Source organism: Gallinula chloropus (genome assembly GCF_964237585.1).
Source record: "Gallinula chloropus genome assembly, chromosome: 5".
In the NCBI taxonomy this organism is placed as follows: Eukaryota; Metazoa; Chordata; class Aves; order Gruiformes; family Rallidae; genus Gallinula; species Gallinula chloropus.
This window is the reverse complement of record NC_140090.1, coordinates 76,426,587-76,498,675: the sequence shown is the minus strand read 5'-3', so window position 1 is coordinate 76,498,675 and position 72,089 is coordinate 76,426,587. Positions and strand designations below refer to the sequence as shown.

Sequence of the window (72,089 nt, the reverse complement as noted above, 5' to 3'; positions counted from 1 at the left end):
AACCCCTTTGCAGTGTCTAAGTCAGCAGCAAAGATGTAACATGGTGTGAGCCCAAGTCTCCATCCCAGCTACCGACAGGCTGCTGAAGGAAATGGGAGGTGGGGAGAGAGACGTCATGAAGGGAGTTTGAATTAGGACTGACAAGACAAGAGGAATTCATTCTGCAACAGTCTGTAAAAACAAAAGGTTATCTGTGAATTTTTACCCTAAAAAAATGCAATGAAAAAGCAGATTTTGCCAGATATTTAATAGTTTTGTGGCTAGCTATGCACTTGGTAGTCTGGTGTTCATGGGTACATGCATCCAGGCTGCTGACTTGACTCTGATATCTTCATCTGACTGAATCCCATCCTAGCCATGACAATCTTAGTTGTAAGATCTGCCTTTTGGAATCAGATGCATTGCTGTGAAGATTTCAGTCCAAACAAATTGCATTTTCTAGTGAAAATGAAACTTGTGATTCAACTTTCACCTCCAGACCGGCTCCAGGTGAAGTTTGGCTACAGGATTTCTTCATCCAGGCCTAAAGATCAAACAAATATCTGTCAACAGAAATGTAGGCTCATGGATTGATCAGACGTTAAGACAACTTTCCAGGGCATAATGTAAGAGGTAAGAACTTATTTTTAGAGGAAGGTAAAGAAATAGGTGGGACTTTAGCAAACTGAACTGGAACAGTCACTTTTTTATCAAATAGACCTCTACAAAACTCTAAGGTCATGCAGCTTCTATCCTACCTAAGCTTAGAAAATGACAGACAAAACTTGACTGTAAATCAGATGGTAAACAAGACTCTAATCTGTGGATAGCAACCATCATTCCTCAATGTTGCAGCTACCACAATAAACAGGAAGCCCCACAGTACATTATGGACACCTCTGACAGGAGAGATTATTTCTGTTTCCTCATAAAACACAGTAAAACTCAAGTGAAGGCTTAGTAAAGACCAGTTCTTATCATTTCTTTCCCCACCAGCACACCATAAAGTTTAATTGGCTTCAGATGACCAGAAATAAGATTAGCAAATACCTCAATATGGATTAATTTCCCTCTTTGTGTTAATTTTGTGATACTGCTGAATCTTTGAATGGATTTATTAGGGGAAAAAAAAGCAGCATAGCTTTTAAAGTTTTTTTCCCTTTACAAAAATTCACTGAGATTCTGATTTTTTACCATTTTAAGAATAAAAAAATCAAAATATTTAACCAGATTCTAAATTAGGCCCGGATTTCCAAAGCAACCAAAGGGAAACTAAAGCATTGTCACCTTAAGTAGTTCACAGTTTTATTTTGTTTAGAGGATTTAAAATATGGGCTCAAAAATCCTGCCAGAGAAAAAGTATAAGCAGCAAACCCTCAATAATCTCAAATCTATAAAGACCATCCATGACAACTGTAATAGATCCCACTGACAATTTGTTTGTACGAAGAAAATTTCACAGAAAAAAGTTGCCTTGCCCTAAAATGATCCCTGCTGTTTGTTTTTACTGAAGTCATCCCATTTTTCAGGAAGCCAACCTACTTTATGTCTGTTTGGAATAGCCTGCCCAGCCTTCCCAGATCTGTCCTACTTTGGAAAACTCATCGGAGCAGCCTCGGGTGCTTCAGGAGCAAGAGCACTTCTCAGCCACCACCAGATCACAAACAGCTCATCTATTTGGAGGCTGGTGATATTGCTTTCTTACGCTGGTGGTTTGTTATGGAAGCTCAAATTCATCGCCTTGGGAATGCTTTAGGGAGCGTTTGTTTCTGTGTTGCAGCCTGTGTGTGAATCAACGGTGGTCAAGCACGTCAAGCTCACCTAGGTAAGGCCCAGCCCACCTTGTGCTGGGCTGTAGGCAGAAACTAAGGGCTGCACCAGGAGCGATCGCCCAGCCCCTGCCGTTAGCCTCACGCCCAACTGACTTAAAACACTGGTTACAATATTCCTGGGATCTCACAGTTTAATTTGGTCATGGTAAAAAGATTCTGCTGGGTACATAACACAACAATATGATAGCTAATAAAATGGTTGTACCAGCCAGAAGAGACGACAGCTTCTGCTTAAAAACAAAAAACCCACCACAACAACAATGAAAAAAAACCACATCAAAAAGCAAACAAAATCCCATCAACAAACACTAATGTTTCTACAATATTTCCACTCAATTTGAATTCATACTCTGGATTTCACTTGATAGCTCAGGACAAAAAATGACTTCTTGCAGCATCATGCCAAACGCACTTTAGACCCTCCATTAAACCACCTATAAAGAACATTTAAAGCAAACTGTATTCCTTAGGGATATCAGTTGCTACTGCCCCTGCACAGTTTGTTTCGTTCTGTGACAGGCAGTGCTGAGCACACAAGTCATCTGCTGCCTCAGAGACGGGAGCAGAGGAGGTTGCCTGCTCCTGAGCATCCCGCGAGGAGAGCTTGCGGAAATGGAGAGCACGGTTACAGACGTGAGTTTAGCTTTCTATGCACTGATACCCATCAAAGAAACCACAGACCAAGCTATTATTTATGTCTAGAAACATCACACCAGAACATGCAATGAGGACACATTTAGGGCCACCGCTTTCTCTCAAGTAGCAGCATGAAGAATATTTTTAGTGTTTCCACGTCTGGATTTTTCTGCTTTGGGTGGGTCTCTTGCCTGATATTACAAAAGGCTGGAAGCTTGTGCTGCAGGAATTGCTACTGCTGGGAAGTTCAGAAATGATTTTCAGAAACTGAAACCCGATCACAATCTGCTCCCAGGCAGACAGTGGTAAAACGATGCCTTTGCGAAAGCGCTTCTAGGCGGGAAGGAGACCAGCGAGGCGCTTGGCCAAACACACACGCAGGGCTTCAGCGGGGGGCTTCCAAAGAAACAGAAGAACCCTGTTACACAAAAGGCACCAGAAATGCTGAATTTCAGGGCGTGCATTGTCTTAGAAAGCAGCCCTTTGTGCTCTGAAAAGAGCCACAGCGGACAATGATTAAACCCTGTAACCAGGGGGAGATAGCGGTGGAAACCTCGGGGTGTGTGTATGACCCACTGTGGCCACATGTTACGCCAGCAGAAAGCAAGTGTGGGGAGCTGGGTGACCCTGAGTGTGTGACATGATGCCTTAAGCAATCAGCCTTGCTTGAAAGGTTGGACCTGGCTGGCACCCAGCAGCTCCCTGGCTCCCACAAACAGCAACGCCCTCAGCTTGACTTGGTGATGGATGGTCAGGAGCTGAAGCTAGGCTAATGCAGTCTGGGAGTACTGCACGCTTGGGGTGGGTTGGTTGTCTTTTTAGCAGAAGGTGTAATTTTAAATGAGATGCTGAATCTGGAGAGGGTATTTAAGAGATGACCTCCTGCCCAACCAGCAGCCATGGGGCAGATGCATAATCACGTGGCAACTTGGAAGACAAGCTAGCTTTTCTGTCTTAACAATTCATGTATATCCAATATGAACTTCATTTTTATCCTTTTTCACTGCCCAGAGTTGTCAGAAATCAGTTTAATTGCACAGACTGTCAAGACTCCCTGGGAATTATGTGGATTTTCTCTCTCTATCATACAGAATCCATCTTTGCTGTGAATAATTATTGCCAGAGCTGAATCAGGACCTGCCAAAGTTGCAGGAAAGAATCCAACCCTTTTCTACAAACTTTCAAAGCAAATATGAATTTGCTTTGCTGGTCTTTTTTTTTTTTTTTTTTTCTCTTCTTACATGCAGTGTCATTTGATTCTCTCTGAATAACTTTGCATGAATGAATTTAGTGAAGGCGTGGTGCATCAGAAATCTTTGGGCAGATCCTCAGCTGGTATACAATTGGCTTCAGAAAAGCTACGCTCACTTACATCCTGAAGATGCATGAATTTCAAAAGCTCTCTTGGAGATTATTCACCTCATGTGAATGCAACTGTTCCCATCAGCTATCTCATTTTAAGGATTTTTAGCTATTGAGTCAAAGGACAGACAATAGTATGGGATTGAGCCCAAGCAATTAACTCTCCACTCAGTTTTATTACCGAATCCTGAACTGGACTCCCACAGAGAACCTGTGACACTGCTACTCAAAGAAAACAGAGCAAAATTTCAAATAATTAAAAGTTTGGAAGACAAAATTAAACAGCAGCCCATGATTTGCACATTTTTGAAAAACCACAAAACCAAAAGGACATTAATTGAAACCCTTAATCCCAGCAAAGTATTCACTCTGAGATAATTGCTGCCATAAAACCCTCCACCACAGAGGCACTGACAAGAAAACCATCTTCAGAACTTACATACGTAAGCAGCGTGGAACTTGAGAAAAGTGTTGGCAAGGATGAAACCCCATGGAGACGTGAAAAGAAGGAAAGATTTTTGAGGAAACAGAGCTTTTCACCCTCAGTCATTGCACGGTGAAGGCACGGTATCTTTTAGAAGAGACTGAAACAAGAAAAGCATGGGGGAAGATTTGCTAGCGGAAAGCCAGTTCCTCTTATAAATAGGAAACCACTAGGCAACAACAACAACAAAAGAATAGTAACAAACTTGGATCCAGTCAAACTGTCAGCAACACAGGCAATTGCAACTGAAATGATCCAATTTCTTACTCCTGGCACCACCAAAAAAACCACCACTACCAAATAAATAGAAAAGGAAAGTCTTCTGCTCCTGGGATTCCTCCGGTCTGTCCAGCTACAGTAGTTTCTGAGATGCACAACATGAAACCTGTCACTGTCCCTTGCTTATTTTGGCACTTACCCAAGGATGATAGTGACTCTCAGAGCAAAGCATTGCTCAGTCCCTGGCATAGCTGTACTCCGTAAATGTTTGGCTTGGTTTGTGTTAGTGGGGAGATGACACGTGCTTTTCCACATAAACAAGGTTGGCTGGTATCTTAAATCACTTTCTCACTCTCTGTGTACTAAGGAGATTCAGGCTGACAAATAAACACACTTACAAGGATCTCCAAATTGCTCTTTTCCTCAATATCAATATTGCTACAAGCCCCCAGAGCAGAGTGTCCATCCATACTGAACCTTGTGCCGACAGCTGTCCCAGGAAAACACTCCTGGCTGTGCACCACGGTTCTCTCCTATGGGTTACTTACTTCCATATCCCTTCAAGTAAAGATGGCTCCAAAATAAGTTTTTATTGAATATTCTGCATGAGTTGAACATAACTCATATGTTAAAGCTCAAGGAGGGAAGGGTTAGATGCAATATTAGGGGGAAGTTCTTTACAGAGAGAGTGGTGAGGGGCTGGAACAGGCTGCCCAGAGAGGGGGTGGGTGCCACATCCCTGGAGGTGTTCAGGGCCAGGGTGGATGGGGCCCTGGGCAGCCTTGTGTAGATCCAGGCCTGGAGGTTGGTGGCCCTGCTTGTGGCAGGGGGGTTGGAACTCTCTGATCCTTGGGGTCCCTTCCAGCCCAGACCATTCTATGATTCTATCATAATTTTGTTGGCATATTTTTAAGTGTTTCTTAGAGTTGCAGAGCTGGTCAAACACCACTACAAACAAACGTAGTTGTTGAAATTTCAAAACAAACCAATTTGGGCTTTTCCCCCTTTCTTCTCATCAATTTATACTGCAGAAGCAGAGAGGCAGCTCTCTAAAAGTTACATTCAGTCACTCTGAAAAAGATTCTTGCTCAAGTCATGCCAAAAATACATACAATATAGAAACTGTTAGCAGATGATTTATATTTTTTCCCCATTTTGCTGACTCTCAGTATTGTGGGTATTAAGCCAGGTCATACGAGTGGGTCCAGAGCTTGGTAGCCATTCCCATGAATTTAACACGAAGCACCACAGAGCTGCACTACACATTGTAATAAACAACCCCCCTGAAATCATAGAATACACTCGATTGGAAGGGACCTGTGAGGACCAAGTCCAACTCTGTTTGCATATATCTGACATGCATAGACCTTTCCAGAAGCCTGTCTAAAGAGACAAGATGTTCAGCTACCAGCATTGCTCTGAACATCCATCACAGTGAGGGCTGGAGAACAAAGACAAAAGTACTTTAAGCCCCAGAGAAAATTGTTGTAGCTTCTTCCACTGCAGGTTGGAGATGCAGAGACAAAATCAGGAGACAGAACCATTCCTCAGATTTTATTTCTTACTACTGCTGATGCTGGGGAACTGTCCTGATTCCTTCCCTGCAGCCAGTCCTGCTTCTGCCACACATGAAGCTTTAGATATGGCATTCAAGCTTGGTTTAACTAGTTTTTGTGGAAGACTCAGTCAATGTTTTTTAAATCAGGCTGCTTGTCTTGATGAGCATCCCAGCCCTTCCAGCAGCTGGGGAGAGTGGGGTCATTTGTGCTTATCTGTGCTACTGAAAGGTCTCTTTGGAAGTCCCCACCACCAGAAGCCATCAGACACGTACACTTTGAAAAGAGAATGAAACTTACTCTTTCAGAGCAGATGTTCCTGATTCACACCAGGATAAAAACTAAACCCCACAACCAGCCTAACCCATAAGCCCCGACCAGGGGAACCAATGTCACCCTGCCAGCAGCACCCCAACCCTGTGGCTGGGATGAGAGAGGGAAATTCATTTCTCAGACCTCTCCTAACAGGAGAGCGAAGCACAGCCTGCACCAGTGAACCAGAGGCAGTTCCCCTGACATCACCAGCGTTTACATCATCTTTATTTATGTAAGCAATTTATCACTCTCCTGGGGTGCAGCTGCTGTCAGGCTGAGCTGGCTTCCAACTAGACCTGCATGTGAAAGACTCGGTAATGCTCATTATTCAGAGCATCTCACTACCTCCTCAAACTCCTGGACAAACGAGCCCAAAGCAAGCATGGCTGCCTAGAGCTGAAAGCAGCCCTCAAACCTGTGGGGTGAAAGGGCACATTTCCCCACTCCCCACACTGCAGTGGGGCTAGCTCCAGTCACAGAAACCAGCATCCCAGAGATGAGGGATGCTCTCACGTGCTGCCATGCCCATCCCATCCCTCAGGCAGATGCCATGCGGGACCCCAGAGTGAATTAAGAGCCATTGCAATGAGGACTATCAGCTCCACGTATATTATCATTTCCTAAACCTATAGATTCAGGGTGTGAGCATGAGCAGGTCCACGCTTTAAAACAGAACTACTCGCTCTCTAAAGTAAGCCACCTGTACATGAAGAAAGTGTTGGCCAATACTTACCTTCATGTTTGTCACAAACCCTCCTGCGTAAGGACACTGCCCAGGCTGCTTCTCCAGGCTCACTGGCATGTTTTCTTCCTGGTAAGTTATGCCCCTTCCCTGAGAAACAGTGCAAGCAGCCTAGCAGGCACAAATACACTTTCCTTGACCCCCAACCCGTACCCCTCATGAGCTCGCGATATAAAAGGGAAATGAAAGGTTGCTGGAGAGCTGGGAGCAGGGCACAAGCTCCTCCAAGAAAGGAAAGAGTCCCTTTGCTGTCAGACTCATCACTGCCCTTAGTTTTTTTAACACTTTTGGCTGTGTTACCTGAAGAACCATGTCTAGCAAGCACGATGCTTTGCTTTAGGCATGACAGCAAGCCTCCCTGTACCTGTCATCCACCTAAAGCTCCACAGGGACACACGTGAGGTTCAAATCAAATCATGACCTTTGCATCACTGTGGCCTCTCATCACTAGTTATAAATACTAGATGTTTCTACCCCAAAAAAAATAACCCTGTTTCTGTGCTGGTTTTCTGGCTGAAAACTCAGGGGTTGCTTCCTGCTGAACTAAAACTGCCCTGAGCTCGGGAATATCTCATGCAGGACTTGTCAAGCACTGTGACAAGTCTGAATATCAAAAGAGAAATAGTTCAGAACTCTTCAAAGGGGATGCTGTGAAGCCAACAGGAGTGCTTGGTGCATTATACAAAAGTTAACACACTTTAATAACAATAATAAATGATTATTTCAGCAAAATGTTGTCCCAAACACACCAGTGCCTCTGTTTTGGTCTATTTAGTAAATCAGATACTTTTTATTTTACCTAAATAGGCTAAAATCCTACTGAAAAGCACAGAGGACAATTCCCTGCTCACCAGGAACGCCCATCCCAGCACATGCTGAAGTATGTATCTTTGAAAATCATCAGAGAGAACTTTTCCTGTCATAAATTTTCTCTGCTCCTTTCTTCTTCCTACACGTACACACAGAAATAAATAAGCTACTGTGATCTCTGCTGGTACGCAGGAACACTGCCAGCAATTTACCATGGGTTGCTGGCACGAGCATCCTCTGATCCTCCAGGTAAATGCAGAAGGAGTTTACTTGTCTCACTCGGACACAGGACACGCCTGTTGCCATTGCTGAGCTGCGCTCTGTATTTCCAACTGAGCGAACCTCCCCTTCATTATAAGCAACTAAGAGGCAATTCTTCAGCACTGAAATCAACTGAACTGGACTTGACCACAACCAGCAGCAAAGTTTTAAAGCAAACCCCACCCCTCCCCTCATTAGATGGGAAAATAATGCTTTAAATTGTACTTATTCCTGCACTTTCAAGCTTTTTTATACTTCCCAAATCCAAGGAGATTTCAACCCTATTCTACCCCTTACGACAAAATTAGGTAATCAGCTGCCCTTCTTCCCTTTCCCAACAGCCTGAAGCTGTTTGTAAGCAACACTAAAATCTGTATCTGGGATTGCTCCTGCTTTTCCAGTGCCTTGGAGCTGCCATTCTTTAAAACCGAATATAAGGAAAGGGAAAAACCCCCAAACCCCTCAAACCTTTTGGGTTCCTTACGTTAGTCTCCCGTGCGAGTGGTTGTGCCCAGCCTCTGCATTTGCTGATCTCTGCTGCCCTCTCCTGCGGGAGCTGCAAAGCCTTCTTCCAGGATTTTCGGGAAACAGCAGGTGATTGAGGATTGTTTAAACCCAGAAGGCATGGGGCTGGAGGTTTAGGATTAGGGAAAACAAGATGAAAAGGGAAAGCGCTCATGCCGGCTTGCTGAATGGAGTAAGGGTCCAAATAATACATACAATTATTTACTGTTATCATCGTTCTTCTTAAAACAATGACAAGGAAATAACATATCCAGGCAATGATGTGTATTTGAAGGCTCTGGGAGAAGTGAATTCTCTGTTCCCTTGCTGGGTAAGTCAATTTATCTGCCACACGTGGGTGAAGAGGCAAAGGCTCTGGCTCCAAAGGCTCTGGCTCACGCGGGAAGCAGGGTAGTGGTTCCTCTGCTCAGGCTTTGCACAGTGAGGCTGAAGCACAGGCCACAGCTTTGGGAGAGGGACACTCAGGCACACACCACCACGGAGAGGTTACAACTACAGCTCAGAACTGAAGCAAACTTCATTTCAGAGCATCTTGCAAAGCCCAGCCTTGCAGTAAGCCAGGGAGGAACCGCTGCGCAGGAAGATATTGATGCTGCTAACCACACAGGGCACTGGGGCGGCTGCTGCTCCATCCATTACTATCAGAAACGTAACACAGAAGGCACCAAATGCACCCACCAGACCCAATCTGAGCCTGGTCCTGCCCCATGTCAGGTTTCTGTGTGCTTACAGGCATCACCCACTGCCAGAATACATCCCTGTGGCTGTTGTAGCCAGCTGTGGTATTGCTGGGACGTGTCTTTCCCCAGATGCCATCCTGTCCCACTGCTCCCAGCTCAGTTCAGGGGCCCAGTGAAAAATGAGGACAGTGCTGTGCTACAAGATCCCTGGACACGTGGGTGGTTTGGAACAAAGTGGGGGCTGAAGCCTATTTGTTACAGTATGAAATTGTTTAAAATGGGATGCTTGCATGAAATAAACTCTTTCTGCATTCTCCAACCAACATATTTGATCAGAGAATGAAGACAATTTTGTACTTCATGCTGCCTTAGGCAGTAGAAGACAAGAAGTTCCGTGGCTTCTTCAGCTTACAGGAAAAATGTCCATCTTATTGTGCATGCAGAACCTGGATACATCTTCTTCCTCTCCCCCGGGGTCTGGTCTCAGCACCTCGTCATTCACTGACATGCACCCAGTACGCACTGGGACTTTGTTTGCTATGATTTTCTTTCTTTTCTTCCTTTTTTCTCCTTCATTCTGCCTAATTTTTCCTGTTATTATTTAACTCATTAAGCATTTCTTTGAAAAAGGCTGAGTGATACTAAGAACTAGATTGCCTACGGGATCGGCTTGGGATAGCAACGTGTTAGACTGACTTCAGCTCTCAGGTAGGACAGCTGAATCACAGATTCACAAGGTTGGAAAAGACCTTTAAGATCATCGAGTCCAACTGTTCCTGTCCTATGCTAAACCATATCCCTAAGTACTTCATCTACCCTTTTTTTAAACACATCCAGGGATGGTGACTCACCACTCTCCCTGGGCAGCCCGTTCCACATCCCCACAACCCTTTCATTGAAGAACTTTTCCCTCACATCTGAACTGACCCTGCCCTGGGGCAGCTTGAGCCCATTTCCCCTTGTCCCATCTCCTGTCCCCTGGCTGAAGAGACCATCGCCCAGCTGTCTACACTCTCCTGTCAGGTCACTGTAGGTGGTGATAAGGTCTCCCCTCAGCCTCCTCTTCTGCAGGCTGAACATCTCCAGCTCCCTCAGCTGCTCCTCATATGATTTGCCCTCCAGCCCCTTCCCCAGCCTGGTTGCCCTTCTCTGGGCTCACTCCAGGACCTCAATGTCCTTCTTATGGTGAGGAGCCCAGAACTAGACACAGGACTTGAGGTGTGGCCTCACCAATGCTGAGTACAGGGGCATAATCTCCTCCCCAGGCCTACTGGCCACAGTATTTTTGATACAAGCCAGGATGTCATTGGCCTTCCTAAGTCTAAGTCACAGGAGATACTACGACAAAGCACTGGAACAGCACAGTGACACAAACAGTTTACAAGTTCACCAGAAAAGAAAGTGTGGTGGAACCAAAGGAGAGAAAAATGTACATCACAAATAATTCTGTGGCAAAGGGATTTGCCCACAAAGCCATCAGAAAGGACAGACAGACGATTTTGGTTTGGTTCAAAGAATGCTTCTTGACTTTTTGATGAGATGGCTGAACCCCCTATACGTTTGATGATCCTGAACCCCCTACACCTTGGCTTAGTCCTACTGCAAGAAAAACTTCTACCAGAAAATATGGCCCACAGGACCAGGCAGTCACTGACAAAATACCTTCCTGCTCTCTTTTTGTCTTAGTAAGGCTGCTTTTCCTTGCAATCTGCCTCCCAGCTTGCTTTTAATCAAAACCAGGCTTAACTTTGCAGGATGGAAAAAGCAAGCAGACGCTGAGGTAAACCGCAGAATAGAACTGGAAGAAAGAGACAGAAAGAAAAGTCTCTCTGGCTTGATAAGTATTTAAGAACTACTTTTCTAGTGGGAAGGGAGAACGAAAATGCTCTGTGTTATTCCAATCTGAAAAAAACAGTTGTGCCTGCCCTTCTTTTCCCAACTCTAGGAAGAATGAGCTGGTTCAGACAGTGTTTTGCATGGGGCAACTCCTGCTCAGTTGTGTAACGCACAAATGATGAGAACCCCAGTGTTTATAACTTGCAGAACAGCTCTCTCAGACTGTGAAAATAAAATTTGTGGGTTGTCAGGAATTACAAACCAGGCAAACAAGGCCAACTGATTCATTTTGAGTACTATGCACTGGGGAGGGATTGTACACAAGCAATCAGAAGACAAGCTACAATACTCCACTACCTGTAGATCCAGTGGAAATTTCAGATGCAAGAAACCACTGAAATACAAACATGGTAAACTAGAAAAAGACTCAGATATTTGCAACTTCATACCTTCTGTTTGTACTTTGGCTTTTTCCTTTTCAATCATTTCCAGCCAGTGATGGCACACACCGTGAACACCTGATGTAGGCCGCCTCCATCGCCAACAGTTGCGTGGGTATCCTTAAATAGGCATTGCAAGTCAAGTTTTGTAACTCAAAATAAAACCTGTGGGGAGAGGAATATGCAAGGGGGTCAGAGGTGCTAATGAAGAGGGCAGTTTCACATCTGCACAGGCAACCTGCAGCCTGACTGCCCTAGCCCCACACCCTCACATCTGCGTTCACCTCTCCATGCCTCTGCACTCTAAGCGTACGGTGAGCCAGGCCAGGGAACTGAGCCAGCAAAATGTGAATCTAAATAAACCCAGAAAACAACCCAAATGGACCTTAAACCAAACAAATCCCCTTATTTTCCAGCCAGGTCAGCCTCCAGAACTCTCTTGTGACTCCACCTGAGAAACACCAGGGAAGGATGAGCGAGAGCACATGGAGTGTGGGTGCAAGGGAAATAAGGAGGGGCAGGACAGCACGTCCTTTTCTGGTCCAGCTCAGCAGGGTCTGACTTAGCTCTGGGCTGTGTGACCACGTAGCTCCTGGATGGACAGTGCAAGCTCCTTTATTCCTGAAAAAGATGTTAGGTACAGCCAGAGCGCTGTAAATACATGCCAGATCATTCAAAGAATTTAGAACTGGACAGAAAAGGCGTTTGGTGGAATTCTCCTATCAGTCAAGGGGAAAAGACTAATTAATACTGTTTATATTCAAGAGAACTGGCTTATCTCAACTCGCTCAGGAGAAACTGCAGAGTAATGACAGGGTGTTCTTGGCTCAGCAGCGATGTGGATGCTCAGAGGAACCTTCAGCACGCGGCTTTGGCTTTAGGTTGAAACCCTTCCAGCCGAGGCGGTCCTGCCAAGTCTCCTCTCTCCAGCCAAAACGAGCGTGCTAACAGAGCAGCTCAGCCCTGTTTGTCTTCGGACCCAAACCAAGGAGCAGAACAACAGATACATAGCAGAAGTGTTAAAAGCCACTGACCTCTAATTAGAAAATCCTTGCCCCATCATCCCAAGAGGCCAAGAAAAGACTTCCTTATTTTCTATCATCAATGGCCAAAAATAATTCATAAGGAGTAAGGGTGCTACTGATTATGGGGAAAGATCAAGTTATTCTTGAAATATGAACTTGGGTTCACATGACTCTCAATATGCACAATCCTCTGGTTTCAAAGCTACTTCCTCTGGCAGGACAAGGAGTGGAAATCCTGTGCTAAAGGGAGCGTAAAGGAACATGTCCTAAGGAACCTGCTTTGGTGGGGGGGGTTGGACTCGATGATCCAATGGGAAGACAAGGGGGAATGGATTAAAGCTAAAGGAAGGAAGGTTTAAATTAGATCTTAGGGGAAATTTCTTTATAGAGAGAGTTGTGAGGGGCTGGAACAGGCTGCCCAGAGAGGTGGTGGATGCCCCATCCCTGGAGGTGTTCAAAGCCAGGCTGGATGGGGCCCTGGGCAACCTTGTGTAGCTCCAGGCCTGGAGGTTGGTGGCCCTGCCTGTGGCAGGGGGGTGGAGCTCTATGACCTTTGGGGTCCCTTCCAACCCAGCCCATTCTATGATCCTGGAGGTCCTTTCCAATCCCTACAACCTGTGATTCATTTGAAAGCTGCTGTATTTGTCACTGCCTGCCAGTGCCCAGGATGCCCTTGTCACCCAGAAATGAACTTGAAACAGCTTCCTTACAAGTATTTTCTCAGTGAAATGGAATTCTGGTCAAGTAATAAATTATTATTATTTGATGACCTGTACTTTCCATCCCCAGTTGTTCTCCAAACGTTAGTTTCAACGCCTTACTCTGCTGGTTCCCAAACCACTGAGTAGTACACAGGGGAAAAGTTCATCCAGGAGCCATGGGAGAAGAAAAGTGATGAAGATGATTGCATAAAACCTGTTCTGACAAACAAGGCTTAAAGGTCTCTTTCAGCCCAGATTACAAGTTTCATGAAAACTCACAAATTTACAGTGTGGGACTTGACTGATGGAGTAAGCCAATGTGTTTTAAGAAGTTCTGTATTTCACAGCAATTCAGGACTATTTTATAGCCCTGAACCAGCCTCCCTCATATGTACAAAATGAAACACTGTGATAGCAGCAGAGCAGCTTCCTCAGCAGAAATAGACCAAGACGAGGTGGGAAGATGATGAAAACAAAAGAAAGAAAAAAAAATACTTTCCTCCCCAACACAAGAAAACAACATCAAATCCCACCAAAACAAAACCAGTGCTCAGAAGTGGAGCCTTGAGAACTGGGCATGGGAAGATAAGACCAACTTTTTGACGTGATGGGCGAATACAGGAGCACAATGCTGGGAACAAAGCTGTGGTCTTGGGAAACGACACCTGCAGCAGCAATCCCACTCCTTTTTCACATGACGAGAAAACTCAAGGGGTGAAGCAGCAGGAAAGAACTACAGAGTAAATGCAGACAAGAGAAATAGAGCCTGGAGTAGATGCATTATATAGAAACCATCAACGAAGCTGTCTGACACAGCTTGGGTATAAAGTCTAGATGCTAGTGCTGCAAGGAACATAAACCACCAGATTAATTTACTGCTTAGGTAAAGCATTGCTGCAGACAGAAACCAATAAGGGTAAAATGAGACATGTCTAAATAAGTAGCATGTGTAGAAACATTGAAAAAGAGAACACAGGTACTTGACAATCGCTGTTATCTGGCATATTGAAAAAAAGGCCTCTCAATAGTAGAAAAACCTGAAGGTTTGTAAGTGTGCTGAAATGTCTTAATATTAAAGTACTGCACCTCCAAACCTGGACACGTTGCACTGTACTTCACAGTTAAAATACGTTTGAAAACTTGCTCTAACTCCCAGATGATGCAGTGACCCCGTTATTCAGATTCTCCAAGAGATCCAGTCAACATCCTGGAGAGAGAATCTCACACCTTCTGTACAGACTGAAAGCCCAGGTCCCACCACAGACTGAAGAAGGGGATCCGAAAGTCTTCTTCAGAGCCCAGTGTACTTGGAGCAACCTTGAAGACAACTGAAAAACACTCAGAAGAGACAGAGACATAAAGACATGGCAACCTCTGCCTTCAGGATCCTGCAATCATCAATGATGAGAGAGCATCACTGGCAAAAGCCTAGCAGTTTCCCTGAGAGGGGATCAAGAATATTACACATTATACTACCAAGGAACAGCAATCTGTGGTGACATACATTGTATGTGCTTTTTGGAGTCAACATCTGTGACTGAAATGTTACAGTAGCCCATAACAAACATTCACAAACTGCCAGGAAAAATATTATCAAAGGGACATCAAAATAATATCATTCACGAGCCTGTGGCTGGATTCAAGTCTGGCCACACAGTGGTGAGAGACTGACTCGCTAGGGCTGTGACTGTGGAACAAGGGCTTGGAAAAAATGACCACTCACAAACAAAAAGCAGCACAAAGATAACTTTCTTTTTTGCATCTGAAATATGTTGCCTGTAGCTTTTTATTAGTCGCAGCAAGTGAAATAGGAGCCAGAAAAAAACCAGTGAAACTGTATTATCTCCTGCTACTGCAGAGTGAGTTAATGATGAATCGCTGCCTGGGGTTTTTTTAAAGCACCTGTCAGCATCTGGTTGAACAATACGTAACACTGTCACTCAGTGCCCCTCTGGAAAGCAGGCACTGGAATGTGACAGTGGGACCTGCACTGAGCTGTATGCCCATCATTATTTCTCAAATGAAGTAGTGGTGACAATGGCACAGAAAAAAAATATATGTATTTTCAGCTTAAGGACCTGAATCCCGGAAACAAACCATGAAGCTGGGCCAGTAAGTTGCTCTGAAAAAGTAATAAATGTCCCTGCCTTTACCACCCACTGAGTTTGGAGTCTAAGATTAGGCAACCCTTGTGTTACCTGTAGCATCTGCTGCCCTGCTTATGAGCCGTTCCGTAACGCAGGGGATGGCAATCCTGTCATCCACCATTCCTCCTGCTGCTGCATTTATAGGTAAGGAGGAGAAAACCAGAATGGGAAGAGGGAAGTTTAACCTATGAAAGGGGACCAACAATTTCAATGAATACCACAGAAATAAGCCTGGTATTATCTCAGGTCTGAAATGAAACTCCAAGTTCCCTCCCTCCAGCAGGCATAGGGGGGCACCACATCCCTTCTGCAACTGCACAGTGAAGATGTTAGTCAGGTGCCTTCTCTGGGTAAACCTTTTTCCTTTTCTTCCAGAATTGTTTCCAAGCTGGAAAACCACCTAACCCAAACAAAACAAACTACTAGCAAGTTAAATGTAAATAAATCTAGAATAGTAAAAGAATTGAAAATAAAAATCTAGATGGTCTAAGTGAGATATATTTCTGTGTTTTCCATGGTTACTCTGCCAGAGCTGGTGCAATCAGGTGGGTGGGAGCTGTAAGCCCTCAGAAGGTGTACCTACAGCCTATGCCCATCCGTTACAACTTACCCTTTTCAGTATCTCACATTTTAATTGGCTGGTCATTCCATGCCTAACTCCTGGCAACTTAATTTGTTCAGATGGACTCAGGAGATGGCAAAATAACAGAGCCCTGAAAAGGTCAGTGCTGTCTATAACAGAAGGTCAGAAGCCTTTTGGTCGACGAGTCATTAGAAGAGACTGTTGGTGCATTTCCAGTCACTCTTCATCATTTGTTACTGTTAAAAATCGCAGGAAGTAAATTAGTGTCTCCATTTAAATTGTCAGTGTGTGCTTCCACAGGATTGCTTATTTCACTACTCAACAAATACTTGTCAGAAGGCAGGTATGTTCAAGGAGGTAGTGCTTGTTTCTTGATGGAAGGAGAAAAACTCAGCACCTTGCCTGTGGACAGCAAAGTTTGAGCATACGTAGTGCCAGCACCTGCCCATCCTTAGGGGAGCTCCTTTAGGGGAGCTGGGTTTCAGACTTGCAAAGAAAGTTTGTACACAGACACTGCAGAAAATATCTTCAGTGTGTACAATTCCACTGAAAAAGGGTAAAGTCAGATCTTAGAATGATCTCAGAGCTTATACTGATCCCTCTTCCCATTTGAGCCAACAGGTTTGGGTAAAATACATTTTGCCTGTGGGGTAACTTAGTATTCCTATGAGACCCCACCTACACAAAGACAGACCTGACATGCTGGCAGCTCCTGCGAGTAGACACTAAGTTGGCAAAGACTCTGAATTAGTTTTGAAGCTTCTTTTTGGGACATGAACACACACTGGCTTTGCTGTTTCATCTTTTAGTGCTACAACCTTTGAAGAGATGAACTCACAGCTCCACCGAATCTCTTTGTGAAGAATCCTGTTACATTTAAGCAAGATGTTTATGCTTTGAGTATCTGCTAATACACTACCACCTTCCATCCCAACTCTGTTCTGCCCTTCTCCCATTCCCAAGCAGAAGCCTTTGAAATGCTTTTCCCCAGACATTAAGAAAAAAGGACTTTCAAAAACTTCCCCTCTCCAGTTCAATTTAAGAACAGTCAAGTTCTCCTCCCTTCCCAATTCCTGTTGGGTTTTAATCGTTCTTCTTGGAAACATATGCTGAGCTTTGGTACCTACTGCCACCTGCCTTTACTGAACAAGGAGAGAGAGTGACTGCTTTCTACAGCATCGTCTCCACACAGGAAATGGCCACAATGATCTTTCCCTTATGAATACAGCTTTATGCATGAAAAATCTGGATAAGGCCTAAGCACAATCATTTCAAACCTATTTGGCTTTCTCCTCTTAGAATTTTCCAACTTAACTCAGGAATTTTTGGTGGCAGTTTTAACTAGTGCTTGTACAGTGGAACAATGAGACTCTAAGATGCACATCCTAACATGCCAACGCTTTCTAATCTTGGCTCTTTCCAATTCTAACATCGCTGCCATCCAGCAAAACCAGATGAGATATTGAGAAACGCTCCCAGCTGTGGCTTTTATCTTCAGTGCTTAAGTAGAAACTGAGCAACTTACTGGCAAGAAGTCCCAGAAACACAAATGGGTCAGTATGAGCCTCATTAAAGGATTTTATGCCACTACTTTGATCAATAGATGCAATTTTTTTACCCCAAAGTCATTAATGAATTCTCTTTCTAGGTTCATATAAATATCAAAGTTGTGCTGAATTCTTGCCAAAAAGTAGTAATACATTATTTCTTTTAAACAACAACAAAATAAGCCCTTACTCTTTGCCAAGCCATTACTATTTCACTGCTCACAAGCAATTAAATTTTTGGTTGAACTTTTAGAATATGATTTTGGCCATCTAGAGATCACCCAAACCAAACCTATTTCCCATTAAGGAATGTGTCATTGTCCTTGTCTCCCATCTCTGGGGTCAACTGCTGCTGAACACCATCTCCTATTTAGTCAGACACCCAACACATCAACATTCTGGACCAGGTCTCCTTGATGTATAATATATGCCTCTATCTGGCTGCAAAGTCTCTAAATTGGCAGACTCTTTGCATTTTAATGAAAAGTATAAATAATTTGCCATAGAGTACTAATCATTTTTACACTGCAATGAAATAACTCATTTCATCATTTTCCATAGATTATTCCTCCTGAATCAAATATACATATACCTGTATACACGGATGGACACATATCCCCCTACATAACTAAATTTTGGGAGAATTACTTCAGGAACTGATCCAAGTTAGGCAATTTTAGACACTGTTAATCAATATGATTAATTTACAGAGACTGCCTTTATTGTGAGGCACAGCATGCTCTAATTAAAACTCTAATTAGGGCTTGCTTATACCAAAACTAAGCTGCTAGACTATTTTCTAGACTTACTTACAACAAGTACAGCCATTATCGTAAAACTGAAATAATTTGGGCTTACTTTAAGAATCACATCAGGAATTGAACACAAAATACCCCATTTTTATAATTAAGTCCTACCACAAGTCCCATGAGAATATTTACCAGAAGCTTCCCTCAGGTTGTAAAACCACCAGTGGAATGAGTAGGCAGATGTTGCAGATGTTGAAGGAAAACATCTGTGGGACCAAACAAGCTTCACACAGCAGCTGTGCACATTTCAGAACTCTTCACTGAAATGAAGACAGTTTGTGCATCCCTGTAGACTCAATCACATGCATGGGTTGGTCATACAAGTCCAAAACGATTTGTATACTACAACGAAAGGGGCTATCATCACTAGTCATTCTATAAGATGTTCTCCATCTAGAAGTTCTCCACCTAGACAACCCAATGGCTCAAGAAAGTCCTTATTTAGGTCTTGGCCTTCTGCAAATTAATCTTAAAATAGCTACCAAATAATCAAATATCAAATAATCAAACATCACAATTAATTAATAAGACTCATGCTCAAAAGATGAAGAAAGAATGTGTGTACATGTTGTTACAGACTTTTGCTGTTGATAGAAGCTGCAAAATGTAAACCCCAGCAAACTTGGATTATAAACTTTTGTTGCTACTTGAACTATCCACAGTGGTTTGTGGAAGGAATTCTCAAAGGAATTTAAAGGAGTTCAAATCATATTTATTGGGAACTTCTTAAAATTCATTCACTTCACTTTATTTGTATGTTCCAAACTCTCAGGCTTGTCCTTCCAATGTATGAGTGAGAAGCTTCTCACAAGTTCATGCTGTACAAGCCAATTATCTCTCAGACATTTTTACCTGTACTTTTTTTTTAAAAAACAACTTCTAAGCCAGAGTAACAAAAGCATCTTAAGAGCCGAGAGGAAAGTTATGCGAACTAGGAAGGAGAAAAACAAGCCTTCACTGACATGCATGTCAGCGTTGCTGAATGCATTTCATGTTTTTTGAGGAGTTGATGCTCCAGACTGATGTAAGTGCACCTGCCTCCTAGACAAGAGAGATGAGCAGAGCTCGCTAGCATCAGCTGAGGAGCAAGGAAGAGTCTTGTATTACTGTCCGTGGGGTTGCATGAGAACAGGAAGGAATTGTTTTGCTTGCTTCTCACTTACTTCTGTGCTCCCAAAAATCAAAGTGCAGACAGTGTCCTGCCCTAATTGAACCTGTACAAAGCCTGTGTTTGCTAGCAAAGTTTGGGAACACTAACACAATGCAAACCCAACATTCCATTAGCACCAATATAGAAAAACCAGCCCCAAGCACTGTGCCAGTCCAGAGTCACAATCACAATGACACAATCACCATTCAATCCCAGTGCAACAGATGACATTTTTGTATTCAATAAAGACACACAGAGATTTTAAAAGTTTGGGTTTATTATTGTAGTGTGACTGCATTACTATCTAAATAAACCTTTCAATCACTTTTACACTCTGTTTTCATCATAAAGGCTTCAATAGGGAATGCCACACAGTATTCTGCAAACTTCACACGTAAAAGTAGAGAGAAGCATTTGGTAATTAAAGGCCTTTGCAATGTGTTTCTTTTAAAAACAGATTTATAAATCCAACTGTATATTAAACCAGATTTTTTTTCCAGAGACCCATTGATAAACAATTTGTGATTTGTCAAAGAACGAGTCTGCATCTGCTTACATTAACTCTGTGGTATCCCTGTCCTTGAGTGCTGCTACCAAACCCAAGAGCTGAAGGAATTGATGAGTGCTGTAGTAATGAGTGGGAGCCAGAATTTAACCCACTGTTAATGGCAGTTAGTTTTGCTCAACTCTGTTGCTCACCAGTCAATACTTAAGGCAGATTTCATTGTATATGTGTTTTCCCAAGCTGAAATCACCATGTATGTGTTGTTCATAATACACTGAACAGAGAGTATCTAGTGGTGTAGGCATGATGTGGCAGGAAGAAATAAGATACACTACAATTAAACCACTCTTCTATTTAGAGCAAAGAAACTCACATTTTCAATTTGTATAAAAAACATCATTATTGAAAAGCCTTGCCTTACAAATTTTATCAGAAATGCTATTGTAGATTTGAACTGAGTTTTATAGAGTTAAAAGAAACATCCCAAAGCTGGTGCTCCTCTAGGAAGGAGTGTAGAATATGTATCCACAAACACTTGATCATATGGAGAATGCAATGCACTATTACTTGAAGGAAACAAGCCATATATTACAGTCAAACAAGAGAGCTTTTACAGGAGAAGATTCCTTTCACTGGTGCACACTAAGCATCAGTAGCTCCAACAACATGGTAAAAAGAGAAATTTTAATTTTTCACCAAGACTCATTTTCAGATGCCAGAGTCTTAAATGTGCACGGGCAATTTAACATCAGCATCCACTCCTCAGCTGTGAAATTTCTCCAGAAAGAGAAAAGATAGCTCTGACATAAGAAATGATAATGAAAACAGGTACTGAAACACTGGCACTACAATGAGCAGAGATGTCATTGGGTGGCACCCTCGAGCATCTGGACCATACGATGTGTTAGCGTTAAGAGAATCCCATTAAAAAGCTAAAATGCTGGCTTTGCACAATCCTTTTCCTTAGCCTATTGTTAATCACACATTCAAATAACGAACAAAAGAAGAACTGTGGAGCCAGCATTAGCCATCTCCTGAATGTTCTGCAGAAGCCTACCTTGCTGCTTTTGAGGTAGGATCTCCTCTCATACCCTTTTGATTCCATGAACCAGTTGCAAGGTAAAATTTAGTCCCTAGGTGTGCAGGGTGTGCACACTCAAGAATAACACAGAATATAACAATACCTGTATTGAGAAAAAAGGACCTTCCACGGATTTTTGGAATGTTAGGACATTTTCTTAAGTAAACCTGTTAAAAGATTCCATTCCAGACAGACAGTTATGAAAAGGACAATACAGTGAACTGATATAAAATAACAGTAATTTTAAAACAAAAACTTGGACTGAGAAAACACAATGTTCCAGGAAAGAACTGTGTGTTTTGTGATGTATATTTATTCTTTAAATATATTTATATTTCTATAGTACAGATTGAATCATTTAAACATATAAATACAGCAGTAGTGAAGAACTACAAAGATTTGATTTTTAGAAGTAAATAGAGCAGACTTTTACACTTGTATAGATCAGTCTCACCACATTTTAAAATTTGCCATCTGCTATAGTTGAAAAAGTTGGAAATATTCTTGTATAATTTTATCATAGGCTTCTTTCTCCTCTCGTGAAAATGAAGACAAGTTTAACATAAAAATAAACAGAAAACAGTTCTTAATCTTACCTCCACGCACATTTAACGACATTTGATCAAATGACACATATCAGCTATTACAGTAATTCAAGAGAAAAATGTATTTTCACACAGTAGAATCTCAGCAGAACTAAGCTGAAAATTCTTACTCCTGTGTAACTTCCTCTTTGGGCTGTTTGAGCTCAATCAGTAACTCTTTACCAATTTCTCCTGCTTTTGAAGCAAAAAGAATAGCTCCCTGTTTAAAGCCCAGCAGTTTCAAGCTTCTGGCATAATCTGCATATACAGCATGGATCAGTTTATGTAAACGAAGCATTAAGGAAAAAACCAAATGAATGAAAAGAAAAAGTCAGAATCTTTTTGCCTTTCTGCTACCTCCTTAGCTCTCCCAAGTTGAAAACACTGAACATTGCTGCCAATTGTGCTAATCCGACAGTTTTGGGCACAATTAAAGACAAATTATACTATTAAATGCATATTAGCATTTATCAGGCAACATGCAGAGTCCTCTAAACTAAGACAGATACATTCCAGATACGCATAAGCACCTGTCATAGCTCCGTGGCATAACTTGGAAAAGAAATTAAGAAATCTTAAGGTCATTCTACAAGAGTTATTTGATAATTATATCTAGAGTTCTCTACATGATTTATTAGTGGTTTCTTTTATTTACAAGTTATCATCAGTGATGACTCCATAAAACAGAGCCAGGTGTCATTTATGTATGCATTATTATTTACTGTACATAATACATAATTTAGAGCAATTGTTCAGTTTCCAGAACACCAGGTCAGATGTACAGACTGTACCAAGACAAACTTTAGATACCTTTTAAATTACTCACATGTGATCTTGACCTTTATTTTTCTTTGTTTTCACTGTCTCAACCTGACTCTATTCATAAAGCACTTCATTCACAAAAACAGTGTGCTGGTCTACAGAGGGGTTCAGTGAAGGGTTTTTTTTTTTCCCTGAGATATGGTGTTTAAAAGATAACTACACAGCCTGGAAAACATGAACAGGAACCCCTCTTCCTGTGCAGACTAGTTCATCTAACATTGGCTCTGGCATACTCACTGCATATGAGTACAGATGCAAACCCAGGGTTTCAGAGAAAGGATATTTGTATCATCATTAACTTCAAACGCCCCGTACTTCAGACAAGCTTCAACAAACAAAGCTGCTCTATCAAAGTACCTCATGCTGTTAAAGGGAAAAAGACAATAATTTGTTATGGCAGGAAAACAAAAGCATATTCCAGGACACTGCATCCAAACACCTGTAATGCCAGATTTCCAAACTTTGCCCCTAGACCTGGAGTGGCCAACTTCTCCTGCCCTGAGGGCTGAACAAAGCTTCCAATTATCCCCAAGGTTAAGTGACGTCACCATATAAGCTGCCACTGTGGCCCATATTCACAGTTCCACATCACACATTGCTCTCACAAGGTTTCTCCATGTCGCTCTCTGCACCTTCATGCTTCACAGGTCTTGAGCACTCACTACACCGTGACAGCACCAAGTGCTTTCCTCATGGCAGTGGATGCTGCTATCCTGTTCCCTGGCAGTAGGTATGAACAGGTTCCATGTACTGCCTCATGCTCCCTTCTCCCTGCATTTTTGCATCCCCTATTCCTCCCTGCAGGTACCAAACTGATTTTGGATGCAAAATTTTTTAAAGATCAAGACTCTACTTATTCAGAAATAACCCTGGCTACTATAGATTGTTACTACTTGGTTAATGGGTGTAGCAGTCTTAACACTTGCAGTAAATTAAATTACAAGAAAAGATTGGTTCAAGTACACAAGAATGTTGTATTACCAAGGTTCAAGTTAAAGATAAACATGTTAAAATAGAAACTAAAGTCAGAAATCAAACTACAGACTACTTCCTTCCCCCTTTGACTTCTGAATCCCAGATGCCTAAATAACAATTGTGGTCAAGGCAAAATACAGATCATGCTGTTTCGTCTTTACCTGTGCAACATCTCTGCAACTTTTGTAAAGCATCCAAGTGACAGGAGGACAAGAATGGCTTTGGACTTCTGGTTGACTTGTGGAGAGCAAAGGTGATCTACCCAACGCTTTAGCACATCAGCACACTCCTCTGAGGTCAAACGAACCTTTAAGAGATGGGAAAGAGAGTGATGAATTCTCAGCTGCTCACTAAAGAGAGCATTCTGCTTCTGTTGCACTATTTTCGGTGAAATGCTTTGGGCAGAAGTAGAAGTATCTGAAATAACCAGTTTTACTACCAAAAGTACACTTGAATGAATACAATACAAGGGAAAATCAGAAACATATTAGGTATAAAAATTCTCCACTCAGGCCACTTCGCATTTATGTGATTAACATTATTTTTACAAGAAGACTTTTCTAAAGCTTCGAGTATCAAGAATTTAGAAATCATTGTCTTTTACTGAAGGCTTAAGGACAAAACATTTCTATATTTAAGAGCAGGATTCACTCATTTAGAAAATCCAAGTACAACATTTTACACTTTCTACAAGAAACACAACAGAAATTTTACTTAGAGACACTGGAAGGTCATCCTTACTGAATGCTGTCCATTGTAACTTGGAGAATTACTGCTGTGTATAGGTACTTTTGCTGTAATTTTACTGTAATTACACCTGCATACCAAAGGAGAAGTTGAGGCAAAACTACATGGTTACTGGCATCTTCAAAACCAGCACACACGCTACACGAAGCTCAGCACAAAGTCACTGCCTAATTACTCATCCGCTTCCAGGAGTGGGGGGTTGTAGTTTATTCTGAACTCCATACTGCTGCAGCTATAGTCACAAAATGCTGCTCAAAAATTATTGTGCCTCAGTCCTGTCATTTGGGTGACTTGTGCAGACTGCTGCAGTCAAAAGGCTGAAGGAGAATCTGTCAACACTGACTGAATGGACCGGCTTGGTACTGCTCAACACATGGAAAGAACTGATGATGGTACTTCAAACTGATGGTTTAGTTTTCAATTTGGAGAACTTTAGCACCCTCTTCAGCCTTCATACCTACATATATGAAGTTATTTTAGCAAAGTGAGAGTTGAGAAATTAAATACCTTTGCAAGCCATGCTGCACGATTCCATTCGCCGTAAGTCTGCAAGTAGCGACAGGCATCAGCAGCCTTATCGATCAGACACAGTAGCTGCACACCCTCTGGAAAATAAAAAGCATGCTATCAATTAAGGGATAAATGAGTTGCTATAGAAGCATGAGAAGATAATTTATCCCCAGAAAAAGGATCTTTCATCTCCTTCTTAGCACACAGAGATGTTGCAAACCCCTAATTTCTACCAACTGGCTCTCCATCTAGGTTGGGTGTGAGTATGTTTCTCCTGGGTGACAGATCTTAGAAGGACCTCACAGAGCTTTCACTTAGCTTTCCCCTAAACACAAAGGACAAGGAGTTCACTGGACTTCTCATCATAAAGACATAATGGTCTTTGTCAGTTAAATAAACTTACTTATGTTTATTCATAACTAATGCCTTGTTTTAACGTTGGCCATAAGGTAACTATTAAGAGTGAAGTGCTAATTGTCCACAGAGTGTGAAGGATTTTTTCCAGGCAAGTACAGACGTGTGTACATTGTCTGCCTGTCTTTGAACATTTCAGTCAATCATTATATTGCAAATATCTCTTGCATTAAGTAAAACCTACCTGTACATGTAAGAAAACATACTTTTTGAAACAAGCTCTGAACTGGAAAGTAAATCCACCTTTCAAGTTTAGCAATAAGAAATGATTTTTTAAATAATTCTTTAATTAGTAAAGTGGAAGATATGTAGCTTTATGTGCTCAACCTCTTTTAGAGCAAGCTCTTGCTAAGAGTTACTCCAAAAACATATTGTCTGACTAAAAAGCAGCAAAACAAGTTGATCTTTATAACTGAGTTATTGCTCATTTCTGTTACTACTGTATATACACTGCAACAAGCAACACAGAAGTTCAATTACAACTTTCTGCTCTCCCATCTCCATCAGCAGCCTTTCTAAGATCAGATTTAGTAATTTATAAGCAAAAGTAGTATTGAAGACATTTTACCTGCGAGCTTTCCATTGGCTATCATGTTGGTTGCTACCAGTTTAATGGTACTTTGGGATGGACCTGATGAGGTGACAGTCGTGACCAAACAAGCTTTGAGTGAATCGCAGTAGTAGTGAGCATTCTCTGAGCTTGTTTCTAACAACAGTTGCACTGCTCTGTCAGTCTGGTAAGGAAAAGAACAAAGCAAAAAAACCACCACAACAACTTTGACCACAACATACTCACTTCTAAACAAAAGTCTTTATTTTACTTTTTCCAAGATGTAGAAGAAATAACAACAGAAGTCATTCTGAAACAGATAACAAAAGTATCTACTGGCATGATTCTATTTCAATAAAGCATCCTAGTAAGGATTGCATTTAAACACCCAGCATGAGCATAAAGTTTAATCACAGGCTAACATTTCTAGAAGAGGCCAAACAAAAATTTAATTCAGAATATTTATTTCCTTGTTTACATAATCTTTTGCAGAGTTATAAAAGGAAGAGAAGCATTTAAGATAAGGAGAAATAAAATGTAATGATGCAGAAACCAGCAAGGACTGATTCAATACATTGTATTTTAAAACAAAGGTAGAATTCAACCATGTAAAACATCACCTGCAGCTTTGCACCTAACCAGTGGGGATCACTGCGTGGGCTTTAGACACCTGTCTCCAAATCGCCTGAATCACTGCAGGCATAGAGCCTCCTCCACCTGTTACTAAAATGAGGTACCTAATGTTTAGAGAGGTCAGTTTGGTGAGGTCAGTCAAGCTGATGGCTTAAATAATTACAGAAATAATGAAAAGCCACATTAAGTACAATTTGATGAACTGGCATTCTTTACCTTCTATAAACTAGCATTTTAGACTATCTACAGATTCAATGTTTCTGGTATCTTGTACTGATAACATTCGTTGACAGATGCTCAAATACACAGTGGCAAAGAAATCATTTAAGTTCTCTCCAGTAATACCAAAGCTATTTTTGTAAATGGATGCAGCCCAACTGCATTAGGAGGGAACTGCTCATGACATTTGCTGCACAAATTCAACAATATCCTGATCAGGATCTCTCAGCGAGCAGATCTGTGCAGTGCCTCACTGATCCGTACACGTCTACCAAAAGCTTAAATACACCCTTTGTTACCTAAAGTGAGTGGTCTAAGTGCAAGCTGACTTATCCCAAATATGTTAAGTTTTAGAAAGAAAGCTTTGTACAGGGTTCCCATGAAAATTAAAGTGTGTAGCAGGTAACACCAAACATTACCATATATTACACCAATACACACAGTTTTCAGCGTGATAAAACATTAAGACAGCAAAAACTACACACTGGGTGAACATAAGTATGAAACACCAGGTATGAGTTAGGCAAAACTTTACTTGAACAGGATAAATAGATAAAATGAACAGGGAAGAAGAATAAAAAATTCAAATATTACCCACAAACCTGGCCCAAGAGAAGAAGTTGATCAGCACATTTCCTGGTATGATCATACGTTGATCTCTTCACTTCCTGGAGATTTACCCTTTCAAGTTGGAATTTCTGCACAAAGAAGGAAAAATATTCTAAATGTAAGGCTACTGAAATAAATAAAAGCAAGCTTTTGAAAGACATGGAAATACTCTGAGAGTTTTCCAAACATCCCCTATTTTTAAACAGGAGTGATTTAATACAAAATGGTTACTAATAAAAGTGAAGTATGTATAGTCAAAAGCTAAAGATAATACAAAGGTTACAATGCTGTTTATGGTGGTGATGAGTCTTATTATTCATATTTTTTAACTCCTTGAAATACCTGGAAATACTGATTTTCACACAGTATATCATAGCATATATCCAAGGGGTTCACCAACTGTTCTTGAAGGACAGGTGTGTCTGCTGGTTTGGCAGACTTGTCCTGGGATAAGCTGTGCAAATAGTGGGCAGCAATAGTCCAGAAATGCAGTTCAGATTCATCCCCATACAGCCTGAGAAGATAAAAATCAGGATTTAAAATACATTTGTCTTTTTGCATAAGCCACATAAAAGTATTAAAAAGTGGGTTTATAAAGATTATGCACTCTTCTGCACACTGTAAATATTTTACATTATCAGTGGGGCAAACTATAAGCTTAAGGAGTGACATTCAGCAATCTGGGTAGAACGTTGGCCAGAAGACCAATATAAACCAGTGAAACATTTGGCATATAAACACGTGGAAATGGATATTTTCTTGTTATTTTACACTTTTATTGCTAATATCCTCTTTCAAGTACAAGAAAGTTACTAAGTCTGAAAAACATAGACAAAATTAAGTAGAGTTCAGTTAGAAGAACAACACAGAACAAATATGTGTGGAAAAAAAACCACGGGCCTTCTCCTGTTTGCATGTAATCTATGGTGCACTGTGAACTTCCAATTCACATCTCTGGGCATTGTATAACTCAATGTAAGATAGTCAGAAGAACTGCTTTTAGGAAAGTACTACCAAGGCTGAAGGAAGTTCTCAACATCCAGCAAGCAAGGGAATGTAAGGGAACATTTCCCAGTAAGGGAACATTTCCACTTTTAGTCCTGAAAACACTCAAATACGTCAATTAAAGTGCTTTAGGAATTCCACAGAGTTAAAGGAGAGTTAATTGAGTACTTAAAACCTCAGCACATTCATACACATTGATAGGATCAAGATTTTATTAGGAAACATTTGATATAATTATCTGAATCTCTACTACCTGGCAACAAGGAGACATCTTTGCAAGAGAGTAAAATCCGGATCAAGCAAAAGTCTCTTTATGTCACTGAAAAATAAAAAGGCATAAATAATCAGTGAAATGCTGTGCAAGATTTTTATTTCATTGGTTTTGAACACAAATAGCATATATGACCTACAAACTGAAAAAAAGAAAAACCAAAAATATACAATTTTTTTATTTTGAAATGAAAAAACCATGCACCTATCAAAACAAAACAGGAAGCATCCATAATTTGCAATATAATTGATCTCAAGGAGCAAGTCACTCTACAGTTTAAATACAAAGAGTGAGTCTGTCAGGAACACCTTGTACTTGTAATAAAGGGAACAACCACGAGGGTGTGTACAAAGCTCTAAATTAGTCTGCATTAACTCTACAAATTACATTATTAGTTCAGTTACAAATAGCTTTGCAATTGCATCCTGCCATGGCATAAGAGATTCACATGCACGAATTTAGGTTTTCTACATATGTTTCAGACTGGATAAAAATACATCAAGTTATCTTGTCCATCCTACTAAATGGAAGGACAGAAGGAAAACCTTCTATTAATTAGCTTTAAGTATTATTTTCATAGTTTAAAGGGAATGTCAAAATCTGGTTTCTTTGTGTAAGCAGAGCGATGTTCATGCACATGACTCTGGAAGCATATCTTCTATAAAGGATTTTTAGAACTGTGTCTTCTTCAGAGATGAAATATCCTAACAAACCTCAGAGCATTAAAGTAGCAGTGTCCAATACAGGCTGGACCAACATCAAAGAACTATACGTTACAGAGAAGTACTGCCTAAAAATATCATGAATGCTCACTGGGCAGTTACAAATTAGATACTAACCCATATCAGGATCTTTAAAACTCTCATTGCCAGCCACTACCTACAGTAAATCAATGTCAAAAATTCAACACTGACTTCCATCACATTTTACATATCAGAATAGTAGTAGTTTGCTTATTTAAAAATATTTTAAAGACTGTATTATGGATTATTTTTAATTAGGAAAAAAATCTAAAATCCTCAATAAAATAAAGCACCATCATTAAGTTACATATAAATATAAAAATCAACTGCTTAACATAAAAGCTGTCATTACTCAAGCGTATCTGTAGAGGGCAAAAAGCATTCTTGCTACATTAAGCTGTGAATTGCCACAAACTTTAGGGTTTTATCCTTTTCTGAATTCCCTAGTTCACTCAAATATTAAAGAGGAAAATTCTTACTTGGACAATGAATTCAACTGCTCTTGAAGAAGGTTTTTAATATTTTCATTCTCTGGATAATCACTGGATAAGAGAAAAAAAAAAGAAGAAGAAATAATTTTCTATATTCCCAAGATCACAGAATTATCTGATATGAAAAAGTATTACTGGTTGTAGAAAAACACAAGAACATATAAGGAAACAATCTTTCATATTCTTATGGTAAGCCATTCAGGAATATTCTGTCTAGTTACTAGTTTGAAAACAGTACCAAAAGACTTGTTTGTTTTCTCTCAGCCTCAGAATCAATGTTGCCAGTCTCTTTTTTTCCACTTTTATTTCTTAACCCTTGAAAATGAAGAAACCAATGCCTAGCCCATTATTATGTGACCACTAACACAAAAAAGGATACAGAAAGGTGCTCCATCTGTGACGTGAAGCAGGGCTCACTAAGAGCCAAAATGGGCCTATTAGACTAGCAGTTGGACTATCACTTTCAATTACCCTTTAGGAACCAACTGTGACTAGTCTTCCAATAATTTCTACAAAAAGAACATACAGTAATTCTCTGGTGTAATATAACCTGAGAATGATAATAATATTGCCAGTATCTTAAAGCAGACAGCAGTCTTCAATAGCTAAGGGCTACCAAAAGTCAAAAGTAATACAATACTCAAAGCCTTTTCTACTTATTGCTATACTTATTTTCTATTTATTATTATTATTATCATCTTGACTGTCCCAAAGAGTGAGGAAAGCTTACACATCTAACAGTTATATGCACAGAAATACTAATAAAAGATCCAGGATTTAATAGTATTTTATATAGAAATACAGATTTCTTCTTACGTATTGATAATATCGAGAGAGTATTTCTCATTCCATGGCTGATGCAGCAAGAAAGCTTTTAAAGCTAATGAAGCCCTTGGAACAAGCAGATAGGGGCACCATGCAGGTTCTGAAACAAAAGGAGAAGATTCATGGTTGAGTGGCTAACGTGCAATAACACTGTGTTCAGTACCCATACAATGTACCACCTTGTTTGCAAGCACCAGAAGAAAATAACAAATCACAGCCTTTTCATACACACAGCATGAGATACGAGACAGATGAGTTTATCTTCACACTCAAGCAAAAAGATTTCACAGAAGGAAGGTACAGGGTTATCATCCATACTCAAATGAGGATTTCAGGGCACTCCACGATGAATTTAGCCACAGAGTCCCAGACTACATTATACATTATTAAGTAGAGCCGGATACAGTGATTATTGCTACTACAAGGACATGCTGCAAGAGAAACAGGGCTATACCCAAATATACCATAATGTATATTTTAGTTTTACTTTGCAATCCTAGTTTCTGAAGCATAATACAAGGATTATTAACCTTCTCAACACCCTTTTGGGATGATGGGTAATACATGTCTCTATAAGATTAAAATTATAGTACTGTTATCATAAAATTTAAAAGTCTTAAGTCTGTAATCAGTACAAGGTTTGGATGATATGCAGTAAATGCCACCCAGTGACCTGAGAGTGAAACAAGTACTAGTCAACTACATTATTAAAAATTCAGCAACTCCCTGTACTTCACAGGCACTGGATGATGTAGGAATCTTGAAAATGGGGTTTTGTAATTAAAATATTATTACAACATACAGACAGAATGACAGCTAAATCACAAGCAACTTTAACCCAGGAGTACCCTAATTTCAGCATGCTTAGCTTTAGAACGTTAATTTTTATAGCTTAATATTACAGAACATTCATTTGATAGTAAAAATAGCTGTGATAAATTATGTTTCCTCAAACTTCCTCACCACAGCTCCCCACATCACAGTTTTGTTTATTACACATCTCTAAAACATGTAGATTCTGAATAAGAAAGTTGTATGAATAAAGGCAGGATTAACCAAAAGGACCAAAACCAATGCAATTATTGGAGTTCCAGCATTAAAAGCCCTGAATAGTGTAGCTTAGTTAACTATATAAATAATAAAGTATTTCAATTCCCTTCTTAAACATGTGGCAAAAAAAGGTCAACTATTGTTTTTCAGTGGGAAAACCTACTTTGAAAAGTGATGAATTAGTCTACAAGCAGCATTTGATATCTACAAATACCAGAAAAGACATTTTCACTTTGAAACATTTGTTAATGTGTGATGTAATGAATAGTGGTGATGTAGGTACTGACACCTAATTCAGTACCAAGCAATAAAACTGGTCAAATTGCTAGACAGCTGTACAAAAGGCTATTATTTTTTAATTTATATTCCAATTAAGATATGGAAAAGCATAGTTTATTTAGGAGATTAAAGTTGCATGAAATAAAACATTCATATTCCCTAAGCCTAAAAAAATAAAAGTGTATCTGCACCCATGAAATCCACCAGACACACCTAAGCCTCTAGACACAACCATCCTCTCCTCTAACAGAAGTGCTGAACATCTTTATGGTCCACTTTCAAAATGGAATATCTAGGAGCCCACAGAAAAAAGGAATCAACGTACCTATTAAGTCCTGTTCATCCATTCTAAAACATGATGCTTTCATGGACAGGTCTAGAACTCTAATGCACCCATCATCTGATGCCAAGACCACTTTGTCTGACGTGCACCAGTCCACATCCAGGATTCGAAAATTGACGTTTCTCCCACTTCTTAAACTGCTCACCATTTGTACCTTGAAAAGTTATTTTGCATTTTTAGTAGGCTCTCCATGACACACACACAAGATTTGCAATAAGAGGTGAAGTTAGTCATCAATCATTTCAACGATGGTCTCTTACGTAGACTAGGGAGTATAGAAAGCTTGGCATAGGGCACATGGTTGCCCCAAAACTTTTTCCCCAATGAGAGCTGAGAACACATCCTTTTCAGCACAGCTGTACAGCTGCTTTGTTATCCTCTCTGACATATAATTTCCAATGTTAACTTGTGGAAATTTACATTTTCTCTTTAATTCCAGTCCCTGATCTAGCATACATGTAACAAGGTGCAAGTGAGGATCTTATTAACTCACTCCTGCTCTTCACAGACTTGATAAATACTGAACCTGTCTAGAAATACATTCAGATGTACTATAAACATAATATTATGGGAATAGAGTGATTTATTGTCCATGAACAAAACACAGATAAACAAAAACATCATAAACTGCACTTTTAACCACAAGCCAGTTGTCAGGCAACTATTCTGTTGCATCACAGAACACTGCAACTGTTAATGTAAGGAAATATTAGTAAGGTCTCTGCTGCAATCAACCTGCTATTTCCTTGCACCTGCTCTGGAACGAAGCATGGAGTTACAGAGAGATTTAAGGTCCAACAGCTCGAGAGCGTGATTAGTTTCAGTACAGAGAGAATGAGAGAAAAAATGTTGAAATATGAGATAACTGGTTGTAGGCAAAGGTGAAGTCCTAAGGAGAGCTTATATAGATAACAGGACTGAGTCTAGAAAAATATTTCCACAGGTTTTCTGAAAGATTTTCAGTTGAAAATGTGAATTAATTTTAAATGCTTTCATAAAAGGAACTCTCTCTTTTTTCCAGAAAGAGAGAGGGAACAGCTACAAGAGCTGTATCCCATGGTGTCAAAACTGTTCAAATGTTCTTCAAAGGGGGACTCATGGGATAATAGTCTACTCTGCCTACATAATTCACAGTTATTAGCAATATCTGCTGTCCGACTCGTCTCATCAACAGTTTCACATTGCAAACAAATTTTTCCTGCTTCATAGCCTCATAACCTGAACTTACTCTGGGGGGCTAAGTTAAAACAGTGCAATTATCTTTCCTTCCCCATGGTACTATAATCCCCTGAAAGACCTATGAAGCAAACCCCAGAAGACTTCTGAGCATTACTACAGAATTTCTGAATAAGATGAGAAGCTAGACATTGTTAATTAACAAGTGTCTTGCTTCCTTGTATTCCCTAACAGAATACATCCACGCACTGAAGAATACACGTTCTTGAATAGGCACAGAAGTTAAGAAACCTGTAGTAAAAACTACTCTCTTGTCCAAAGATTAAATTCTAAGATGGAGGACTCCCCCTTGAATTTTCAATCTCTGCCTTGAAATTATTACAAGAGAATGAGAAAGAGTATCTCAGAGACATTGTCAGCTTTATGAGTGAAAGGTACTTTTCACTGATGACAGCTTAAAAATGCTTTATAGGAACTAGAAGTCTTCTGAGAAAAGCCATACAACTTTATTATACAACTGTCAGTAAGAAATCTTGACTAAGTAAAACTTAATGCCTGAATCACCCTCAGAAGTAATACGTGCATTTTGCAAAGCAGCACCTATCAAAACAACAGACACTTACCTCTTTTGAATCCCAAATTTCTGCTCCATCATTGTACATTGCCAGAAGTTTTTGATTTCCTTTCCCTGGGGCAAAACGTATCTTTTTCACCCAGCTCCGGTGTGTTGGAATTCCCCTATGACAAGCACAAGATTAGTATCAATCATCCTGTATCTGATATTGTGGGAAGTTAAATCCTTCCCATGAATGTTGCAGATCATATTGTACAGACTGAGAAAGAGAAACATACACACACACACAAATGGCTATCCATATTAAACTAAATGAAAACTGAAAAGGTTAATTACTTGAAATAAATGCTACTATATTTAATAACCATTGCAGATTTGACTTAAAGGTATCTAGCTGTTTTAAAAACTTTGATAAAATGTTATTCCATCTGAAAACACAAAAGATGAAATGTAAAGAACAGAGCAGGCATTTCCTGAAATTCTACTTTGAAATTCTTGCATTTTTCCTCTCAAACATCACAGATGACCTGCTGCAGAGACAAACAAAAATGAAGGGGAGAAAAAACCCATCCTAACACATTAATTAGACTTAAATTTGCATGCATACCTGGATACTCTAGCTTTCAAATCCCAGAAGTTTAAGTTTCCATCAACATCTCCAAGAACCAGGATATCCCCTTTCCAGGCAATACATGTAATGCTACCCATACTTCCCTGGAAATATTTAAGCAGGAGAACAAAATCTAATGATTAATAGAACCAAACAAGGAACAAACCTTTCAACATTAGTATTTCATTTTTAAAATTATTATATGACATGATATGAAAATAATAATAATTCTATTAAATATAAGTATTTATAAAGTAAATCATATTTGCTTTGAAAGACATATTGTAAGATTTTGGCTTTAAAGCAACACAAATCACTTCTTGTTACAAGGAAACACCAACATGAGAGTCCTCATTAAACACAATGATAGCATATTCTGAAGTAGGAAACAACCAAACAAATTTGTATTGGAAATCAATTTATCAAACAATTCGTGAACAAGCAGAAAATTAGTGAAATTAGTTAATAAAAGATTGTTCTTCAGAGTAACTGTAAAAAATCCCAAACCTAAAAACTCACAAAAAAGTGCTCTGGCACACTCAAATTCTCTTTATGATGTAAGACAAAACCCATTAATAGTGCATAAATAGGTTTCAATAACACAGCCTCTACAGGCTTTTTGCTTCACTAGAATTGTTAAAAATAGGTCATGTACTTTATTCAGAAGGCAAGTCAGGGTCTATGAAGATTTGAACTTGTAAAGACATAATTTATTTCAACATCATTTTCAACAGAAAAACTGTAAGAATGTGAAAGTGAACTGCTATCATTTTTGCAGTTAGAACTTTTATTTCAGATTTCAAACTACTGCACTAATGACCACTTGCCACTACAATGCATATCCCTGATTATTTTTTTTTTCTGGCAGTAAAGAAGAAAATTAAAGCACCAATGACACAGAAAATGGGAACTCACATCAGGAGGAATTCTTGCACTGTCTTTTACTGAGTTTCCTTCTACTGTCAGATGATAAACCTGCCCATCAGCACCTGTAAACACAAAGTGCTCTCTGGCAGAAATGTTCTGGCTCAGCTCTGATTTACTTTCGGCTTCCTGTAGCAAGCTTTAAAGAGAACACAATGAGACACCAGCATTTCCTTATTGAAAGTAGAATTGCAAGATGACTTCTCCCTAACCAATACACAGGAGCAGCACAAAAATGCATGTTTCCTTCAAAACATTTTCCCAGAAGCAACAGTTAACTCATTTATACACTTGAGGCAATGTTCAGGGGGCAAATAATAGCTTTACTCCAAGAACCAGGTAATGAATAGAGTGCTACAGACACACCTGAGAGAAACAGATGCACTGTTTCTCATTCAAGGTAAACTTTGACATCTAAAAGCTAAAGGGGGGCCCATAATGTTGTTTTTATGTATTCAAGACTGAGTTCTAAAGCAATTCTGTTCTCTACAACAGCAGCACATGGTGGGAAAACAACTGATGTGGAGGAGCAGCAAATCAGAATCAGAAATACCTGATAACAGACGATTCAACACTGCTTACTTCAGTATCTGACGCAACCGTTTGTCTGGCCATGGCCTCACGGGCTGCCAACTGCTTCTTCCTCAGGCTTTTTAAGTTATGAGAAGGTGACCATTCCTGTGAAAAATTGTCCAGGAAATGGAAAAGATAATTGTTTAGTCCCTAGTGGTTTTTTGTTGATTATAATGATTTTAATGAAGACCTCCCCCCATCACCTAAGGAGCAGACCAGACTCTTCCACCAGTACTTTCATTATTCTTGCCTCTGTCTGATGACAGGTGAAAACAGAAGAGTGAAAGCATTTATCTCCATGCAACTGACACAGTAACATTTTGCTTCAAAATTAGTATAAAAATATCTGAACATCTCAACACATAACATTTAATAAACAGTAAGAAAGATTTTATTCCTTACCAAAGCAGTTATTGTAGGGAAGTTTTTAGACATTTCTCGGAGCAGAGTGCATGTTCTGACATCCCAGATCTCCAGTGGTTTGTCTTTAAATACTACAGCTAGATACTGCCTGAAACAAATTAGAATTTACTAAGTCAAAATGAATCATTCCGTTTTAATTTGAGAATTCTACTTCATACTTGTTCATATCAGCACTCTGGAAACCCTCTAAAACTAAGAGGAAGCCGAGTAAATTAGTTTGGCTTAAATCCCACTGTGAAGGTTGTGATTTCCTGAAGTTATTGAGGTGCAAAGAGTGCCTGAAAAAGAACCCTCTTTGAAGCTAAAAGAATTAGGAATTACTGTCAGGTGGTGCTGCTTAATTACTGTAAAGGAGACAAGGGAAGTGATTCAGCAAAAGAAGCAGCAGCACCTCTAACTTAGACATACTCAGCCCGAGCTGATGACTGCACAAGATACTAGAAAGACGTACTGAGATGGTAGGTTGGGCAGATTTTTTTCTCTACACATGCCACTTCCCTAATCCAATGATGAATGAACATAAAATCCTCTTACACTAAACCTCTTGTCGGTCATGGCTTCAGTCCTTTCATCTGTGGAGCTAGAGGTGTAAAACACCTTCAATCTACCACTTTTCACATGTAACTTGAAAACACAGAGAGGCTTTCCATCTGTATATACTCTTCTCAATTGCATTAATCTCTATTCAAATGAACTATCCTTTCTTCTTCTTAACATTCTTGTCTTCTCATCTAAGCCCACGGCTGTTCTTAATTTTTAATGTATTAATAAGACCACACTATGGTTGAACTCTTCCAAATTCTCTGGAATACATACATACTTCTGAAAAGATTCTTATGCAAGCTAGAGAACAAAGTTTTTTCCTCCAGAGAAAAAGGAAAAAAAACCTTCAAAAATTTAAAGACAATGCCTGATTAAATTCAACACTAATTTAATTTACAGAGGAGAGAAAAGCAAAGTAATCTCATGGAGTACTAGTGGTATTATGAAGACCTCCTGTCACAGCCCTGATGTCAAAATAAGCAGGATTTAATGGCAAATAATGTGTTCATTTATCAGATGACTTCTCAAACTATACCTCACATCTGGTTTTTTCATTACATAATTATTATAAAGAAGTGAAATACGTACTCAGAAAAATTAATAAACATCATCCCACTTTTAATGCCAATCTCCTAGTTTTAAGAAAGGCTTGTTACTGAAAAAGGAATTAACGCATAACAAAGTTGAAAAAAACTGTTCAGCACACTTATTCTTCTTATTATCATTCAGCGAACAGAATTCTCAAAAGAACTAAACCATTAATGACTGGTCTTGTAATGTGATTGGGTCCTGAAGTGACAAAGTCACCCACAGAAACATTCACAAGTTTTGCACTTTGAACTAATACTCTGAAGTATTTTTCTCTTGATGCTGTTGTACATTTTTCTGTACTCTCCAGAGTGATTTTTTCCTAGAATTTCTATTATTTCTATTAAGTCATTAAGATTTTCATGCAGTACAGTAAAATTTATAAACTTCACAAGGCTAATTACTTACTTCAAATGAGACACCTTTATCATTTCAATAGCTGGCTCATCATTGCCTCGCTCTCCACGAAATGCAATGCTCCTGCCTGGAGCATAAGAATGACACAGGGGAAAAGAGAAATAGTTACTAAACTAAACATAAATACAGAAACAGTTTATAAACTATTCTGTTTGTAAAGAGAAATAGTTTACAACTAAACTAGGAGGTCTCCACCTATCCTGTCATAGCTTACATTACTCTTGTCATTGTGAAAGCTTTACTACATTTCAAAGAACTAAATATAATATAAAGTCTACTGTCTGATGCAAGACCTGGTTCGATCCTAGAGCACAGCTACTGAAATGGATGCATATCAGCACTACATACACATTGAGAATTCAAAGAGTTATTCTTTCCCACTCAAACCCAGTGGGAAATACTCTCAAATCCCCAAGGAGGAAATTAATTAATAAATTTCAAGTTTTGTAAGAGAAATTAACTCTGCCATAAACTAAGCCTGAAAGCATTTCCATGGTGAAGTACTAATTCATTCTACATGTAGCAGAAAGAACACCAGCTAAAAGAATCAAACTTAAGAATTTATAATCTTATTCCCAACAAAATTTTAACCCACCTTTACAAAGTGTTGCAGAATTAAAGGTGTTATACACACCACTAAAATAAATAATGATCTACAAACAGCAGGATATCACAGCACCTCTAGTGCAAGTTTCATTCTCCTTAGATTTCAAGGAAAATTCAAGTTTTCAAACTTTAGTAGCCACTCTGGTGGCTGCTCATAAATAGATTATCTCATGCCAATTATGTGAAGAAATCTAGTTATGAACAATGTTACTTAGAGCTCTCACGTCACAGGCCGGACTACAGGAATACTGGCTATTTTCTCCATTAGTGGTCAAACATGCTAGGAATTTCCTTCCTTACTGTGGTTCAGAAATGTAAATGAGAATTTGTTGAAGGGCTCATGAAGTAAATACAATGAAAGTACCTAATTTCATTATTAAAATATCCATTTTACATTCATACACACTTTAATTCTGGCCATGCATGTGGGCTACCTTGAAAAATTATCTGTTACTGATACAAACCACAACAAATGCTTTAATGGTACTTTGGCTGCACATGAAACAGTGGGTGTAGACTGTGACAAAACCCATTTGGAAATAGATGCATTTTGTGGACATGGAAAACATGATGTGCTTTCACAAGGACAGAAGAGCAGAACTAGATAAAACTCCTCTTCATTATTTGATTTTATCATGACAACAGAAGGAAAAAAAGAAACCCAGACCCAAATCATAGGAAGAACTGCTGTTTGTCAGTGCCCAGCAAATCTGTCAGCCCCTCATACAGATTTCTCAGGACATACTAACCCGTTGGTAGGTCCACCAGCTGCAGCTCATTCCTCACAAGCCCCAGATTGTTAGGTGTTGATGTGGCAAAGGAAATAAACCCACTCAAGCTTATCCACTCGATTCCCCTGTCATCAGAAGACAGTATACAGAGAAGATTAGCCTAAGTATTTCAATGGTTAGAAAGTACACTGGACTAGCCCTGCTCTGATTAAATCTGTGGTTTACCAGATGGGAAGAACTATCAAGTGATTCAAATTGGCCAGCACAGAGAAAGAGAAAAATATTCATAGGGATAGCAGGTTGCCAAATAATTGAGTACTTTATCTGTGAAATAAATGAACTAGCCTAAAGCAAATTAAGGGTGTTATAATATATATATATATACCCAAGTTCCTTTTTAGGTGGGTAAAAGGATTTAGGTTTTCCTGAAATTCTTTGAACACACTTACTTAAGAACTATTTCCAGGAGACAACTGAGTCTTCTGTTTGTGGTTTCTTTTGCAAGAATAAATGTGAAATATGAGAAAGGTAAATAAGACTATTTATGATCTGTCAGACTCACATTATATTAAGTAGAAGGTTCCTACATGCAATGTAGATGGGTGAAAGCAAGTAGTATTACTGTAACATTTTGCATGCACAAGTTACAGCCATGTTCTTATTTTTATTAGTTCAAGCTTAAAAAAAAAAAAAAGTTCAGTTTTTTTTCCTAAATCCTCAAGTAAAGTTAAAAATTTAGGACCCATTTCCTTTCCCACCAGGGCCTATGAAAGTTCTACGAGTAATTCCAATCAAAATGAGAAGCATTCAATTATTTATGAACACATTACAGGAAAGATTGAGTAGAAATCTACAATTGCAACAATATGTGACACTGCAGGGCTCTGAAGGTTCAGTCACAAATGGAGGGAGCTTTCTGCAATGGAAGAAATACAAATTCTGACACCTTTCTAATTTTTATCTATTATTCTACTATGTTTTTCAGAAAAAGCACAGAATACTCATAATGCAGTGTTATTGCCAGTAGTTATTCACCATTCTCTTCAAAGACCTGAGGCATTTTCTATGCTTCTTTCATTAGGTCAGATTTAACAGGACAAGTCATTTCTCTCTGCTGTCAATACCAACAAAACCCTACAGAAACTCAAGACACAATCAAAAGGAAACCTTAGCTTAGCTAAATGATTGCACCTGAAACAATAAACATTTTCTTTATTGCCTTATGTGTAAATTGAGAATCTGAAAGCAGTGTTTCAAGTTTTAATTAAGGAAACAGGCAATGCCTTCCTTATTGAACTATCTCCATTTGCAAACTTTCCAAATAAAAGATATCTTTGTCTACTAGAATTAAGGGTTACATTCAGCTGTAAACTACTACTCAGACTGGATCCACTCTTAAAATATGAATATCAGGATACTATATACTCAGCTTGTCTCAGTTACTTTAGGGGTATGATTAAGTTGTTTTGATTAATATTTTTAGTGCAAATAAATTACAGTGTAGTGAAGTGGATAAAAACACAAATGACTTTTCTAGTTGGGAATGGGTTGTTGTAACTTTATGACAAGGGTACTCAAATTAATTATAAGAATTGCAAGCAAGAGAGAAAGGAAAAATGGGAAATAAAACCATATCATAAAGAAAACTAGTAAAATCTTAATCACATTATCAGAAAATACTTTCAGCCTCAGATTTTATTATTTAAAAAGAAATTTCCCCCTACTCCAAAAGTATGGGCTATATGTCCAAAAGTGAATGTCAGTAATGGAACACGTTTCTCCTTTTTAAGAGAAGTACAGTACATCAGAGATTATTGTACATCCTGTCATGGAGACTTGAGTACTTAATTTCTAATACACAGGATTTCATTGCACCTCTGCCTACGCTTGTCAGACAACATATACTTCCTAATGCACAGAAATAAGTCTAGCACACCAACACCTGTATGACAGAGCAGTAGGTATTTTTCATTCATCTTTCTCTGCACAAGGAAAGGGTTTTTTTTTAAGGAGGTGATGAATGTTTGCAAAGTAGTCTCCCAAAGGGGAGTCAGCTTCAATTCAACTGCTAAAACTTGGATGTAATGCAGCAATTTTCAAGTTCTGCCTGCAGGCCATACACATTTCTTGTGAGATTTTTTTATTTTAAAAATTAACGCTGCTACAACCTTGAACTTGCTGAGCTTCAGTGAAAAAGAATGAGAAGCACTGCTCTAGTCAGAGTTACCCATCTATCAGAGTAAGCAAAAGCAGCAGAGAGGCATTGCAATGCACCACTCTCACTCAACCAGAAGCTACACTGCGGGTATTTTATTTACATCTCAAATGTTCTCCACTGCACTGAAGATCATAGAATGCATTAGGCTGGAAGGGACCTTCAAAGGCCATTTAGTCCAACCCCCCTGCAGTGAGCAGGGACATCCTCACTAGGATCAGGTTACTCAGAGCCCCATCAAGCCTGACCTTGGATGTCTCCAGGGATGGGGCCTCCACCACCTCTCTGGGCAACCTGCATCAGTGATCCACCACCCTTGTCCTGGATGTATTACCATCTCCTACCTTACCAGAATAGCTCCACTTGAAAGACTAAACAGGTATCAGACTTAGTTATTTCATGGTTCTTCTAATTCCACACAGTAGTAAGAACTAACTGCATTTCTCTGTATCCTGAAGGAAGAAAGACTGACCTCCTGCTCACAGCATCTTTCAGCCAGCACACATGCTGCAGTGTCCCTCTTTTTTCCCTTCACTTATGCTCCCAGTAGGAGCCTGATTGACTTTTCCCTGTGTGCTCTGAAGCATTTCTGTTGCTTCTTGCCTCGGTCTCCTAATAAAATCCAAATTCAACTCAAAGAAAATTATTTACTCACATAACTCTAAACAAAGAGTGAAATAGGTAAGCCGTAATCATAGACAAAATGAATATTCATCTTTTCTCATGAGAATGAGCTGTCTTAAATGTAGGACACAAAACTACTTCCCCTTACTCCCAAATAATTAAAAAAATAAACCAGTAAATGAGCATGTGAATTCATATATAGTTTCTAAAACTGAAAATTCAGACCCAAAAGAGTGGCCAGTGCCAGCACCTAGACAACTCAGTGTCCATTATTTTAGCACAGTTGATATGTAAAGGACAGTTCCAATTCCAAAGACCTTAGTTTTATTAATTTAAACTTACAAGGCAATGAAAACTCTGCTGGCCACCACATACAATTTCAGGGCATTCTCAATTACATAGTACAATAATGGAGCTCCCTGAAGGTGTGTTTTCAGTTAAAACCGAAACAGAGGCATTATCCAATCTATCTGCATTTTAGAGGTAAAGTAAGAATTCCCACTGAAAGAAAAACTGTTGCACTCCATGAATATTAATTTAAAAAAAGGCAACTTACTGTGCCTTGTTCTACATTGCTTAAAGCACTCCCTTGAACATGTAAGAATTATGCAGAAAGTCACTCAGACCTTTAAGAGCGTGACTGAGGAAATTTAAAAGACTTATCCAGGTAACAGATTATGACTAAACAAAATTCACAATCATTTTAATTATGTTCTAAAAACGTGATTTGTGAAGGGACTGTTCTCAGACAGACAACACATTCGAAAGGTGCAAAACCTCTGCAAAGTGAGAAGCAGTAATACATGAAGCCTAAATAAAAGATCAAGAAATACTTTTTCCCAAAGCATATTTCCTCCTGTCTCCCCATCTTTTTTTCTTTAATCTGTGATACATTAGTGGTGGTTTTAATTTTGAATTCTATAACCAACTTAATGAGAAAAAAAGCAGTATCCTCTTGTGCCACAGAACAGGACATAAAATAAGTAGTTAATGGTATGAAACAAAAAACCTCAAATGGTTCAGAGCAGAAAGGGAAAATCTGTTCTTACAGTACCCACTAATTCCACCACAAATGTGAATATACTTATGTGGGTTTTGGGGGTAGATTCAAAGCAGTTTCTATAAAGAACTCTTAGGGTTATCTATTCTCAGACATCTATGCTCATCTTATTGTAGAATGAACAATAAAATGAAGACCCTACCATGACAAAGGCTTCATGCCACAGCTCTAGTATAAATTTTTACTAGTGATACTACTAAAGACAAGTACTTTATTTCCTTGCTTAAATTTGTCTAGAAATATGTATCCAGCAAGCACCATCTTGAATACAATTGCCATTAGTTACCCAAAACATTATGCCATTGTGTAAACACAGGCACAGGGTACAACAGCTTTAAAACTGTCCCTTACTTAGGATGGATAAATACTGAGTCTTGTATTTGGTCTTTAAAATCTTTTAATGATAAAATTATTTTTACTTCAGTTAGGACTAGAACTGTTTCAATAGCAACTGAAGTAAATAAACCCTAGCATACAAAAGAGAATTATTTCAAAGGACAACCTGTGAGTCACAGCAGTTATATAAACAAGACACTAATAAAAAGTTTCTTGTCCTAAAAAGTCTTCCTTTGTACTACAATATATTAAAGAAACTGTAAGTAGTTGACATGCATCCTAGATCAGCAGACAGAGATACAATTCAAATATTTAGTTCAATATCATTTTCACTCTAATTCTGACTGTGTTACTGCTTATCCATAGCAAAGATACTATTAGGGTAGTCCACTCAAGCAGCAATTTTCTTGAGCATCTTTACAATGAAACAAGACACCCACATTACTAGTACAATGTTAGTTAGATGTTTTAATGTTTGCCTCCCAGAAGGATTATAGTAGGAATTAAAAGTAAAATCTTACTTGACTTCACACGAATGGATGCTTAACTCTTTGTGTAAGAGTCCACTTGTAAGATGAAACACCAAGACAGAGCCATTACTTGTACCTATGAAGAGTGATTTGAAAAACAAACAAAAAATACATAGACTGATTTTATTCTGCTGTTCCATACTTCACTGAAAATGCAGGATTTACAGAATTTTATTTTTTTTTACTATCTGTAACATACTTTGCAATTTTAGATAACATATTTTGATTTCTAGTGCTTAAACCCCAAATATTAAACCCTCTGAGGTTCTCTCTGCAGCTAGTGAAATCCACCTGGTTCAAGACATTTTCCTGAACCTACTTGTACACCTTGTAGAAAGGAAAGGTTTTTTTTTCTTTTGATCACTCAAGATGAGTAAATGCCTTACAGAATATTAACTGCTACCCACCAATAATTCCAAAGGAGAATCATGGGTACATTTTATAGAATCATTAAAAGTTTCTCATCCCTGAAATAACGAAATCACAAATCAGTAATTTAATAGCTATTAGTTTCAGTTAGAACAAAGACCTTCTGAAACACTAAAAGTTACAATTTTCTCTTAGGCACTGGGAAGACTTATGTTTCCTTCTCTTGAAGGGAGCTGTTGAGCTCCCTGAAGGAAAAGACCTCGGTGTGTTGGTGGACAGCTGGCTGAACACGAGCCAGCAGTGTGCCCAGGTAGCCAAGAAGGCTAACACCATCCTGGCCTGAACATGAGCTGGCAGTGTGCCCTGATGGTCAAGAAGGCCAACAGCACCCTGGCCTGCTCCAGGAATAGTGTGACCAGCAGGAGTAGGGCAGAGATTGCTCCGTTATACTCAGCTCTGATGAGGTCCTGTGTCCAGTTTTGGACCCCTCACTACAAGAAGGATGTTGAGATGCTGGAGCATGTCCAGAGAAGGGCGACTAAGCCAGTGAATGGTTTGGAGCACAAGTCCTATGAGGAACAGCTGAGGGATCTGGGCCTTTTTAGTCTTAAGAAAAGGAGGCTGAGGAGATACCGTATCACTCTCTACAACTACCTGCAAGGAGGGTGTAGAGTCGTGGGGGTCAGTCTCTTCTCTCAAGTAACAAGTGATAGGACAAGAGGAAATGGTTTAAAATTGCAACAGGGGAGATTTAGGTTAGACATCAGGAAGAATTTCTTTACTGGAAGGGTTGTCAGACATTGGAACAGGCTGCCCAGGGAGTCAACATCCCTGGAGGTATTTAAAAGGCATGTAGATACTGTGCTTGGGGACATGGTCTAGAGGTGGACTAGGCTGTGGTTGGACTAGGTGATCTTAGAGGTCTCTTCTAACCTAAGTGATTCTATGAGTCTGTGTAACACTCACCTTAGTAATCTTCCCCCTTCAAAAAGACAGAATTCCACAAAAATAATGTGCTTGAAGTGCATTTTTTATGTACTTGGAACAAAAGTACAGTCTCAATGTTAAATTAGTTCAGTTATTCTAGGAAAGCAGTGCTGCAGAAGCACATGCTTACTGATGCTTACATGGAAATGAGAGCAGCATGGAAAATGCTGAGTGTATCAATGGACCATTATCATAGTAAATGAAAGGATAAATAGGAATTTCCTAACATAGCACAATTTTTCAGGTAACATTACTTAAATCCAAGGCAGGAAAATAAAAATCCAAAGACTGTCATGGCTGCAAACTAATACAAGGGTCACTATCCCAGACATAGATACAGACTGCTCCTTGAGAGCAGCCCTGCTGAGAAGGACCTGGGTGTCATGGTGGATGAGAAACTTAACATGAGCCAGCAGTGTGCTCTTGCAGCTCAGAAGGGCAACGGTATCCTGGGCTCTATCAGAAGAGGGGTGGCAGCAGGGACAGGGAAGGGATTGTCCCTCTCTATTCTGCCCTCATGAGACCCCAGCTGGAGTCCTGTCAAGGCCAGGTTGGGCCCTGGGCAACCTTGTGTAGATCCAGGCCTGGAGGTTGGTGGCCCTGTCTGTGGCAGGGGGGTTGGAGCTCTGTGATCCTTGGGGTCCCTTCCAACCCAGACCATTCTACGATTCTATCCATGATTAGTTACACAGGACCAAAACCAGATTAATAGCTATATTGAAGTTTACTATAGAATATATTCTTTCCAGAGCAACAAATAAAATACTCCAGACACTTACCAACAGCAAGGATAGGCTCATACTGTTTGATGTTTTTTGTCGTAAGAGGTGGGCACATGCGGATAGCAAACGGAGGCAAAGGCAGTCCTGAAAGCAGCCCAGTCAGCAGAAACTTGAGGTGCACTTCTTGCAGAAAAGAACTTTTTAGCTGGTCTTCTCCTGCAATTGTACCTTGCCCTGCTTTAAAGTGAAAGCTCTTGTTAGTTTTTAATTTTAACTGGAAATGTTATGGAAAGTTATCAGGCACAGGAGTGCTACTTTCTCCAATACTGACTTCCTTTTCTAACAGAAGGGAAAAAAAAGGGGGGGGAAGAGGAAAAAACCCTAAACCAACCATTTCAGTCTTCTTCCAGAATTCAAGAGTAGCTTTTACTTATTTTTGTCTTTTTTTTTTAATGTTAGTTATAAGTATTCTAAATTTAGAAGACACAAGACCAATCAGAGACTTATGGAGCTATAATCCTAAACAGTAAAAAGTGAGTGCAGTCTCTCACTAGAAATACAATGAATTTACTCAGATACAATGATAAAGATGGGCAGAAGAAAGACACAATTCCACCACTGCAGACCTTCTGCAGTCAGCTGAACCAGTGATGTAAAGTAGGCACCAACTAATAAAAACTTGTACAAAAAACAAATCCAAATCTGCACCCTTGTGTCTCAGAGCAACAGTAGTCACTTTTCCACAAAAAATTAGCTTTAAAACAAAGACAGCCATCTTCATGGAATATTTCTCCATACTGAAGCGTTGGCTGTTATCTGTATTTCATAAAGACAGGATGTGTCAGATAAATTGTCTTCACCTGTTGAAGATTACTTTTTGAGAAATGAAGGAATTTTGGCCAAATTACATTTTAATTTTTCCCCCCCTCAGAGAAAGTGAACTTTGAACATTGGTCCTCAACATAAAATCCTCAGAAAGATTCATTTGATAATTTGTATTAGCAAACAAATTCTATTCTCTAAGAAATACTACTTAAATTGCACAGAGAATAATTCTAACATACGCAGTTCCTAAGCAACCCAAGATGTACAATCATTCAAAAACCCTAAAAATGAGTAGCAGTAGTATTATGAATTAAATTCTTACCTATCATGTTGTCTAATGAGAGGTCTGGAAGTTTATTTTGGAATGCTCCTACAGGAATGCCACAAAACGAAACTGGGGAATACAAAGGTGATGCACTTGAACTGCTGCAAAAGAAACAAAAACAAGTTCATAATATAAACTGCATTTTTTTTTTAAGCCTACTGACTTAGGTCCTCAATTGTGGTTTTTTTTTTCCTCCAGGTTCTGTTCTTTCACTTTTTGTACCATTTATTACTTGCAGAGTATTTTGAGATTACTCCCATTATCAACTTCCATGAAAAAACTATACAGAACTATACAAAATATAAAGTAACTTTCATCTTCCTTACAGAGACATTTGTAAGCAAGAGAGAAACAGACAGATGGATCTCTTGCTCCAAGCATACCTAAGCACTGAGTGGAAACTTTTAAACACTGTATATGGATGTGCAGAGCTATGTTAATGAATACAGCTAAGGAACAATCATAAGTATGCCAACATTTCAGAACAGATTCCCAAACTTGGGGAATGGCTTCTGTTAATCCATATAACCTTCTTCCATAGGCTCCAGATGATGAAGCCCATAAGTGAAGCAATGCCATTTACGATTGCCTTTGCATGTACAAAGCCACAACTGAAGCTTAGGGCACTACCTGTTTACAGCCTGGTGTGATATCTGTTCATCACTTTTTTGTGTTAATTTCCTCCCCACCCCATAACTGTGAAGGGGTTCCGGCACCTTCTCCATCTAAAGAGGACTCAAACAGCCCCTGCAGCCTTGTCAATGATATCTTGGTGTGCTGAGGACAGGTCTCTCTCATTAGCAAAGACCAAAGGCTACTACTGACTGCATCCAGCTGTATGCAAAAAATTCAGTTTTAGGCATGTACAAAGCCTTATTTCTTTATATTAATCTCACTTTAACAGACTTTGAGCTCAAATTTTAATTAAGACCATCAAATCCAGCAGGATCAAGAGCTAATGGAGGAAGACTCCTTAAAAATCCGTTTAAAGATTCCGTGCCAGCTAGAAATATGCTTTACTTTTCAGAACCACCCAACCATCTACAGAATCCTCTAGGCTCAGTGGTTCTTATATTATTATTACATTTTTCCTCATTATATAATCATGACCAAAAAAATCAATGTTTTAGAAATGAGCCTACAAATCCAAGAAGTAAAACCCAGCAACATGGGGATCTTAAACAGCTTTCCTGGATATATATCACAAAGAATCCATCTAACAGTATTTTTGGGAACACCAAGATTTAAAAAAAAAAAATAGAAATGAAGTCACTGGTGAGCAACAAAAGATCTATGATGAAAATCTGGTATTTCTGACATTTCAAAGTCTACTAAGAATGTCTTTTATGGCAGTAAGTTATGTATTTTATCAACTGCACATTTAAGATTTATTGCAGTAGAATGACCATAGCACAACTGAATTTTCAAAGAACTACACTACCTCATATAGCATTTTCAAAGACTAAAACTCTAAAGGCCTTGTGTATAAAAATATTGCTTATGCCACCATATTCCAGTCTGCTACTGTGCAGTTTCACATTGCCCTGTATCAAACTGACAAAAACATAGCAGAAAACCTTTCCCTTACTAAAAGAACAGCCCTTACCCAGCCTCATTTTGCTGTCCTTCCAGTCATGATGAAAATTTCTAACTCCCCCAAAATCATGTGAATATTCATTCCCATCTTTTGTTTCCTTATTACAACCACTCAGTATGAAATTATTTTTTAAAGAAAGAAGTGTAAATACAGTTGTTCCACGTCCCTGAAGCAGGAGAACTAATCTGGATGTTATATTATGCTGTTCTTCCTTTCATTCATACCAATGCACAGCACATGCCACACTACCACACACCCAAGAGCACTGTTTTTAGAATACAATTAAATACTATGCACCACTTCTAAATGTAACAGATGGAAACTTGGATAAGAAAAATAAATCCCATTACCTGTTACGCAAATTTCTGCCAGAAACACTGGATTTTAGTTCCCAGATCATTACCCTGCCATCACTGACTATGAGAGCTGCAGAATTCTCATTCACTGGGCAACACACCATACTGAAGGGTCGAACTGTTTTTGTGACCCTGATTGCATCACACTGACTTCTTAAATCATAAATCAGCTCTTGAACTGGGTCTGGATCTGTAACATCAATGTCCCACAGAGGACAAACAATTAGAATGGAAAACATTTGATGTGATCAATCAACAGAGGTAAAGTTGCAGAATGATTGAGCTCCTTGGTTAAAATCTGTATGTTTCCTGTGCAACAGTTAGAAAAAAATATTCAAAAATACAGCACAGCTTGTCCAAAATGTAATTTTGCCTTTAAAATATCTTATGCCACATGAAGCTTGAAAAAAGCTAGAAAAAAATTACTGTCTCCTATCTGGGCAGGAAGTAGATCTGCCAAAACTCATTTGGTTTATTTGTAAACCTTGAAGCAAGTGACATAGCTCACTAGAAATTACCAAACTTTCAAAACACAAAACAAACAAAAAAACCCCAAAACAACAAACTTAGTTACATTTCCAGAATTTTGTTCTCCCTTATTTTTTCCAGGCCCCTCCGTTATATTTAGGTCATTCTTAGTAACCTTTCATAAGAGAAAAATGTTTAATAACTTAGACTTTAATCTAAATTTAAGTGCCTCTCTTAGTTCTAAAATTGATTATTCAAGTGACCAAATCACTTCCAAAACCTTATCTTTACCTGAAAAATACATTTTTTCTTTAAGATAAAAAGAACAAACAAAACACTTTTTATTTAAAATTTTCTTGCATATGTGACTGTTAAGCCACTTCATAATTTAAGTATTGTTCAGTGATAAAAATCTTATAGGGCTATTAGTATATCTTATTTTGCAGTAAATATCAAGGAAGTAAAAAACCAATTTTTGGGAGAATTACTTAAATTTCATGTAGAAGAAGAAAAAACCTAACACTGCTGTAATTCACCATCCTGAATGAGGCCTGATGGTTAATATTGATGATAAAATATTAATTATAATTCCTCAAATTCATTTCTGGAAATTTTGACACAAAACTAACCTGGCTCTTCATTTGGAGTTCCAGTTATACTGCAGTTAGATCTGCGAACTCTTAGAGTTATACAACCATTTTCATGTAGGCAAAACAACCCATCACGCTGGAAACAGGGAATTACCTGGGTAGAAAGACACCACATCGTATCAGGTTACCAAAATGTTATCCTCTGCAAAGCACACTTGCAAATGAACATGTAATTTCTAATCTACAAGCAAGTCACTAATATTAATGCAAGACTTCAATGAGTAAGAAAATAAATTAACTTGAGAAATTCATTGAAAACTTTTATTTGAGCTGTTTGCTGATTTGAGGTGGGTTTTTATAGCAAAGCACTCATATATATTCCTTTTAGTTATCACTTTTTATTAAAAAACAAAAAGAATCTCACCTTTTTTATTATCACAATTCATGATTCCAAGAGAATAAAGATGTTTCAGTAAGACCTCAGAGTAGATTTAGCTGTCTAATTAAGCAAAGGCAGATGCTCAGAGAACTAATAGTAACTTGTGTGCAAGCTGCTTAACCATTTGAGAACAAAACCTCCTTTCCACATGCACTGTTTCCACACCAGTAGCTTCCATAACACCACAAAATGAAATGTGTTTGCTGCAGAACTCAGAAAACTAAATTAAACAGTACTTGGTTCAGAGGACATTTTCCCCCCTAGTGAGCTAACTTCTTTTCATCCTCTAAAACTAATCAGAACACAACTGTCACGGACTTACACGTGATCTTAATAAGGTACTACAGAGATAGAAACCAATTCTATGTTCATTACCTGCAGGAAAGGCACACCTGTTCTTTCAATTGCTATCACACCCACTGTCTGATTCACTTCCAAGTCAAGAATCAAAATTTCTCTGGGATACAGTAACAGCATGTAGTTTCTTTTGGAAGGCAAATAGGACAACTGAAGACAGTCGTTGAGTGTTACAGATTCAGCACTGCAAAACATCAGGTAGAAACTTTAATCAAGTTTCATATCAACAAATACTTCAAGTTCAAAATAAAATGAGCAGCAGAAGTTTTCCTGCAGCTGCTTTTATTCAAGCATTCCCTGTTTCCATTTAATTGCTACAGCAGTGCAGAGCATCACTGACCTTCAAATGACACAGTCTGCTGACATTTGTCTAAATTAGATTATAGAGTAATTTTAAAAATAATACGTAATTCAGATGAAATAAGTGTAATTCTTACACATCTCAAATACAATGCAATTCAATTATGAACAGTGCTGGCTGCCATGACATTTACTGGTTTTCATGGGAAATTACCCTTAAACACAGCACTTACTTCAATTTTTATATTATTGTGCATATTACTTTATTTTGAAACGAACAGAACTAGCCTATCAAGAATACCAAACTCCAAAGAAAGTAGCAAGGAGTAGGAATGCTTATCATTTTGCTGACTGTTAACAGGAGACTGGCTGCAAGGTGAAGAGGTTCATTAGGTACATTCAATCCAATTAATTATATTCAAGTCACTTTGAAGAAAATTATCCTTATGTGCTCAGGTTTGAACGTCTCTGAACATATCATCCCTTTGAGTGGTTTGATTTTCATCTCATTTTACCACACACTAAACCCTCCTTATAATCTTCTTGAATCTCACTGTTTGCTTCTGTATTATTTATCTTTTCTCTGCCACCCATTTCCTGGAAATCCTCTACTCATTTTTCCATAAAGTTCCCCTAAACTAACATAAAACCACTGCTGAGAATCTTTTCTTCCCTTTTTCCCCACTTTTTAGAGAAGACTATCATACTCTTTGTAATATTAATGTAGAATTTAAAATGCAACCAGGATAATGCAGAAAAATGGAATATTTTCCAACCAGCTGTTATTTCTGAGCATACAGCATATGCACTGCCTCAGCATCTACAAATCTGGTGTTCTGTCCAATGCAGCACAAATTAGGCATTATAGAACACAAAATAAGATCTTGCCCTTTAACTTCACATCACATTTTGTTTGATTAACAGAGAAAGCATCATGAAGTTTCCTCCTCAGTTTGAAATTTAAACACCTTATGAAAACAGTATAAATTTCCTATCTGCACTAATTTTTGGTGTCATATGCTGTTAATGTAATCTGATTAGTTTGAGCTCAAATTCTCTCAATGCTTGAGAAATACTTTCAACTCAAATAGAAGGTACATAAACAAAAAAGAAATACTCCATGTAAAGAGTGTGGTCTAGAGAATTTCTAACAAAAAAATAACCTCAAAATACAACGACTTCAGTTTTAAAAGCACAGAGAACAGATAAATGTATAAATTCTAATTTAATTTGTACACTATTTAAACTTTAAAAACACCTCTTACTGCTGTACCAGGTACACCATCAGAATGACAACTCTTCTCAGGTATTAGTACTCACAGAATTTTTATTCTCTCATTCTATCCCTTCTCATTCCACAACTGAAATGAATTATTTTAGCTTGTTTTCATCTTCCCCCCCTACCAAGAAAGATGTTTCTGAATTTCCACCTGCATGAAAAATGTTAGCAAAGGGAAAACATGATGACATTAACTTATGTAAAACATGCTGGGATGATATGGCTGGTTTTATGACCAGAACTGGCTGAATGGCTGCCAAGGTTATATCCTCATATAATGTCCTCATATAGGACATCCAACCATCTGCCCACCCCCATGAATTTTCTTTTTAAAAGCTAATTATCTTACAGACTTTATTCTATAAATCCAGTTGTCTCCAAACCATTACTTTAATCTCAATCTCTATCTTACAGGCTTTTATCTATAAAATATACAGGTACACAAACCATAATAGATATTTGCAACCTACCTTGGTTTTTCATTGCTGATTAATATTTTTACTTTATCAAGGGCCTTTTTGGCTCCTGTTGCAGCAGCCAGCTTGTTGTGAGAAGGACTGGAATGGGGACTAGAGATGTAAACTTTCTTCCCTGAGCTGGCAGGTGCTTTGGAAGGAGTGAAGTCAGATATGAACACTATTCCTTCACTGGTGAGCACTGTACCGAGACAAACAATATTTATTACAGCAAAAGACAATCGATAACTTAATTGTGGTGTTGCAGCTTAATGAAGTTTTGGTGAGAACTGCTAATAACTGCATTGGGTAGAAAACATACAATTCTAGACAACAGGTACCTCCTACTGAAAGTTTCAGATGGCCCATCACAATTAATTATAGCCATAAAACTTGATTTTTCAAAATTAAGTCCATAGTAAAAAACCACTGTGGGGATTATTAGCAGAAACCTCAGTTATTCTCTCTCATCAGCAGTTCTTTAAGCTTCACAATGCAGCTAGAAGGCAGGGTTGACCAAATTGGCTGTATCACCCTTTTTTGTTCTCATGTAAACTGTGGCTCAAAGAATCATTAACTCACATTATTTATGTTGCAGCACCAAGATTCAGCTAAGCTGTAGAGATGTAGAGAAGATTTTACTACATGTTTATACAAAAAAATAGTGGGTTTTTTAAGTTAAATAGTATAGTAGATTAAAAAAAAGACAACTAAAAACCCTGGAAACTGCGCTGTCTCATTACAGATCAGGAATGATCAAGCTAAAAAAAATAGCAACTGTCTTCTTTCTCTTGTTTCTTTCTGCTAAAATTACAATAAGTCTACACTAGACACTTCCCCTTGACATCTGAATAGCTTCTGAAACTGATGCTCACATTCTGTCCTTCAAAAAAAATCCTTTCTGTTGAAAATACCGTTTATTCTTGGTCTTCTCATCTCACTGGATTCTCCTCCAGCATCCATTCTTCTAAAGCTTTTTGTGTCAGTTTTACAGGGCACTCTATACTTGGCTTCCTCTAGCTCCCTATCTCGATGCTTTCCACTTCTTTATTGAGATCTGAAAATAGTTTGAGAATAACTTCTCTGCTTCTCTGCTTTTCCCCTCCCCTCATACAATGGGCTCTTATTTTAGAAGAACCCACATTGGCCAAAGGTTCCCCTGCCTTTGTTTTGAGATGACTCCCTGGCATTAATGACATTGTCTCCAATCCATTACTTTAATCTCAGTATTAACATTTCAGTTTAACATTTTTCCTGGATAGAGATATTCACATCATGCTATTTTATAGATGCAAACTTACAAGCTAAGTGTGATGGATCAAAGGGGTCAAATGAAAAAGACAGAATATTTTCAGCATAACTTTTCTTCCAAAGCTTGGTGCCTGTGTCTGCATTCCACAGCACGATATAGTTAGGAGGATGAATGGCAAGCAGCAAATCTCTAGAAGCATCTTGATTCCACAGCCACTGCATGTCTGTCAAAAGGAAGAACAAACAGTGAAATTCATTTTCAAGAAAGGTTTGTTGTATTTTAAAGCTATTTTTTCTTCTATTATACTTTGTCTTCAAAGAAATTTTTAGTGACCTGTTAGTAACAAGACATTTTTATTTCAAAATTCTAAAAAATAAGTTCCTTTTACAGCCTGAGTCATATTTTTAACAAACAGCAACACACTGTGTTACACGTGTCCACACACAGGCACACATCCCATATCCGATGTGAAGAAGTCAGACCTTCTCACACAGCTAATTCCTACCTGAAGCAACATACTATATTTTACAGAACCACTGAGGAGTCAAAATGAAAAGAACCATATAACTTCCCAATTAGTATCTGGGATGACACCAAGAACCATACACCATCCCAAATGAGTATCTGAGGTGGTATCAGTTATTGAACCTGGAAACAAAAGTCTTCTCCACTTCAAATACTGTACAGTCTGAAGACTGAAATGAAACTAAAAGTACACACCCTCAAGAATACAAGTATGGTACTTCAAAGCTAAGCTCAGTCTGAAGAGGTAAGTTTGCCAATCATCAGGACTGGGCATCATTTAAACATTCAAGATAAAGGCACATAAAAGCCTCTGTTTTGTGTCAGTAAGAAAAGAGAGCCACTCAGTTACTTGAAGAGAGCTGCATTACAGCTACCTACATGCTCCCTGGGGCAGGGTTAGACAACAGAATGGGTCAGGCAGGCATTGGATAAAATTCCCCCTAGTCCAGCTCTTACCATTCATCTCATAGCCTCACCAGTTCACAGCTTCTCTATGGCATATTCATTTATATTAAGATGTCAAAAAAGAAAAATATTTCCTACCTCAGCTACTCTTCTGTTTTACCAATTCAGCTTTTTCACAGCTGGTAAATGCTTCTCACTGGGGTTCAGAGGAAAAAAAAAACAACAACAAAACAATCCAGCCATGTGTATCCTAATCAGTTACACTGTAAGTTAACAAACTGTTAACTCCTTCCCAGATGAACACAGTTTGGATGAGATAAAAAAAGAGTGCCTTGCACTGAAGCACCAAGCTCCAGCTGTTACCCTACAAAGCTCTTGTAGATAATACTCAGAGAACCAGTGGACCACTCCTGTGCTCCATCTCTCTATTTGCACTATTTTCTACAGGCTTGTAAAAAAAACAGCCAGAGGCCTCAGAAACAGATGGAAAGGAAGAGAAGCTGCTTTTGCTAGAGGTTATTGCTGAATCAAATCAAGGGCTGAGGACAGAAGAGAATTTTAATTAAACCCAGCAGATTGGAAAGTCTTCACTGGGTCTGAAAACCTGGAGAGATCTTCCCATGGTATGGTCAGAACTCCACCCATCATTTGGTGACTTTGTGTCAGCATTAAATAAAATGCAACTTGTAACACACACAAGGAGAAATAAAATTAATACAATTAACTGCAGTCAATGGAATAAATTTCAGTGCCCCACTATCAGTCAAGTCTGTACATTTACAATACTGAATCTACTTTCACAGGTTTTACAAAAACAGAGTAATAACAAAACCCAAAGATCCTAATTTTCATAACCAGGCTTTCATATAAATGGGACACAAAATAAACATCATGTATAACACAAGCATCATCACAAGTTTCAAAACAGTCCAAATAAACTACAAATTATTCTTAGAAACTCATGGTAGTTTCTCAGGGGGGTGGGGAAGCATACTAAAGTAACACACAGCAGAATATGTAGATGCTGCTGTGCTTGCAGAGTTACTCCTCCCAGTTAATTCTGAACAAGCCAGTCTGATGCTGGAAGCAGAGCAATTAAAAAAAGCTCACCAGAGTCCAGTGCTCCAGCCAGCTCTTAGGAGTGGTTCCAACAGAGAGAAAGGTACCTCCCACAAGTAATTAGAACAAAAAAACCCCAAGTTTTAAGTAGTAGGGGAGTACCCACTATCAAATACAAACTGCACCAGTTGAAGTAATAGTAAAAATGAGAGCTTGTGATGCAACAAGAAAAGAAGTCCAGATCTCATGAGTTCCTTCTCTGGGTTCTAACCACTGCCATAACTTCTTCATTGATGAAATAGAAGATGCTACCTGATGAAAAGGGAACACTTGACAGATGACACTAGTAGATGAACAGAAAGAAGCAAGGAAAAAGACAATTAGCCTTTTCCAATTTATTCTCTTAATTGTGTTATACCTGGCCAGTGGCTACATTTGCTGTTCCCTACCCTTCATCAGACCAATTAAGAACCCTGACACAGAGGTCAGTACTATCTAGACATTTCTGCCTCTAGCATAAGAAAACAGAAACCCTCTATAGCTTACATCATAAACACATAGCTCCTTTCTCTAGACTTTCGTTTGTTTGTGTTTTTGTGGGATTTTGCTTGGGTTTTGCTTTTAGCTTTTACTTCCTCCAGAGACTTGTGAAATATCTGAATGAAACCATGATTTTTTTTTTCCAGGCTAAACTGAAACACAGGATGTTCTACCTGAACATGAGGGAAAACTTCTTCTAGGGTTACAGAGCATGGGACAGGCTGCCCAGAGAGGCTGTGGAGTCTTCTCTGGAGAGATTCAAAATCCCCCTGGGCACCTTCCTGTGCAACCTGCTGTAGGTCATCCTCCTTTAGCTGGGTGGTTAGACTAGATGATCTCCAGAGATCCCTGCCAACCCCTGCTGTTCTGGGAATCTGTGATAAAGAAACTTCAAACATGCAACTTCCCAGAACTTCCTGGGTAGAATTTATTGGGTGTTTTTCAGACCTTCTGAACTGCACCATGCTACCATCCACAAAACAAAATTAAAACCAGCAAGTACCACTGCTGAACTGTCTTCTGAAATGAAATCTCAATTTCCTCTCTTGACTGTGTTAAACCTTACTGCTTATGTCCATTTAATTACACTTAAAACCTAATCCACATGTGGCACACACAGTTTCAGGACTTTCTACCACTAATTCCAACTACATGTGAACCCTATCTTCTTTACAACCATCTTCTATGCTAAAATTTAGTCACTTTTCCAATTTAATATTGCCTTGCAAAGAAAAGCCTCCCTGCTCCTATCAATGAAGTAAGTGCATAGATGGTCAAAGAAAGCTTCTCTCTAGTTACACTGCAAAATATGTAATCATCCTAATATATTTGATCAGAAGCAGCTACATAATGTACTCAATACTTCTGAAATGATATATGCACAATCAAAACTCTTACAGCAATGTAATACTGTTAAACTACTTTACCACTAGAGATGATAGTAACTTTCAGGTGTACCATAAACCGTACTACATCCTCAACTGAAAAGCAGGAAGATGTTCTTGGCACTGTAAATATAATATTCTCAATCAATAACATTAATAAATATAGATTGCAACTTTTTGTAGGAAGATCTTGGAAAAATATTACCATTGTGAATTAAATCTCACAGCAACCCTGCTGGAGACAGCAAGTCTTAGATTTACACAGAAAATGAGAAGACAGAGCAAGTAGTAATCCCAACAGCAAAATTCAAAGGCAGAACTGTGAAACCTAGGTGATGGATCTGTAATGATGCTCCATGAAGTCGCTTGCACACAAACATCATGCACTACCATTACCTTGAATTGGTTTTGTGTGTTCCTGTATTTCACAACGAGCTGTTCCTGTTGCCACATCCCATACAATTATCTTCCCAGTAACATCAGCAGAAGCCAAACGTAAAGAGTATGGGGAGCCAATATTGTGATGGTAATTTTCTTTAGCCCATTTAACCTGAAGATCCAGATGAAAATTGGTTAGAGCAAATATATATAACAAAGACACTGTATTTCATATTTTTTTCAGATGGATAAAAAATACTAATTAATTCAACAAAAGAGTTAACAGTGAATAGCATGTGTGTAAGTGTACTCTGCAACTACCATCAGCTGTGGAAATTTAAGATACATGGCAAATACACTGCGTGACTGCACGGTTGATATTTTCAGATCACATATATCAGCACTCCTTGTTCCTGAAGGTAACTACAACAATCCATAAATACATGCTATACATTTAAAAAAAGAAGTATTCATATAAATAGAAGCAATTAAAGGGCAATGTTTAAGTTTCTGTGCACATCTACAAACTGACACCCACTGATTGCCACACAGAAGTTGAAAATTTACCAGTCAACTTTTATATACACCCAAAACCACATCATTTTCCTCATCTGTCAAATATAGTACCTAAGGAAGGTTATAGTCTTTCAAATATACGTTGTCTCATGTCAAGCTATTGTTGACATTTGCTATCTTTCTGGTCCTTTTCAGCATGTTGTCACCATTGATTTCCACATACCACTTTCTGCATTGGTTTTTCAAGCTGCATGGGCTCTCAAGTTGGCAATACTTATGAAAACTACATGTCTCAACCTGAAATATTCTGTCTGCAAGTGTCCCAAGACTACAGGAGATAACTGTCTTCTTTCTTATCTATTCAATATGTATTTTCTATGTGCTTTGAATATGAACTTCTGCCCCCAACAGAGACTGAAGATACTAACAGGTTAAAGAAACCTTAATGCTAAACTAATGGGGGCTTACCCACTGCAAAAATGATGCTGTGTGCTGTCACAGTACCTGACAGAGAAAGGGTGAGGCCAAACACACCACTTTTTGCAAATACTGAAAGCATGACATTAAAAAAAAATACAATTCTCATTAAGCATCATGAAGTTTGCAACAATTCAGACTACTGTAGCTGCCTTTGCGCTACCCTTCTCTGAGGTGTGAGCACAATCCACCTCAAAAGCCTAGCTGAATAAATTGTTACACATGCACAGCAAGCAATCTTCAAAGACCTCTAGCTATAAACCCAAAGTGCCTTCCTTCCAGAGTAACAAAGAACTTTTAGGAGAGTTTTGAAGTTTTACAATTCCTGATTCCTTGTTGTCCATAAAAACTACCCATGAGGAACCTGTATGTAGTTATTAAAAAAGGAAGTAATTATAGAAACCTCCAAAGCTATTTCTTCTTCAGTTACATAGAAGCAAATTCCAAGCCTGGAAAACATAATTTCCCAAGGGAGCAGCTGTCACCAAGTTATGAGCAACAACATGGAGACCTTTAATGTGATCAGTCTCAACCAGAGCTCATGCAGTGGTCTCACATCAGGAGCCCTCTTTTCTCATTGTAGTCACACTGCTCCAACAAAGTCCCCACACAGGACCTGATCCCTCTGCTAAAAGACATTTTCTTCTTCCTCTACTGGTCACTGCCTCTCTACCCTGACTTCAGAATACAGGAGCATTGGTCAGAAACAGGAACCAGATTATGAAAAATAAAAAACCCCTTCACTTCTATCTCACCCAACTGAATGAAAGTGATGACAGCTGTTCATTAATGTATCAGTACATGAAATTTCAATTTTTGATCCTAAAATTCTTCATGTAATTACGTTCTCTTTTGTAAAAGTATTCTTTCAAGTACTCTGTAAACATACAAAAAAAACCAGATATAATCCACTCTGGATGAGGTCATGAGTAACCAAAAAGTACTATCTGGGCATAGGGAGATCTGACATAGATCCATTTTCACTGAAACCATTACCTATTCCAGACAGTTATGACAGTCAAAGGCCAGGAAGTATTTAAAGAACAGCAGTTAAACAGACTGCAGAAGGATTATGAATCAGTTGCTACTTTCTCTCCTGTTTTATTGCAGATAGTGGTGTGCTTTGTGGTTTTTCAAATCTGTGTTTGGGGAGAGAAGATCTCCTGCAGGCTGAGTTTGCTGGTACACACCTCTCTGACAGAGTTTAAGTCAGGCACACACAGCAGACTTGTTACCAACCCCCTCCAGCTTATTTACACTCTTAGCATTTACAAACAAAATACCCATAGTCAGTGGGGAACTGAAGGAAATTTCATACAAATGCATGTAAAGGTATCTACAACGATCATGGTATCATCATAATTTCTGGTATAATGTCTACTTCCTGAAGCAGAACATAATTTCTCTTCATTCTGCCTCCTCATAAATTAGTCATTTTCTTACAGTCCATTTCTATTAATAAAGCACCAGCTGGTGGTTTTGAAAAGTTACCTTATAAATTACATAAAATCTATTTAGACTTCAGCATTTGGTTTCCTATTGAAATCACATTACCTCTCAAAGCTAGTGGATGTAACTGAAGCACATTCAGATCCTATCGTTACATGGATTAAAACCTAATTTTGCTACAACTCATCAAGCTAAGTGGAATTTTAAAGCAGAGTCATCATTGTAGCTGCTACCTCTGTATCACTTACATTTTCTGCCTCCTTTTTTTTTTTATGCAATTATGAACACTAGAGTTGATTTTGTTATTTTAAAGGGTTGCCTACAGACAACCAAAGCTCTGGGTGTGCTTATCCACACAGGCTGCCAAAAGGCAAGCAAAGATATTGATTCACAGTGCCACTTACTCTGCAGCTGCCGCCTTGTACCCACCTTTGCTCTGAGATAACTGAGAAATAACCTCTCCTTACCAAGAGTCAGCTAAGTCACTTCATACTTGTCACCAGAGACACTATTCATAACAGCAGCAAAAGCTTAAAATTGACAGCACTGTTTGGGCAACCCTAGGCATCCTCAAACCTCACTGAAAGATTTGAGCAACTAACACAAACATGCTGGGAAAAAAAACAGGTTTCAGTCATTTGTGACATTTTAGCATTATTTTGAAACATGTCACAGCACAGAAGTCTCAAAAAAAATTACATAAAATATCTATTTTTAATCCTAACCCTTTAGCCTTATTTTGTTCCAGTCAGTTTCAAAATTCTCTCTAATCAAGCAAAACTAATTCCTAAACTTTACAACTGCTTTGAAAAGCTATTGTGCCATTATCTATATGGCTCTTGGCCAAGAGCTTCTATGGACCTATGTCAGCTTTGCCCTACTCAATATTTTAACCCAGGAATTGAACAGTTTATTTATTATGATAGAAAAAACATACTAACTGGACTTTGTAGCATGGAAATACTACCACCTGTGCAATTACTGAATATGCTGAAATTTCAAAACCAGTCACCAAAAAAAATAGATGATCTTTAGTGTGCAGAAAGAGAGCATCAAAACATGATGGCTCTGAAATTGGTAAATTATCAAACCCAAGAGAAAATAATTGTGTTTGGCACTTTAAAATATCAGAGTGGCCACATCTGTCACACTATTAGTGTCTGTTTAAAGAGAATTACACGTGGGGGAAAAAAAATTGTGTGCAATTTTGAGAAGGCACAGTCAACCTTTTTATCTTACAACAAAAGCAAACGAAAAAAATTCCCCTATATAAAATCTATTTCACTTCACAAATTACTGACTGCCTTCTAATGTAGCATTTGGGCTAAAGGTTATCAAACATTACATCTGCCAGCCAAACATTCCTCTAAACCCTGACTGAATCTGTCATCCTCCACAGTCAAAGAAATGATATATCAAAGAAATACATCCTGTTCCACACTTGACCCAAAGTCAAACTCTGCAATTTCAAGTCAAGGACCTTCAAAGAAAAGCACAGGTACCCTTCACTTAAGCTTAAATTTTAGCCCTTTTTTAATGGCTAAAATAAATGTTCAGTTTTGTCTGCTACTGTTCCTTTTCTATAGATAAGAACAGAAATGAAAACTTAAAAGTAACTTTCTTGTCCAGTGTTGCACTTGTTACCCCCACAACAAGATAGATCTGCTACAACATTGACAAAGAGAATCATCTGGCATTTTGTGATGTTCTTTTGAAATTCTGTCACCTCAAGAGCTTTTTTAGAAACATTTTGTCTGTGTTCTATAACACTACCAAATGTTGCTAGATATTCTATCCATTCTGTGTATTTTACCCCTTCTATAAAAGTTAGCATCAACTTCAGCTCAAATTTTAGCTTGTATGGTTTGATTCAGCTGTAAGAGAGATCAGGTAAAATATGGGTATTTTATAACAGATTTTATGTAGAAACCAAATGTAATATAATGTCAAGCATTTACAGTGATTTAGAAAAATAATATATACACCAAAATCAAGTAATATACCTTATAACATGTACGTCTTACCTTGACAACACTAGCCTTGTGTCTTTCCAAAACCTGTAAAGTCTGAGCAGTATTGGCATCAACAATCAGCACAAGAGAATGGCATCCATATGCAATCAAACCTTGCCAGCCCCTAGAAAAGCAGACAACATCATCAAACAAGCAAAAAGAACCAGAAGCACCTCACATCAAAAGGGTTTTTTCCTCTCAGTTGAATGCATGCCACTACACACAAACCTTAACCAGCAAAAACTGTTTGAGAACATAGAACACTTTCTAGTTGCCATTGCTGCACCATCAGCTCAACCATTTGCTGATGTAACCCTAAGTCACCCCAAAGCACCTCTCTGTGTCCATCCATAAATTTCTCTTCCATAAACTTTATAAACAAGCATTATAAATATTATAAAGCATTTTATAAACAAGCAGGTAAAGCAATAAATTAATTACACGATTAATTGCACCTCTGGGATTTGGGAGGGAGGGGGTGATACAAAAAAAAGCAGCATGTAAATAGCTTCTGCAGTAATGGTGAAAATCTGCCAAGGGCTGTCTGACTTCAAGAGAGGTTAATTACAATTATACAGCTATGGTGAACACCAAGTAAGTGGGAAAAGTTGAAAAACTAAGTTTCAAACTAAGAACTTCAGCGTGCTTTTAAGTTCACTGCTTTGCAAGCTGTCAAACATAAAGGCCACAGTTTTGGAACATGACTCTGTTCAGCCCATTCCTTTCCTGTCCCTAACATTCAGCAGCATCAGGGTAACACTTCACAGGATAGTTGGGAGAACTCATTGTTCAGAGCAACGAACACAAGACCCAATGTGCGTACTGCCTTTGTGCATCAAGCCTCAAAAACAGAAGTAAAAACCACAAGAAGCTGCTCTGGTCTGTTCACTACAACCAGAGGAGCAGAAGGGACAGGCCCAGGCTCCTCTATGGCCTGACAGCTGGACCGGCCACAACTCCACCGGGCTCCTTCCCTCCCTGCCTGCCCAGCGAGGAAGGGGGACAGGACGGGCACACCAGCAGCTCGCAGCGCCTGGCAGAAGAAGGCTCGCCTCGGGCACAAGAGCACAGCATGCCCGTATCCAGTAACTAGAAAGGGACCCGACCCTTCGCCGCGGTCAAGACGAGAGGACGCGGGGGGCCGTACGAACGTCCTGGTAAAGCTGGGGCTCCCCTGCCTGGGGGGCAGCGGGAGAAGACAGGGCCGGGCAGGCAGCGGGAAGCGAAGCCCGGCCCGCGGCTGAGGGGAAGGAGCCGGGAGGCGCCGCGGGGAGAGGCCCAGGACTCTTCCACCGCCCCTCTTCTCTTCCCTTCCCTCTCCGAGCCCGGCAGACCACCACCGCCCGCCCGCGGCCCGGCCCCTCACCAGTCCGCCGCCCCCCTGTTCGGCGCGCTGAGGGCGCCCGTCAGGGTCCGCGCCGGCAGCTTGATGTTCACCGTGAAGCGCTGCATGGCGAGGCCGGGGAGCGCCGGGCGCAGCGGGGCCGCCCGAACCCGGGCAGCCGGTAACCAAAGGCACCGCGGCCCTCCCCAGCACCGCCGCGCAGGAAACGCCGCCTCGGCGGTGCCGCCGGTCCGTGCCGCCGGGGTCCGCCGGGGCCCCGCGGCTGCTGAACGGCAGTTCCGGGCCCGGCCACGCCCGCCAGCGCTCGGAGGGCCTACGTCGGGCCGCCGCGGCAGCCCTGCCGCGAGCAGGGCCTTTCAGCACCGCTGCTGCCTGTCTCCCGCCACCTCAGGCACCGGCCCGCGGTGTCTGGTTTCCAGCCCGCCCCGCGGAACCTCCGCGCAATCCCAGACGAGCCGCCCTGGCCTGGGGGCAGGCGTTCTGCCTCGACGGCTGTGGGTCACACTGTCTGGGTGGCGGAGAGGCAGACACCCCCGCTGTTCGGGGGTTCGTCCCTCTTCAGAAGAGACATGGCTATTGTTTATTTGCCAGGTTTCTAATTAAAATGATGCCACTAGATGGCCAGAGCTGGCCGGATCGTTTCTGGCAGCCCATGTTTGCACTGCCGCAGTGTCACTCTGGCACAGAAGAGGCAGCAAGTGCTGTTCCTCTTTTCCTTTTCCCTTTCCCCCTTTCCTTTCCCTTTCCCTTTCCCTTCCCTTTCCTTTCCTTTCCTTTCCTTTCCTTTCCTTTCCTTTCCTTTCCTTTCCTTTCCTTTCCTTTCCTTTCCTTTCCTTTCCTTTCCTTTCCTTTCCTTTCCTTTCCTTTCCTTTCCTTTCCTTTCCTTTCCTTTCCTTTCCTTTCCTTTCCTTTCCTTTCCTTTCCTTTCCTTTCCTTTCCTTTCCTTTCCTTCCTTCTTTCCCCTCCAATTGAATTTCTGCAAGTTAGAGCTAAAGAAGCAACCTGCAGCTGATGTCTCTTCCAGCGCCCTTCTAAAGCAATCTACTGTAACAGTGCATTGCTCAGTAGCATCTTCAGGTCACACTCATATTGGAACCTATGTCTCAGAGCTTCTTTCTCCCCAAACCTCTCTCTTTACCCTTAAAAGCTGAAAAATCCTTTTTTTTTATGAAATAAAGGAATTTTTTTTTTGTTCCCTTTTCTTTGCTACATTTTGAGGACAACATGATCTTTCTACCTTCAGAGATCAGTTTTGCAGGAGCCTAAGCAGTCACTAACCTCATTAGTTTTAGTTATTTATTGTTAATTCTCAAGGGTTTTTTCTCTGTGTCGTTGCACATCCTGCTGCTGCTTAATGTTTTCAGAGGGCTTTGGTTATTTGCTTGGTTTGTTGGGTTGAGGTTTTAGAAGAGGGGTGCTTTGGAACTTCCTTTGCACAACAAACCAAGGGATAAACAAAGTACTTAGAAGAAATAGACACTTCAAGGTAGTTGATAAGGACAAAGGTACCAGAAGAAAGGGAAAAAAGGAGGAAGAGAGGACTGTGATCACCAAATGATAGGTAGAAAAAATAGGAATTTTAGAGTGGTTTCTGGGTCAGGGAATGGGGTTAAAGTCAGGGCACGTCAGCCAGATGCATATGTACTGAAGATTGGTCAGAGGGATGGAAAGGAGATGAGAAAGAGCTTTGTGAACAGCAGTAATGAATAGGACTGTTATGAGATGCCAGAGAGGAAGAAAGCTGTGCCTGGGATGAGCTACCTGTGATTGCTGGGGTCTGTCTGTAGCTACTTACTGACACAGAGGCTGATGCACAGGAACTGGATGTGAGCTGAAACCTGAGACTCTACCTTGTCTTTGAAGTGGTTAACACTATGCACTCTTTTATATAATTTTTATTTAAAACATTGCTAACAATGCAAAATATGGCAAGGATTTTAGTCTTCTCTTTCATCTTTGATACACTGATGGCTATACAAACAATAAATGCCAAACTTTAAGCTGCATCATCAGTAATTCTGATTTCGACCCACTAAAACCTCTGGGACTAGCAAATGTCCAAGATGTGATACTCGGTGGGAGAAGCTTCATTCTGGACAGCTTGAGCTCCAATTGACCTCACAATGTACACATGGATAAGAAGATTGTTTGATACCATGAAAAACAATAAAGCAAAAAACTTCAGGTTAAATAAGCAATGAGAATTATGGTTTTAATTTTTGAACAAGGAAAAGTGGGACCAAGGTAGAGCGATGTGCACCATCTCCCTCTTTTAGGTTTCCCTTTTATATAATGATTACTGCAGGAATAATCCTGTGAAAACTTCTGGGACGACATTAATTTCCATGGCCTTGAGGTAGAGCTCCAGGAGCTCTTGGGATGCACCAGGGAGCCACCACGATTCAAGAGTGTCTGCTGTTGCATTCCTTTATACAAAACCCAGTTTGAAATCAGGATATGTAACTAATTCATGTATGCTGTCGGGCAGAGTTATATTTGCCTTACAAATTATGTTGTTATTGCCTTAATCTTATCAGTTCTACTCCATGCATTTAAGGCTTCTTAAGTTCTCTCCTAATTAAGTGTCTGTTGCTGAACAGGGGCTGAGAGTGAAAACTGTGCACAGAGCTGATGCCGCTCTCTCTATCAGGAGCCAGGCACAGGCTGTCACGCATGTCCTTTGCCTTCTTCAGCCTCACAGTTCTGAGTATGCCTTACACATCCCCAGCTCTGTGCCTTGTCTTCTGCCCCTGCGACTGGAACATCCTCCCATGCCAGACAGCTCACTGCAAACAAGCTGTCCCTCTGCACGTGCAGCTTGAGATCACCAGGAGGAAAGGCAGATAGAGTTCAGCTATGTCCTGTCACACTCTTTCAGAGCAAACACGTAGACACGTAGTTCCCTTGAGGAGACACGTCCCCTATCACTTGACCTGACATGATGCTGTTTTCTCCAAAAGACAACCAAGAGGTCTGTATTCAGAATCATCAGAGAAAGAGGCAGGTCCTCTTTCAGCAAAGCACTCCATCAAAGAAGCGTGAGCCATCACATCTTTACTCAGCAAAGCATGCTGTGCAATGAAACGCTACAGGTATTTCCACAGCTGAACTAAAGAAGGGAGGGGGAAACACCTCAAGGCATCCCTGAATTCCACCACTATTCAATGCATCTGCCTTTTTAAACTGCTAGTGTGGAAAACTTTGTTACTTAAAATCAAGCAAGTGGGTTGTGGCTTGTTGCAAAGGGAACGTCTCTGAAGTCAGCATTTATTAATCACGTGTGAACTTTGTAATCCTAATAGGGATCTTTGTATTTCATGTTAGATTTCCAAAACGAGATTAAAGAAAATGTATTGATGAAAGGGATTCTATTTCTGGGTCTTCAGAGTTCTGCTAAAATTAACACATAAATAATGTATGAATTTCAGAGTCTGAATTATTTGGCACATAGAACCTTATCAGCTTTACACAAAACCAGATGTTTGTGACCAAATCCTCAAGTACTTGTCACCCTTCCCAAATGCTTTCAGCTGAAAAACTCAAAAATTACCCAGAAACTCTCCTCCAAATCAGCATGTGTGGTCTAATCCAGTTCCACTGAACTTGCTGGACATGTCGATGCCAATTTTCAAAGGCAGAGGAGGGAACTGTGTGGAGAGCTCTGGTGAGCCTGCAGTCTCACTTTGTTTTGACTAAGTGTCACCAAAGGAAAAAAAAATGCAAGCAGTTTGCTGGTTTTCCTCAAAAATATACTTACCTTAAGCATTTCCCTTTTTCTAAGGGTCCAAAAAGATGAGGAAATACAGAAAAAAATACTATTTTATTTGCAAATTAAACTTAATTTCTGTGGTACTGGTTTTGTTCCATTTCTTTCTGGTTTCTTCCAAGCTTTAAGTATCTGTGACTGCCCTGAGACAGAGACTCTGGCTCTTTCGTTACCTTTTGTGTCTGTCCTTTGAACTCTTCTGCCAATGAGCATTCACCTACCTCCCCAAAATATACTGCTGTCGCTGAGTTCACAGCTCAGGTAGATTTGTGGTCTCCATTGTGCAAGAGAATTTTCATTAACTGGATTGCAAGAGTGATTTCAGGAAATCTCATTTAGGGACAGTGAGCGAGAGAACCGTCCTAACCAGTGATGCTGACAGCCTCTGTCAAGGCTTCTTTTAGCCTTTTGGGGGACAAATCTCACCCCACCAGTGTCTGTTCTCAGCAAGCAGCTCATTATGTGTCTGAGGACACCTGGAATGAGAGCGGAAATCTGGCCAACATGAGTGTTGAGCAGAGGGCCAGGGTGAGCTTCCCACTGCTGTAGGTTCTGTGGCTCACGCTGCCTGTGGTTGCTGGAGATTCTGTGTATAAATGCAGAAAATTGTGTCCTCTATCTCTTTTAAATGTGGATGTGTGTATTTTCCTCTTCTGCCTGGCTTTGGTAGACTTTTGTGAAGGGAAACTCAAAAACTGTTTAGGAGTTGGAACCATACAGTGTAACGATGCTGGGTGACAATATTGCATAGGTTTAATCCTCTGAATGAGGGATGAAATGAATCATAAAAGACTTAAAGCTTTTGTAAAAAGATTATTCTGTTACCAGGCAACATCTCTTCCAAGTATTGGTGCCATGAAATAATTAACTGGAATATTCTTCAACAGGTAAATTACTGCTGCATCAACCTTGACTGTCGTAATAGTTTCTTAAATACTTTGAAACAGGCATCAGAGAAGTCATAAATAAAATGAAGGGAGGGCTAATGAATAGGACAGAGAGCTCGGTCTAGTTCTACCATAAACTTGCCGATCTTTAAATCATGCCACCTTATTTGATGCCGACTGATGCAGTCCTAGGCATTAAGCAGTACACAGGGGGAGTGTGTTTATCAGAATCTACATCCCTTTGTCTCATTCCCACCCAGCACAAGATAGGGAAGCATTTTTTTCCTTATGCTTTTCTCAGCTGATGAGGTCTTGAGGCAGGCAGGGTTTGTCTGCGTTTCTCCTCCATGTCTTGTGCTCAGAGCTCACAGAAGTTCTGAGTTAAATTGCAACCTAGAGGCTCTGCACAAAGAGTAGCAGTATACCCATCAATCCCATAATATGCTGCATACTCACAGTGTGAAAAATCTGGGAAATCCACCAGATAGACATAGATTTGAAATATTGGTGTAATCATTCACAGACACAAAGGGAACAAGAATGCTCATCCCAGAGATCCACATCCAACGTCCATTTGATTAACGTGGACTTCAAAAATGAGGGTTTTTCCTAAGAATGCAAATCAAAATTTCACCTAACAGAACCCTGAGCTTTTTGAGTGGTGACTATTGCTAAAGTTCAGACACTGGCCCCTGTGCACGTCTACCTACTGCAGGCAAGGATGGGGGGGTTGTGCCTGGGATGCCAGGCATGTGCAATAGATATTAATGCCACTAAATGATCCAGAAAATGGGTAAAAGGAGAGAAGCTCAAGTATTTCGAAGCTTTGGAAATGCCCTAGCATTAGGTATGTACATAAACTAATATTTATTGGGGTTTTGTAGCTAAATTATCAGCATGAGTGCCTTTTACTCTGAGCTAGAGGGTAACAGTGATGTGAAGCTGGGATTTGAAATCCATGTGAATCAATGCAGTATTCTCAAGACTGATAAATCAATCAGTGTCCCTGACAACCCGATGTTCCATGACAGGAATGTTTAAGGAAGAACAACTCTCTAAGAGGACATGCTTCACGAAAAAAAAAGTCACTGAAAATGAAGTAAAGACTTATTTTTAAGAGCCATCTGCAACTCCATGACTGCAGCTAATGAAAATGTGAACATAGCAATTTACTGAATGTGGTGAAGTGTATATTGAGAAATAAAAGTGTCACGTATATTGCATATTAAATGGGTGGAAAAAGTTTCAATCCACATTATTAATGTTTTGGGTTATGCTGATTTTTTTAAAACTTAATTCAGAAATTCAGACATCCAGAAACCACAGTAATCATCTATGTCCAGTAAAGTATTAAGTCCTGCATGTAATACATCCTACACACCAATATTTAGGTCAGATTCAGCCCACAAATGATTCTTATGAGAGCATAGTAATTCTTATTTCATAATGGATGGAAGGTATCCATGGAAAGTCTCTGGATGGTGAATTCTGTGATCTGTCCGGGTCTAAGTGATACTGTGGAGCTCTGAGCTCATTATAAGCTCAAGGGAAACTGAGGATGCTGAAAGCTTGGTAAGATAATACAGTATAAAGAATCAAATAAAAGGCTAGGGATAGCCTGTGAAAGATAAAGTCCCTGCTTAAGCACAAATGGCATTAGCAAGCAGACAGTGACATTATTTAAGATCTTTGTTCACCACACTTAATGGGTCTCCAGTCCTTGTGGGAGTTCCTCAGCTGTCAGATGATGCTCTGAATGACCATTGCTGTAATTGCTATTACAGGTTGTAGATATATTCCTACCATTTCCTCTGAGAGGTGGCAGCAGCTTTAGTTTTCTTGTCAGGTATTACATATTCACTTTCAGCAGTGGCTTTGTAATTGCTCTTTTTTTCCTAATAAAATAACTTTTAAAAGTGTAACACAGTGTTTTTCTATGGGATTGGGGTTCTTTGGTGAACCTCAGTGGGGGTTGGACTCAATCTGTGGAAGTCCCTTCCAACCCCTACAACATTCTGTGAATTCAGTGACCAAACCCTTATAGGTAAACAGAAGCAGAACACAATATTTCCAGGAAAATTTGGGAAATATGGTGCACAAAACTTGCTTTACTTCTGACTTGGCACAGTGAGGACCTGTGTGCCGTGATTTCATTTTCCTCTGGAATAATTACAAGTTGATCACAGGCAGGAGAAGAGATGCAGGTTTTGGAACACATGTAAGTGCACCAGAGCTCCCAGTCAACTTGATTTGGGATTTGTCACCTTTCCAGTTTAAATGAAACAGAATGATCACCTCAAACCAGTCTGTAAGAATCAGAAAATGCTGCAGCAGTCTGGCAGAACAATTATAAACTCTGCACTCTGTGTATTGGCAGCAGAACAAAACGTGCAGAATTGTGACAGCCAGAGAGACGGTAATTCCACGCAGCTGCTGGAACCCAAACATCAAATGAAAACGTTTTAAAAATCAGTTTCTCAAGTTGGTTGACTGATGACATGGTCAGTGGTGCAAAGGCACACTGCAAGGGCTTTTTCTGCATTAAGGCTGACTCTTGCTGGGGCTGTTTTTCACACTTTAAACTGCTTTCTCATGGGGCATCAAGTCACTGAAAGAAATCAAGTGAATCTTAGTACTTTTTCTACGGTGGTTTGTTACTTTTCAGATTTCAGATTGAGGAGCTTGTGTAAATGTTTCCCATAAGTACGGTAATTATTTGATCTGACTTTGAAATAGTGCTGAAAAAGCACGTTTTATGATCACTGACAAAGGTAATGTAGAAGTTAAAATCCTCACCAGACCCATCACATTTGACATATAAAGTGTCCTGTTCTTATAAATGTCTGCAGGGTAGGAAACGACTTGGCTGAAATATCACATCTATTAATAGACAAATACCGTGGATCCATATATATATGAAAATCAGAGTCCATTTGAAAAAATACTGACATTACAGCAGAGATCAGACCCCTGCCTCACCAGCTATGAATAAAATTTATGCCTTCACAGTCCTATTTGAGCTGTATACGTTGGTTTATATTCTGTGGCATCAGCAGTATTCATCTATTATTCCCCTTCAGTGAAAGTAGGAGAGAAAGTTGTGGCTTTGCTTTATTAGTGATTTTCTACAATGTTCACATCCTCTACTTCAACAGAAGATTCTTTAAAATGCAAAAATTTTTCTCCCAACATGCAGCAGATGTCAAAGAAATAATAATAGCTGTTGTTTCAGTTCATTCTCATATATGCAAGACAGTTTGACTGGCTTAAGCCATGTGATAAATTGATTTGAAAGCCCTC

General features: G+C 39.5%; 1 protein-coding gene across 1 annotated transcript; it reads right to left on the bottom strand.

The window, feature by feature from the left end:
* Window positions 1-21,397: 21,397 nt before the first annotated feature.
* WDR11 (WD repeat domain 11) lies at window positions 21,398-64,243 on the bottom strand (the record flags this gene model as incomplete). Its single annotated transcript, XM_084265421.1, is given in 29 exon segments — window positions 21,398-22,094; window positions 22,915-22,994; window positions 23,768-23,913; window positions 24,861-24,958; window positions 25,846-26,011; window positions 27,282-27,377; window positions 27,631-27,802; window positions 28,547-28,612; window positions 29,787-29,849; window positions 30,615-30,723; window positions 32,278-32,449; window positions 34,095-34,209; window positions 34,653-34,759; window positions 35,571-35,718; window positions 36,133-36,257; window positions 36,555-36,663; window positions 38,115-38,185; window positions 39,477-39,585; window positions 44,217-44,301; window positions 46,361-46,537; window positions 47,451-47,554; window positions 49,401-49,596; window positions 50,504-50,618; window positions 51,279-51,444; window positions 53,310-53,496; window positions 54,596-54,769; window positions 58,356-58,509; window positions 62,804-62,915; window positions 64,158-64,243. Coding segments are annotated over 29 exon segments (3,666 nt in total). The 3' UTR covers window positions 21,398-21,936.
* Window positions 64,244-72,089: the final 7,846 nt, after the last annotated feature.